Genomic DNA, 72,089 nt, shown 5'->3' with positions numbered 1-72,089 from the left:
GCTTCTTTTCCCTTTCAGTCCATTCACTACTCTCCCTCATCAAAGGCCAACATTCATGGCACTGACCACTGCTCTCTCTTGTCTTCTTGCTGTCTGCAGTCTGTTCTGGTAGCACATGGACAACCTGGCCAGAACCTCTCTCCCCATAGCAGTCCTCCTCATTTGTGCTCCTCCAAGTCATGGAAATGATTTGACCTACCACAAACTAAGGTGCTTTGGTGCCTGTGAGCATTACTTTGCTCTGCCCTCTCAAAACATACCATAGGAAGCCAAGATGATTAGGAATAAATAAGAGAATAAGCAAGAGCTCTCACTCAGACAACTGCTGACATCTGTCCAGCATTAACAGCAATAGGGTTTTGTAGGGTAAAAAAGTGAATCAATAATGTTTCCAAAAATCCTAAGTTGCTGAAGTTTAGTTTAGGTGTGGTTATAATCTTATGAGATACATGGAACAAGAAGGTGACTCCAGAGGAACCCATTTGCAGATATTGGTTAGCCAATGCTAGCTGCTCCACTGAGCCAGGGTCAGGCAAAGTGTCAGTGTCCACTCTTGGGTTTCAGTCCTTCCTTCTCCAAGGCCAGTTGCTAGCTCAGTGTAATATCCTTTTGGGATATGAAGCTGGAAAAGCTCAGCACAGCTTTGTTGGCTGACTGGGCTGAAAATGAAACACTTTATTTTCAGATCCAGCACATTACACACCTGCTTCCAAAGCTGTCTGACAGAATTTATACTCTTTTGATTGGCAAAAGAAATATTCTAATATTGTCTTTGAAGGCTGTTAAATGTACAACTGGAATCATCATGTTTTAAATGCTGTGGTATTAGCTGTTACTGTGATCACTGTCAGCAAAATACACAGACAGAAGTATTCCCTTTCACCTCTCAAAAGCGCATTTTGGAGAACAGATGGAAGCAGAAAGGTCAAGAATGGTGGAGAAAAGCCAGTAGTAGACCTAGCAGCCTCAGAGGGCTGCCTAGAAAGTATTTTCCCCTCATGACAAAAGGATAATTTCACTGAGACCTTCTCAGTAACTGTGAAATCCACCTTATTAGGGAATGTGCTCCCAAAAAAGGCTTGAAACTGTCAAGGATACCTGATCACCAGAAGGCCCCCAGAGAGGTCAGCTAGCTTGTGAAGTCACCTCCATAAATGGGGAGAAATCTCAAAGTAAATAAAAATGTGAAATTCTATTGCCCCTAACTGTAAACCAAATTGTTTACCCCCACCTCTTCATCTTTTTTTTTTTTTTTTTTTTTTTTTTTGTGGGGGACAGACAGACGGTGGGAGAGGGCACAAATAATTGACCTTTCAGCCTTCCCTATTCAGGAAGATGTGTTTTCCAGCACACTTCTGTGCTCTGTCCTCCTCCAACAGACTGTAAAAATACAGAAAAACAGGTTGGGAGGACACAGTTTTTAAAGGGTTTATGTAGGTTACAGGAAGAGGCACTTAATTGTTGGCAGGTGGAAAACCTGACTGTGGGTGACCCAGCCCTGATGACAGTGCAGGGAAAATACAGGGGGATAGCTGGTATGCTCCATAGCACATTTCTATTTGCCATTTCTTTAAGGATAAATAATTAGGATGTAAATGAAATAAGTCCAATCAATATTTCTTTACAAGAGATTTTGGTACTCTACAACTATAACCCATGTTGCTTTTATCTCATATAAACAAACCAGATGCAATTGTTTCTTTCCAGTAAGCTTTGTGAATCTATCCCTATCTCATCATTCTTACCAGCTCACTTGGTATGATTTAAGCTAAAAGCAAACACCTTGTAGCCAAACCCTCTTCTTTAAAGGGAAATATTTCTCCTTTCTTCTTTTAATGGGTTTCTAAACAAGTCTTAATTGGTCCAAAACACCTAAAAACACATGCTGTGAATTCACATTTGGGAAAGTATGCCACTGTCCATGTCTAAAACCATACTTAAAAATACTTTAAGACTCTAAAAGAATGCACAGCAGTTTAATTGATTCCAGCCACATTAACAGTTGCAAAAATCTGTGGTGCTTTACTAGGGAAGTAATGGGTTGTGAATAATTTATTTTTTCTCACTTGCAGGTGATGGGGATTAACCTGGCTATTTCAAATGAGTTTTAGATTATTTTAGAGTGCTGAATAATATCCTGTTTGAAGGCAGCTATTATACGTCAACAAGCCAATGTTTGTGCAGCAGGTCATTCAGAAGTGAGAGGAAATTCTGACCACATACTCAGAGTTCAAGTGCTGAATATATTATGAACTTTGCCTGTAATACAGGGAATAAATTCAGAGTGCTTTTCTTCATTCCTCTTCTTTCTTCTCCTAATTCCCCTTTCTTCTATGCCTTTTAACACTCTAGTGTCACACTAGGTTCTCCTCTCTGGAAACATAAGAATACAAGTTATCACCCCTGTTCTAGTAAGCACGACAGAACTTCTGACTCAGAAGCAATCCTACTTAAAATTAAACATAGCTGTCACTAAGTAAAGTTCAGTGTCTTATGGTTATGGTTACAAAATTGCTCACTAATAACCAGGTCTGGCTGATTGCAGGAGCAGCTGTCCTTGCTCACAGAGGAGAAGCACTGCTTCCATGTCACAGCTGGACCCATGCCACGGAGCTGATGCAAGCAGGTGCCTCCAATATAGCATCTAGCAAAGTAAACACATGCAACAGAGCATGGGTATGGGATTACTTCTCAAAACTCTAAATAGTCATGAAAACAATTTTCCTGGTGTTTTTCATATATCTACTAGTGCTGTTAATCATCTTGCTTAGCTCTTGTCAGGAATCACCATTTCTAAGCTTGCCTCCTTCCAAAGAGTTGTTGAATGTCAAATCAGTTACTTGGGCAGCAAGAAATGAGACAGGTTTCTGCAGTGCAATCTGGCCAGAAAAATTTGCTGGCCACAGCGGCATTTGCTAAAACAAAGACCCTACAAGGGTTTCTGCAGAGATTTTGTGGAAGATTTCATCACATTAAGTTCAGCTTTCATTTGATCAGGAGGCCTAGAGCAGCTCAGATCTCCAACACAGTATTGTCGTTAACATTAAGCTTGGGTTTGCTTTTAGTGTGCGTGTATGTATTAAGACCATCCACGTAAGGCCTATTCCACTTCATTACTACTGAACAGGAACACTGTACACACTACCCTTGTAGGAAACTGCTATTAATAGAGGAAGTGATTCTTCTTATTGGGTGTAAAAGCAGATAGAAAAGCAACAATCTAGCCTCTCTGAGCCCTCCTGATTGTGTCTGGGCAAGGGCAACAATTCATCCAGACTGACTTTCTTACAAAGAGACACTGTTCAGACAGATCCTAATTATCTTTTTGGCCATTTTAAAGGGATAATATAGTTAATAGAGCCTTATTTCCCTGAAGTGGTTAATATCTAGGCAACTTTGAATTTCTCCAGGCTCCCCTAGCCCATACATGAAGGCAAGACATTTCTGCCTGAGGAAAGATGCAGTCCCATAGGGACATTAATAGGAATTTTTGCTCCCATTTTTCTGAGCATTGGGTTGATACCTGAGCAAAGGCAGAAGGAAAGGCGTGTCACCTTCCTCACCACAAAGTCACATAAGGAATTGGGAGTGGAGTAGACTCACCATGAGCCACATGTTGACTCAACATGCAGCACAAGGTGTGTGCTCCCGAAAGGCACAGGGGAGCCTGATGAAGCACTGCTTTCCATGGGGAGTGGCCCCTGGAGCCCAGCCAGGCTGCACACTGCTGCCTGCCCATGCCTGTCTTTAGTGGCTTAATCCAGGCCGTAGGTGGTACGTGCTGGGAAGGACACGTGTGTGGGTTAGAGATAAGGTGAGCCACTGTGCACGTGTGAGCTCATCTAGCACAAGACAGCAGTGGAAGATGAGCTGTTTGAACTGCACACAGCCAATTGTTGCAAGCAAAAATTGTCCCCTTGCCAAGTGATTTGGCATAAAGTGTGATGCACAAGTGCCCATTGAAAGAGTGGCAGATGCAAGTCTTATTGGCCTTTATCCCACTGTTTGCAGACCACTACTCCCATGCCCTGAACACTGAGAGGACTTAAAGACCCCTGGGAAGCAATGACAAGGTAGTATCAAAAATACCAGCTTGTCTGAAGAAGGCTTTATGTGTCAAAAATACAGTTTGTTTTTTTTTTTTTCTCAAATGCTATAAATGTTTCATTTTTTCTGAAATTATTGCTGAGATGTGTATGTAGCTATTATATATATTTATACACACATGTTTAACCTGTCCTTAGAAAACCTGCCTGTGGGCATAGCAGTGGCAAATCAAAAGGAACCTGTTACTTTTCATAAGTTATTAAATGCACTGTAAACTATTATGTTTCAAATAGTCACTAGAATTATTAGGGACTGTTTGTAGGATGACAACATCTTTGAAAAGCTTGAGATCAGATCAGACCCTTCTAAAGGCTATCAAATGAGGGAAATAAAAAATAATCTATAGTCAAATGCAAATGAAAATTAGTAGGGAACATTTCAGACATTGCCATTACAGGAACAAAATACATATTTAGAACTTTTACTCACAGGCATCAAAAAGCCAAACCTTTTCAAAACACCAAGCAAAACAAAAATAAATGTTGTGCAGCAACCCATCCCTTCAAACTTGGGATTCAAACAACCTCATCATTCCACAGGGGAGATGGTCATTTTGCAAACAGACGTGGTTGCACGCAGTGCCAGTGGCGGAGGAAAGGAGACATTTCATACTGAGGAGGGAAAGACAAACACACACACACCCTCCTCTGCCTGCCCCCTTCCCTGGCAGAGGCCCAGTGTCAGTGAACAACAGCATTCCTGGTCTTCAGAAACGTCTGGAAGGAATCCAGAGCCATACGTATATGACTTGACTCTCTCCCTTTTCCTGGTATAAACCTGTCTATGTTAAATACCTGTCTTCTTCCTTGCATTCTGCTTATCCTTTCTCATTCTTTTTCTTCTCTGCCACCAAAATGACTGAGATCACGAGGAAAGGGTAAAGTGGAGCAACAATACCCCACTGCCTCCCAGAGCAAATTTTAGGAAAAAAAACCTCAGTCATGGCATTTTCATTTATAGCAAGCAAGGTCTTCTTGACTCTGGCTGCACATTACTGCACCCTTGGCACCAACAAACTAGCCAAAAGAATTTACCGGCTCCTAGATACTCAGCTCTCAAAAAAACTTTTCCCTGAGAACTTTGCAGTTGTTTTTCCCAAACACTCTGGAAAACCACACCCAGTTTGTGTGAGCTCGTTTGTCAGCTATGCTCAGCACTTCAGAGTGGATTTCAAAACAAAACAAAGACCTCAGACCAACTGCTTCACACAGATTATTCCTCAAAGCCTGAAAATCAGTCTTGAAGTGTCACGACTACATCAGGGCTTGCATTTGTACTGGTCACATCAGGTCCTGTGGCTGCTGATGCTCCCAGTGATTACTCTCAGTGAGTGAAGAGGAGTAATCCATTACCTTTATCACAACACTTTTGATCATGACAGACAGAAGTGCTCTAAACATAGTACATGATTTATTCACAGAGCTTTCTAATTTAGCCACTGAGACAGGTTAGTTGCTTAGACTGAATATTAAGGATTTCTTACTGAGTTAGGTCAGAGTAGAGAAAGCGATTTTCATTTCTAGAAGGTAAAGCTTTTTGGGAAAAAAGAAAATATCAGGTACAATTAAGTCTGTGGTCGCTACTTAGCTATTTTTCCCAGACATCAAAAGACTGGCTAATGCACAATTACATCAGGGACTCCTGCTGCTTCAGACCACTGTGTTCCTATCTATCCAGACAGAACAATCCAGGAGCTGTTCATATATGAGCATCTAACTTGTAACTAATGGTTTGTAAGCTTTTTGTGGACTTTTCCTTCCTCAACTGTTTTTTTTTTTTTTTTTTTTTGAGAAATGGTGCTTCTTGAGAGAGAGAACAGACTGCATGTATACGTTCAAAATATATATGTCACCAATGCAAAGAATTTTGCTTTAATTTCTCCTTTGAAGTGTGACTCTTTCAGTCCTAAAATGTCAAAGATAAGACCCTCTTCTAGTCCCGTCTTTAAACCATGTGTGGTGGTATTTGCAATGTGTATTTGTCATGTACATATACATCTGTATATATAATGTATTTACATCATACACATACATATGTATATAAAAAAACACAGAGATGTTGCTGAGTTCTCAAAGGTGACTTTAAACTAAGTCTAAATACCAAACAATGTTTGTATAATAACACACGTGTTTTTATAAACCTCTCAAGTGCTTTCAGCAATTATTTCTGCTGTTTAAAGGTTTGGTTTCAGTTGGTCTTTATCAGATCTCAGCAGTTATAATTCAATACCAAAAAAATGATAGTAATTGTTACATGTCTGTTACCATGTGTTAACTAAGCACTGCATGTGTTACTACATCAATAGTCTATTCTGGTATGAAATGTCTTATAATTCTCTCTCAGGAAATAAAGGGGGGAAAAAAGATCTATTTCTTGAAGTCTAGTGGGAAGTGGGACTACCCTGAGTAAAAGGGCAATCAGACCCCCAGTAACAAATAGCAGTTACATTGGTGACTTTTGTGTTTGAAATAAATTATTCCTTTTTTTTCCCCAGCTTCCTTTTAAAAAGCAATTTCTCTACTTTTACATTTTCTATTACATATTAAAATATAATTCTGTGTCTTGGAAAATGGTGAAATTATGAAGCTGAAATTGACCTTCAGACTCTGAAGTAGCTACAGCTTACTTTTGGGATCCCAATGAAAACACTTAGCAGAGTGGGCTACATTTACTTTGTAAATCATTGCCATAAAACATAAAATGCAATTACTTTTTTAAACTATACACAATATGAAAATGGCAAAGAAGGCAGGCAACATTTCATATTGCCACCAATTTCATTTGACTTTATTTGAAGTTCCATTCTCCATAAAATACCAGTGTCTAATGAGGAAACACATACAAGTAATGCACGTCCACAGGCAGGCATTGCATTCCTCAGAAATATAAAAGTCTGAGATGGGTCATCAGAATTCAACAGCAAACTTGTATATTAACTCACCAGTTCAGGTCACTCTTCTGTATCAGAGGAAGATAACCTCTGTCCAACTAAAATTATGCCTCTCTTTTTGTACAATTCTATGGAAGGCATTTTTCCTCATTTCACTTTGCAGAAGTGCAGTTTATAACCCAGGATCTCATATCTGACATTGGTCATATAATTTGTCGCCTGCAAAACTGTTAATGGTAACAGAATGATCTAATCCTTTAGGTCTTGACGATCTTAATTTTTATGATATGCTGTTAGCACTGAATTCTGCAGAATTATTTCCTTTCATTTGTTTTAAGGATATTCAAATTGCTGCTACTTGTGACTATAGCTTTCATTTCCTGGGGACCTGAAGCAAGACTTTCTCATTGCTCTTTCTTGCCTGGGTGTAGCAGACTAAACCATTGTCAATAACAACTCCTAAATCTTTGCTTCTGAAGAAAAGCATCCTTGTTTTTCATTGCCATATCTGTAAAAAAAATTCTTCCTATTGTACATGATTCTGTATGTGTACAAGTTAAAATTTACCTATGATTTTGTTCACTGAAGTGAAAAAGTGTAGTAGGAATGAAGTTTTGAAGTAGGAATGAAGTTTTCTACATTTTGGAAGCTCCTCTAGTTTTTCCTAACATGGATAGTGATATGTAATGACTACACCTGCAATTCAGCCTTTAAAATCACCAACCAAATTGGTCAAGAGCAATCCCAGCACAGATCTTTGCATGCTGCTGCTAGGTGACCTACAATTCAAAAAACATACAGGACTTAAAGCATTTGATGCCTAGCCAATATTTAATTCAGAACAAAAAATTATGTGTCTAACAAGAAAAAAGGACTTTATGTTAAAAACATCACCAAAACCTCCTAGAAACCTAGATGATATATGCCAGATTTTTCTTACCAATATTTTAAATAAAACCTTCAAATAACTTCAAAGACCAGCTGAGGACTTTCACCAGAAACCATATTGTTAGTCAGATGATGTAATTCTGTTTTTCTAAGCATATGTTTCCGTTTTGACTGGCCTGAAATGCTTCCCCTCTATCTAGGTTATTGTGCATTCACCTGCAACTCCTGAGGTCACTCTTCAGAGTATTTTCAAAGTGATGCTCCCTGGTGACACTTTCACAGCAACCAGAAAGAACTCCTATTTTAAGGAATATATGGCATGTGTTTGTCAGAAGCTTTCCAGTTTTGGAGCTGAGATCCCGCACAGCTTGAGATGAACACCATCTGGTCCTAGGAGTTCAGTAGAATTAAGATTCCCATATTGTTCAGTGAATTCCTCCCTGGAGGTTTCTCCCCTTCTTAAAAACAAACTAAGGGCTAAGGTTTCCCTGGGGTGAAATTTCCTTGGGATGAAAATTTCAACAGCGGACATCTTTAGCCTAGTTTAACTGCTTCAGGCAATTATCTTTTTTTTTTCAGGCTTGTCATCTGTCTTAAAACTTCTTTATCCCATTGATCCCTCAAGGCCCATGGAAACGAGTGCAATCCTTCTGCCTCAGACACACGTTAATACTTCTTGCTTGGTAGCAGTAGCCATCTCTTTACCTTTTCTGCAGTTAAGGAAGAAATCTTTACTTATGAGCTTAGATGTTAGAGTGGAATTTTTCATCATGTTTGGAGATAGGAGATATTTTTCAACCCAAAAACCACATTGAATGTAGCTTGTACAGATAAACAAAATCCAACAGCATAAAGGAACTTAAAAGGCTCACTGTGATCAGCTGATTTAATTTAGCACAAGCTGAGCTGCTTTCTGTCCTACCCAAGTTTCTAAATCCATGTTTTCATTGGGATAACAATGTCCAGAAAACCAACCCACAGTTTGCTCCCTTTTATCCCACAGACTTTACAACCTAGAATAAACGGGTGGCTTACAGCAATGTAAGCAGTAATACAGAAGATAAATATTCCTGATCTACATCTAGTAGCACAGCAAATGGAAAAGGAAAGAAGGAATGAGGCAGAATCTGAAGGGAGCCAGCATTGCAAGGAGAAGAACATGGCTGACCACTGAATACATGTAAAAAGATCCTTAAGGTTTAAGACAAAAATGTTGATGACCAAACCAGAAGGAAATGAACTGGTGTGGTGGAAGTTAATTGATGCAGGGTTAGGATTTGGATTTAGTCTTAGGGCATGTGAAGCAGGAAAGAAAGGTAGAAACACGTTTTGGCCAGATGGATCAGAATGAGAGATAACCAGGCAGTGGTTAACCACCTTCACACGGAATACAATACAATACAATACAAAGATGAAAAAACTCTCACTTTGCTTTAGCAAAAGGAAATTTGGAGTACTCTAGGTTATCTTCCCTCAGGAATATGAGCATGAATACTCATAGCTTGGCCCTACTGGGCTCCCAGTTTTCGGAACACTGCAGTTGTGGGAATTTGTGAGCAAGACTTGCTGACTATTGGTGAATCTGTCTTCTTCCTCTTCTTGAAAATTATGTCATGCATCAGACCAATTTTCATTAATGACAAGAAGACTTCTACCAAATCCAGATGCTCCCATAAATGATCTCGTTAGACACGGATGTGACAAAGCACGCTCTACTGACCTCTGCCTGTGCAGACCCCTGAGCACTATTCCAGGAGAAGCGCCTGGGTTGCTGCATGTATTTCAGTACATCTGTCTCCCTTTTCACATTTAACAGCTCCTTTTTTTCTCCACACTTATTCCTTTTCATCCTCTTCCCTTCAGTACAATGACTCACATACAATATTCAAAATTGTTTTCAAAGCTGTTTACTTAAATGAACAGTCAACATCTTACCAAACCCTGACAGAGAAATTAGACACAAGCTGATAAAATCAAAGACACATACCAAAGGTGTAATGGAAACACAGAACTCCCTGTGTGAAAGTACTTTTCAATAAAGCAAGTATTTTAGAAGCAAGATAAACTGCTCTTATAATGGTAGATGGTCTTTTCTATTCTTCAGATTTTTTCCAACATAACAGAATTAAACCCACTTAGAGCACACTCAAAGCTTTCCTCTTGCTTGAACACCAGTGGGACAAAGCTACAGCCAGCTCTGAATTGCAGTTCACAAGTGGCACTGACAGAGCCATGTCCTTCCCAGAAATCCCTATTAAAACCTGTATGACACACACCACTAAGGTTATTAATGGACACTAACTAGCAGCTATTAATTTGGTCTCATAATCTCATTTAATATCAAGATTAGGTGCCTCCTATAAAATGTTCATTACTGTTTGACTCCTGATCCCCAGAAGGCAGTTTTCAGAGTCATCTAGCATTTGTAAAGTTGGGACAGGTCATTTTAGAACTGATGTTCCAAGAGATAAACACCACAGAAAAAAAGGTTGTACACTTCTGGAGGCTGGAGCTGAAATCAATGGATGCTTTGTTTTCTTGTTTTTTTCTTTTTTTTTTTTTTTTAACTTAGTGTGCAAAGCAAAATAAAAGGCAGGGTCATAGAGCTAGTCTTGTGCCCTTTTCGCTGTGTGCTGCATAACGTGTTCTGCTTCTCACCCACACCCACAGTCTAGGGGACAAGGCAGTTGTTTTGCTCATGTGCCACTAAAATCAGACTGTTCCAAAGTGACCTGCCAGAGGACAAAATTATGGTCTCTAAAAGCCAAGGACAAGGATCCTCATTTCAGATTAAACCACACCACCATTTTTCTTTTCCAAGTGTGACTGAATCTCTTTTGAAGGGTGCCTCCTCTAGAAGATGCTACACTCATTCAAGGCAGTGGTTTCACAGCTGAGATGAGGCTGAATGCTCTTTAAGCAATAGGGTTTCAATTAAAGTAGCATGACAGTTTTTTGGCTCTTAGAGCACCACGTCAGTAAGGACCCCAGATGTTTATCCAAAGAAACGTCATGGTAACAGCGTCTCTGACACAGTTCCTCTGTGCTGCAGCATGCTTCAGGGGTTGTCATGACCTTTTTATTGCTGCCACTCCTCTCCACTCCAATCCGTGGAGATTTGTTACTTTGGCTGACTTATCCTCTTCTCGGTACTTAGGAGACTTCACCACAACTCTTTCAGTATTGCTGCTGTCCAGTTCCAGGGCTCTGGATTATTGCAGATTACAGGTAACAAACTGCCTCCTTGATGAACGATCTCAACACCTCACTATAAGCTTCCAGGCAACTGGATGTTTTCAGCTGGAGAGTTGGGTTGCCAAAGATTTTCATCAGCTCAGAAAACCTTTTTCTCACTGGATAAACGGTACTGCTTGTCTGCAGCTTAGATAGGTAGCAAAAAGGATTGACCCCTTGTTCTGAGTGATATAGCTTCTCACAACTTTGACTGCTCTTGAATAGGTCACAAAGTCCAGATCGAAGGCCTGCACCAACTTTTGCATCAGAGTGCTCAGAGCCAAAGGGATTTGATGCCCTCTCAACTGGGGCAAGCAGAGAAGTGTTTTCCACATATCTTTTGAATGATCTTATGACCCAACAATACTCACACGTAAAATTCTGCTTTGTGCCCATTTCCACATAAAACTGTGTTACTTCTAACTGGTAAGGAATAGAATAGACTAGACTAGAATAGACTGTTTCAGTTGGAAGCGACCTAAAATGATCATCTGCCTGACAGCTTCAGGGCTGACTAGAGTTAAAGATCATTATTAAGTCTCACTGTCTCTTAAACACTGACAGGCTTAGGACATTGACCACCTCTCTCGGAAGACTTCTCCAGTGCTTGAACTCTCTTTCAGTAAAGAAATGCTTCCTAATGTCCAATCTAAATGTCCTCTTGTCACAGCCTTGATACCTTCCCACATGACCTGTCATTTGGTACTGGAGAGAAGAGCTCAGCACCTCCCTCTCCATGTCCCCTCCTCAGGAAGATGTAGCTCTAGAGCGCAAGGATCATATTAAGAGAAAGTTAACATGAATGGGAGCTGGAACAACTTGCTAGGAGTTTGAATAAATAGTTTGAGGCACACCTCTTATTCTGGTAGTTTGGTTTCACATTTTGTTTTCAGGGTGGCCCATTTGAGCTATAAGCAGTTCATTTTCTCGAAATGGGTCAGAGTTTTTCTGTCCCATGATCTTCTACTGTTGCTAATGCTTAAGTGCTTTTTCATCTGATTGCCCAGTGAGACCTCAGAGGTGCAAATACATGATTCAGACTGGAAAGTGTAACTGCCAGTAACAGCAATTGATTCATCCTGTGAGAGCTTCGGGAATCAAACCAGCTACAGAAATGGACGTGTGTTGGGTGTGCATGGCCAGGTTTTGGTAGCAGGGAGCTACAGGGGTGACTTCTGTGAGAAGCTGCCAGAAGCTTCCTCCATGTCCAGCAGAGACAATCCCTGGTGGCTCCAACATGGACCCACCACTGGCCATGGCTGGGCCTATCAAAGGTAGTGGTAACACCTCTGTAGTAACAGATTTAAGAAGAGGGGAAAAGTTATTGCAGAGTTATAATTGCAGCCAGAGAAAAGCCAGGTGAGAACATGTGAGAGACAACTCTGCAGAGACCAAAGTCAGTGGAGAAGGAGGGGGAGGAGGTGCTTCAGAGCCAGAGTGGAGATTCCTCTGCAGCCCATGTTGGAGACCATGGTGAAACAGCTCTGCCCCTGCAATCCGTGGAGGGATGCAGAGATCCACCCACAACCCATGGAAGAGACCCACACTAGAGCAAGAGGGTGCCTGAGAGAAGGCTGTTGCCCTGGGGGAGGCCCATGGTGGAGCAGGCTCCTGTCAAGGACCTGCAGATCCATGGAGAGAGCAGGTTTCCTGGTAGGACTTGTGACCCTGTGGGGAAGGAGCCTGTCTTTAAAGGACTGCACGCCATGGAAGAGTGACCCATGCTGCAGCAGTTTGTGAAGGGCTGTGGCCTGTGGGAAGGACTCATATTGATGAAGTTCATGGAGAACTGTCTCCCATGGGAGGGACCCCATGCTGGAGCAGGGACTGACTCTGCTCCCTGAGAAGGAAGCAGCAGCAAAAACAGCCTGTAACAAACTGGTCATAGCCCCCATTCCCTATCTCCCTGCACTGCTGAGTGGGAGGAAAGAGAGTTCAGAAAGGAGGGAGGGATGGGGGCAAGGCGATCTTAAAATTTATTTTATTTCTCATTATCCTGCTCTGGTTTTAGTAGTAATAAATCCACTTGATATCCCTAATTTCAGTCTGTTTTGCTTGTGATGGTATTTGATGAGTGATCTCTCCCTGCACTTAACTCATAAACCTTTCACTATATTTTCTCTTCCCTGTCCATTTTGAGGGGGAGTGATAGAGCAGCTTTGGTGGGCACCTGGCATCCAGCCAGGTTCAACCCACAAGAGGATGCCACGTCCTTGGGTGCTGTTGATGAGGTACTGTTTTTCTTTCACAGTCTCAGAATATATTAATCTTTCCAAATAAAACATTTTTGGCAGGTATTTATGGTCACAGAAATCTCCTCTGGGTCAAATTGGTATCAGACTGGGAGAAGGAGGTGGGAAGTGGGATAAGGAAAGGAATCAACCCACTGATGGTGTCTTGTGTCTTTCTGGTCTCAAACCAGAATTGCTCTTTCCATCTAGTGAGCCTGCAGCAAGACCCCTCTGGCTCTTCTCTCCAGAGCATTTCCGGTATCATGAAGCTAAGCATACCTAAAAGCTTAAAATGCTGCTGGGGCATGTTTCTGTGGACTTCTCACAGACCACCTGTGAAACAACCATGTAGAGAGGAGGAAAACTGATCCCTGACCCCAAGGCCTCCTCTACCAGCAATTATCACATAGAAAATGGGCACAATCATTTTGTCTGTAAGCTCTCCCACAGCCATTCCAAGCAGACTTTTTCAAATAACAAGGAAATTTCTTCTTAGCCACAAAGTGCCTGTTCCTCAGCAGTCTGCTCCCTCCTGTTCTTTTATTCCACTGAAAGCTTAAAATAAACTCCACAAAGACCATATTGCAAAATGAAAAGTTAAACCAGCATCCAGCAAAACACACATGAAGACAAATGGCTAAAACTGACAATTTGAAACTTTAGCAGCGTCAAATTACTTCAGTCCCTACCTGAATCCTTGTGGATGGAGATGTTGCAGCTCAGAAATGAGGGGCCCAGAAAGACTAGCAGAACAGGCCAAATGTAGTGCTGAACTCCCAGAGAAGCTGGTGGGATAACAGTGATGGGAATGAGATGGGCTGTCAGCCTTCTGTACGAGTTGAAGGAAAGGACTGTCAGTGTCAGAAAATAAGCTGTTTTTTCAATTACTTGTGCTAATACAGTGTCTTTGAATCCAGGGCATCTTCTTAGGGAATAGACAGAAAGGTACAGTTAGTGGGTCCAAGGACAATTCAGACAAGTATTTCTTCTTGTAGTTAGCTCCTGTCCATAAAACAGAATGGCTTAAAATGAAGAGATGTACTAAAAATTTTGGACAACAACAGAAACACTTAATTTTTATAAAAATCTTGTTAGGAAAATGGGTTAAATTAATTCATTAATTTCCCAGTTGCCCTGCAAACACTCTTCTCAGCTCCTCTTAACTCACTTACCCCACTTATCTACCCAAACACAGGAGAGATGTATCAGTTCTCCATCATACTTGGTAAAAATACAATATTTTAATGTTTTCTTCTAAAGGATATCTCTTTTCCAATTCTGTTTCCTGGAAGATATGCTAATTCCTTCAGGCTTCTTAAGATATGCTAGTAACATCATCATTTTATCTTAATTACTATCTCAGTTGGAGCCACTAAGTTGCTATCTTTGATTTTGTTGTCTCTGCAAATACAAATAAAACCATACTTCAGTGGTTCTGCACGAGACCACACAGTGTATGCCTCTAGCTCCTACACAAAGAATTAAGACACAGTATTCAGGAAGTAGTACTTTCCCAGCAACCAGAGTGCTGGGACAAAATGGCAATGATATACAGGACTGTACCTACACTCCTAGGATTGTAGAGAATCTGCTGGAATATGGGAAAAGTTAAGGTCACTCTGTGGAACAAGTTGACTCACTTCATATTACTGTGGATAGCACATTTAATAAGTGCTCTTTTAAAGTTATATAAATTTCCAGATTTATCTCAATTTGGCTTCATGAAAACTGAAAGTTTCAAAGCAATAAAAGAAAAAACATAGTTTCTCCCTTTGGTATGAAAAACCTCAAAGACCACATAACAACCTGGTTCTTCTTGAAAGTGTGGCTCTTATTTTTTACCTTGTCTAATATTTACTACTTATTTGGTATGCCAAACTTTCACATCCAGTGCATAACAAAGTCCTATTAATGATGTTTTTTTATGGGAGTTTTATGCTTCTTCCTAAAACAGGATGAAACAAGTTTGGGTTTTTTTTTTTTTTTGTTGTGATGGACATGAAAATCAATAAGCCTCACCACCTCTGGAGTCTTGCTGGCAGGAAATACTTATGTCTCAAGAAATTTTCCTAGCTTTTGTGGGATCCCTACATCCATTCCCAGGAGTGGTAAATTCTCTCAGGAGCACAGATGATTAATTCATTTTGTGATTGTACCTGAGACTTGACTGCCTTAAAAGGATTGACTTTTCTGTCTTTGCTCCTTTCCTCTTCATTCTCAAGCTTAAACTGAAATCATAAGCTTGTGGGAGGGGAAAAAGAATCCCCAGTGCCAACATTCCACTGTTCCCTACTCTCAGGTTCATCAATCTAGAAATGCACATAACCCTGTATATTTAAGATCCAGGTTGTAACTGACACTATTTGAATCACACAGGTGCACTCAGGTCTGTGGGGCCTTACTAGCACTCCCTGCTCACAAAACTGACAGGTAAATGTAAAAGGAGAATGTTTTTTAATATTTTTTTCATATTTATTTCATATGTTTCTTTTAGATAGTGAAATCTATCAGATGGTCCTTATGCTTTTTTGATGTCTATCTCAAAATGCTGTGTGCATTTTTGTTATTCACAAGCCATCTCAAAGCCTTTTGTGTATCTGATTTTTAGCCTGCTTTCTTGAGGAAAAAAAGGTTTCTTCAATCGCGTTGTTTGTAAGACCCTTCTTCTGATACTGTTTTTATACCACTGGTCAATCTCAATCAGATTGGGAAGATAGGTGAGCTCCTAAAGATGTGAAAATTCTGCAAGTCTTGTGAAATCCAGATGTATTTGTGTCCCCAAGAAGACAGATAAAATTCAGCACTTTACAGAATTAATCAGTGTACACATATACATACATGTAAAACGTGTAGGGAACATGGGGAAGAACTATTTTTTGTGCATGTATCTGCACAGAGTGTCTGGAGAAAAAGAGAGATTAATGGGTAGAGATAAAATCAGATAGTGAGGAAAGCGGCATTCAGGACTGTGGAAGGTTGCAAATTTTAGAAGTGAGAGATGGCCATGAAGCCCCAAGAGGGAGCAGGAGTTATTCTGAAGGGCAGAGGGTTACATATTACCCTCTGGCACAAATCTATGGAACGTCAGGCTTCGTGGAGATCGCAGAAAGAGGGATTACTGCTATTTCTGACATTCCCCTGTTATGAGAGCATAGCCGAGTGTCATTAAGGGGCCAAACATCTGAGTTGAGCTGTCTGTAGCACTACACTTCTGTCACAGGCCAAGTACTGGGTCAGCTGATGTCCCTGTGGCCTGAGCAGGCATCTGTACAGGACATTGTGTTACTAACTGTCCCCTAGTGCCAGGAGGACATGTGAAAACGTCCCTCTTTCTTTCCCGGTAGGGTCTGAGGGAAAATCAGTAAGGCAAATCATTGGAAAAAAGGGCTTCCTTAAAGTAAGAACTTACAAAAGTGTAAAACTGGTATGAAACTCTATGAAAGCAGAACGGTCAGTCACTGTGACCAAATGTCAGTGACTGCAAAAGGTTCTTTTGTTTTCAAGAGCCCAGGAAATCACAGAATCGCCAAATCATTTTGGTTGGAAAAGACCTCCAAAATCATCAACATGAGTCTTTGACCAATCACCACCTTGTGAACTAGACCCTGGCAATGAGTGTGACGTCCAGTCGTTTCTTGAACACTTCCAGGGCTAGTGACACCAACACCTCCCTGGGAAGTCAGTTCCAATGCTTAAGTGCCTTTTAGTGAAGAAATTTTTCCTGATGTCCAACCTGTCTCCTTTACTTCAGGCTAAACAACTTCAGGTCTCTCAGCCACAACTCAAATGACCTGCTCTGTAAACCCTTTACCAGCTCCATTGTCCTTCTCTAGACACAGTCCAGAACCTCAGGGACTTTTGTGAAGTGAGAGACTCAGAATGGACACATTGTTTGAGATGTGGCCTCACTAGTGCCATGTACAGGGGGATGATCACTTTCCTATTCCTTTTGGCCATACTGTATTTGATACCAGCCAGGTTGCAATTGGCCTTCTTGGCCACCTGGGCACACACTGGCTCATCTTCAGCTGCTGTTGACTAGGTCCTCTTCTGCTGAGCAGCTTCCCAGCCTCTCTTGCCCCTAGCCTGTAGCATTGCATAGGGTTTTTCTGACACAAGTGTAAGACCTGGCACTTGACCTTGTTGAATCTCATATAGTTGGCCTTGTCCCAGTTGATTCTTTTCTGATGGCTTTATATTGATCCCCTAGTAAACACTGTGTTTATTGTAATTTTTTAGGTCACCTAAAATCCTACAAATGCAACAGAGCAATTTCCCCACCTATTAATGGTACTATTCTTTCCAGACAGAGGAATTTATGGATTTGTTTGGTAGAATGTGAAATGTTAATCACTTTCAGTATTATTCTGTCACAGAAGTTGGCTGGAATTATTACAGAATGATAAAATAGAGGTAATTTTTTTTTCCCCTATTGGGCAGTATTTACTTCAAATAGTCTTGCCAGGGCCAGTTTAAGGAATCCACAAATTCCAAAGGAGACTTGCCAAATCAGATTCTGTATCTTTCTGATCATTTGCTCACTGGAGCATTTCTCCTTTCAGTATTTATTAGGATAATGACTATGACCTGGATTTCACAGAAGGAAGGTTTGCAAGGAGAGTCAGTACCTTACTAGGCAGTGATATAGTTGAAGAAAGGAGGTAAGATTTGAAGGGTACAACCTTGATATCAAACCAAATTTCACAATGCTGCTTCTGCAATCTGAGGGCAAACTCTCCTGCCACAGAGAGGCAGAGATGTGGGACAGATGCACAGGTTTTCTTAAGGAGACAAAAGAATTTGCAATCTCCACCATGTTAGCTACCAGTGCCTAAACAAGCTTTCCTTCTCACAAAGGGAAAGATCTGAGGTCCTAAAAATAATCTTGGGTCTTCCAATTAGGCTTGTTCTCAGTCAGTTTTGTTTGTACTTCAACTTCCCTGTAAAGGAACAAGAAACTACAAGGCACCTCTCCTCCCAGTAGCTTTGTATAGACCTACAAGCCTGCATCAGTAGTGCTTGGTCATGCTCCTTGTATCCTAACTAGCCACTTACTACAGAAATCCATGAAAGAGGTCTTTCATGAGCCAGCACGTCTGATGATCTGCATGGTGGCTTGTCTCTAGCTCAGTGCACTGAAAGCTGAGTGCGCTCACATCCTGAGCCCGTTGTTATTGACTCAGCTGTAATGCTGCTGGTTGTCCCAGTCATTAGTGTGAGGCTCCTTAATGAACAAGTAAACAATTTTGTCACATTAACAACATGTTTTCGGCATACACAGCTTGTAAAAACACCAGCAGTGAGGAAAACAGCCTTCCATCAACCCAATGCCTTCAACAAAAAACAAGCTCTGTGGCTTTAATCTTTTAAAGATTTGCAGTACATTATCTGACGACTGCTAATTGCAAGCTAAGCTTGGGACATGAATCAAAGCTTCAAGCTACAATTTTCAGTGAAATGCATTCAGCATTTCAACAAAGCTTAGCTGCTGCAGCAAGGCAAGAGATGATATTTCCTTACCAAATTTAACTCAGGTTCTTTAATTATGGGTGAGTATTAACAATTCAGCTTCTGACCTTTGCTATAAATATACATGTCTGTAGCTTCAATTAGTTGAGACTTGTCTGAATCTCAAGGTGAAGGTGCACTCATGCTTCCATTTCAATCAAGAGAGAAGAATGCAGGCTGGCTTCCACCTTGATAAGTTTAAACTTTGACTTATGTGGAGAGAAAGACAGGAGGAAATGTAATTTAATGGTTTAAGGAGATTTTCATGCCTCTGTAAGACTTGAGCAATGTTTTTTTCATAGTATAAAGAAATCCATAATTTTGGGGTAATTTGTTTTGGCCCACTGCAAGAGCTATGGTTTTTTCTCCTACCTAGTGAATTCTAAGCTAGTCAAGCTCTATCTCATCAGGAATCTGCCCGGTTCCTTGCTCAGAAAGACTCACAAATTTTTGGTTCTGCCGTGGCTTTGTTGTGGCAGTTACATCCATGATAATGACTGCTCTGCTAGCCTTGCATCTTCCTAATTTTGAGACCTTGAGAAGATGTGGGAAATAAAAGCTGTAATTCAAAAAACTAAAATTAAAAATACCTAAATAAAGTATAACTGTGACAGATAAAGAAAGGACAACTCAAAAATCCAATCCACACATTGTCCTGCAAAGATTTTTCAGCAATGTTTTAATTTGTAAGCATAAAGAGTGAGGATTATCACCCAATGCTTCTGTTTATGGCAAAAAATCTGATTTACTGATTTTGATTTGCTACTTATGGTAATCAAGACTCCATTAAAATGCCACCTTAACTACATTGTGGATTTGAAGTATATTTTCCTCTTCTGGTTTCCACAGGTTTGGATGTTAGATTTCAGGAAAAATTCTCAGTGACCTTAAAGTTAATATTTAGACTCAGCTAAGTCTCTTTCAGACTGCAGGATTTCTTTTTCTTCCTTTTCTAAGCAATTCCTTCCCTCTAGCTACAGCAGCTATTTATTTGTGAGTTACTTTAAATCTCTTCCATTTTATAAGGCACTTCACTTTTGACAGCGCTGGAAAAAAAAAATGCAGCTTTCCCTTCTAAATTTAGTAGAAGAGGAAAAAAAAACCCACCGGATTGTTTGCTGGTCTCTCTGTCTCTATTCTTTGGTTCCAAACTATTCTCCATAAATTCCTGTCTATTGCTTTTTGTAAATAACATCTGCTTTTCAAACTCCCTGTCTACTAATTAGTCTGAATCGTTTGTAAGAGTACAGGACATATTTAGAAATGTACAAATCAAATGCTAATGGATAGTAACAAGAATTTCCCACTCACTCAGCACTTACATCAGTTTCCACATTAGAACTATGTAAAAAAGAAATAAACCTAGAAAATTTGCTGAGAGGAAAAAATCCTGCTGTTTTGAAGTTGTGTCTTTGGGTTGAAACTGCCAAATGCTTTCAATCTTGAAAAGATTTTTCTGGTGTTACAAATGTATTAGTTGTTGTTAACTCTTTTTTAAACTAGCAACTAGTTTGGGAATATCTGCCCTTTGCTATGAAGAGCTTCAACCCACATCCTTTCTTTCTCAGGGTAATATCTTAACTCCAGCCTATAAAATAATCTCTGCTCAGCTGCTTTCTGTCTCCATGACTAGTTAGAAATTCCATACAAAACAAAATAGTACAGACCAGCTCCATCAATAGAAATTGTAGGAAGGAAGTCCTGAAGTGCTTATTTCCTGATTATTAAGGACTTGTTATTAAGACATAGGAGACAAATATAAATCTACTTTGCCAATGGCAAAATATGGCTTTGATCCAAAAATGTCTATCTTCACCAGGTAAACTTCCTGAGCTCCAGAATCCCACTGAAAAACCCTAAAATCGAAACAATCCAACCCTAATGGTCTTTCCTCAGTAAGTTACTCAGCTGAATTAAGTACACTGAAGGACAAAGCAGAAACATTAAGACACCACTTTGATAAAAGCCCAAGTAAGAAAAGTTCTCAAGAGCCAGCTGGAAACACAACCCTGAGCCAGAGCTGTGTCACAGGGGGTCCTGCACAGCTTTACTCTTGGATGCATGGTTTTTAATGCATTTTATGAATGATCTGGAGAAACACGTGAATGTTATCTGTAGGAAAAAATCCCAACAAACCCGCAATCCTGGCTGTACACTACCTGTTAACAGCCACTAAATCATTTCCAGAAAGACCACCTACTGGATCCCCATCCTTCTATAACCTTAAGGACACAATATTTTAGTCAAATTCTTGAAAGCTGGAGCTAAAATTTACACTCACCCCAGTTCTGGTCCCTCAGGTGCACCAGTGTGTCTTCTAAAAAAACCAGTCTCTTTCTGAATCCCACTCTTATGGGTTACAGTTTAATTCTTCAAGAGGCACGTAAGCAATGGTGCCAGACATGTACAGAAGCCAGCAATAGGCAAAGGCATTACAAATTATTTGTAAGCAACATCTCTAATGCTCTTTGGAGGGGACTTCTTGGGGAATAAAAGTTGCTGGGTTTGGAGAGACAGAGAGCTGTCATTCCTTGCCTCTGGCAACTGAGAATGGCTGAGAAGCCCCCAGTAGCTCAGTTGCTGTCATCTGAACACTAGCCAGGCTCTCACAGGTAATTTCCCTGCTAGGGGGATACCTTGACACCTAAACAAAAGAATGGCTGTAAGAGTTCAGACCAAGAGTTTCATGTAAATCAGTATCCTAACTCGGACACTTATGGCCATGAGTGACCATCAAGGGAAGAAAAAGATCAGATTAAGCATACAAATTCCTTTTCCTGGGTGTTTTCCCAAATTTCAGCTCTTGCTGGTTCAGAAGATTTCTGGTGGTCTGTCTACTTCTTAAACCCCAAAAGGTTTATGGTGGAATACTCTTCCAAATATTCACCCAGTTCACTTGAAACACATGGAAACTGTGCATTTACAACCTTCATCAAATTCTCCAGGTCTGCTGTGAATCACTTCCCTGAGAGGGAAATGCAATGCAAAGGAAACACAGCAAAGCCAGTTCTAAACCCGCTCGAGTAGCTGCTAACAGAAATTCAGCCACAGCCTGAGCTGACCATTTGATTATTCACAGAGCTTCCCCAGTCAGTACTTGCAGCTCCTTTGAAGCTCTATGGATGCCACAGTGACATTGCTTCCAGATCACAGCTCAGGTCTGTGGGCACCACTCTACAGTTCTACTGATTGCAAATAAAGCTCTTTTCTCCCACAGCTTGCTCCTGCATAAAACTGGTAAAGAATCACAGATTTCCTACTGAGACACAGTTCATAGTGGTGGAAGTCCCACACTGACATAACAAGGAGCATGAGTGATGTGTTAGCACTGAATGAGCAAGAAGCAAGAGCTAAATTCCCGTCCTGTCCTCCCCAGCTACCAGTAGCATACTTGGGAGCAAGGTCTGACACTGAATTAGAAACCATTCAGCTGCAGAGGAGCAGTCTTATTTTTTATGGATCCCATTTTGCATATCTTTCAGTCAGTGCAGCTTGAGCTTGGATCACCTCTCTGATCATGAAAGTTTCTAGCTGAGTCACTTACCAATTTCACCCAAGCTATGCTATTTCCATCTCCATTTGTCATATTTATGGCAACATGTTTACTACTTAATGTTCATATGAAGCTTGGAAGGTAAAAAGTGCTGTCTAACTACTAAATGTTGTCATTTATACTGTTCCTAAAGTATCCAAGGTGAGAAGCACATGTAGAGAAAGCACCTTACAGTGCCTATTTTCCAGCACATGAAACTGAGGGGCATTTGCATGGAGGCAACCATGGTGGCTACTTAACACAGCCACAGGCAAGGGCAACAAATCACATTTTTATGGCTACACAGGCTTTAATGAAAGCCATGCCATTGAAAAGGCTGCCCAGAGCCCCAGTGCCAAGCTGCCTGTGCCAGCTGCAGAGGCAGCTCCCGTTGCCTCTGCTGAGTCCCTGAAGGCTCCCATTGCCTCCCGGGGAGCACAGCTCTGGCACCTCAGCCAGCACCATTTGGCACACACAGTGTACAGTTATGGTGCCATTTCAATGATTTACAAGAACACACACCTTATTAGTTCAAGAAAGAATGAAAGATTTCTGTGCACTGTGGTCTGTTAAGTAATAGTAATGGATCTCAATTACTTGAAAGACCTCTAATTAATTTCTATATTGGCAACGCCTGAGTTAAGAGGTCAGTCAAGAGATTAACTCCTGTTCTCTCATTGTTGCTCAGCCTGTCAACACCAATTTCCATGAGCCAGGCAGTGCTACAGGAATTAAACACCTAAAGAGAAAAAAAGAAATCTAGAATAGCTATTTTCATTTCCTTGTCCTCCTCCTTCCCTCACTAGCTGACAAGAGATACTGTAATGCAGAAGACTAATGGAGGGAAAAAACCTATTTTGCTGTCTAAAAGATATCTCCCTCACTCTGGTATAATCCTCCTGATCTATTTAAATTGCTTCCCTCCTTAGCCTCCCTCTCCATTTTGGCAGCTCATTCATTTTGAATTTCCTTCTGAACTGTTCTCCTTCTTCCTGCTGGCTGAAGTGTTCTAAGTCATACTCATGAGTTAGATATTTCCTGATGTTCCTGTACCTAAGCCCCAACTTTTCCTCCAGTTTTCTGAAAAACATAATCTGTAGTCAGCTGCCAAGCTTGGACTACAGGGCAAGCTGTTTGCTGAACCTCTTTGTATGCGCTTTCTATTACAGAAGCATACATCAGCCCAGGGACAACAAGTGAGGCAGTTTCAAATGGCACATTTCCATTCTACTTTACTGAAGTACTTATATCCTGCTTCTAAGTATATATTACTCTATGCACACACACTCTAGATACACTTAAAGAGTAAGAACCAGGACTATAATTTTTAAACAGCCGTTGAAATCCTCAGTCACCAATATGGTTTTGGCATAATGCCTTTCATTTCTCATATCACTATGTATCACATTTTTCATATCACTAACTCTGTTTGACTTAAATTATTTCAATTTTAAAAATTCTTTTCTTATGAGTTCAATAGTTACATCTCAGACATCTCCTGCATCATCTAAATTGAAGAATGAAATCTCATCAAGAGCCAGGAAATCTGTCTAGATGCTCAGTGTAATGAGAGTTAAGAACTGCTCAGCTAATAGAAATAGATAGGCTGAGTGTTACATTAAGTTCAGACTTCCCCATTTCTAAGTGATTCTCTGACTACAGTGAAGGTGTGATACCTGTTGTCGAAAAATCTTCTTCCTTAGAGGACATCTCAGGAATGTGGCAAAAAATAAACAGCTACGTTTTCTAAACTAAGGCTGCCATTACCAGGTTTCTGAGTCTGTGCTGACCTCATAAGATACAGACTGGTAACCCCATGGCTTCCAACAGATCATTTGGTTAGAATAGTCTTTGATTTTCCAAATGCTTCTTAAGATGAGCTCAGCCTAGGCCGTAGATTGAAGCTTGTGAGCAGTCTCAAGGGACACAGGCCTTTCTGGGCACAAAGCACAAGCACACTTTGTTCAAGTTCAGGAGATTAACCACCTTCCTTTTCCATATCCCTGTGCTGTGTTAAGATCACCATTCTCTCTGTCAGTCAGCTTAGCCTCACCTCCTTCATCTTTGCTTCCCAAAAGCAATGCACTGAAAACAAATGACCCAAAACAGTGAACTAAATCTCTTGACTGGTGCATGTGAACAAGTCAGTGCTGGACACCTCCATTAGGGTTCTGAATCAGACCCTGTTTAGCCACAGCACTGGAGCAAAGATGGAGAGAATCACAGTCATGCACAGGTACTAGCCCATCAAATTCCCACAACACAACAAAAGCACTTCTCAGACTGGCAGGATAGGGGAAAAAGGGCACAGAACAGTGGTAAAGTGATTTGTGTTTGTTTACGTTTTTTTAAAACTTTTAAAAATATATTTTAAAGAACAGATTTATTACAAGGCCTAAACTAATTTACAAGTAGCATTGCCTACTGCTTAAAATGTTGGCTTTGTTATATTCCAAAGCTTTGTATATATACATATTTATTTTAAGGAGAGAAAAAAAAGGATACCTTTATCTTTCTTTTGGCTGAGTTTGGAGGTTGGGCCTTTTTTAAGTCAGTACAGTACAGCACTTGACTGTGAAGACAGAATTTAAGAAAAACACCCTCTGAAAAAGTTTTGTAAGGCAAAATTAAGAACAAGAAAAATCCATTCAGTCATTGTTCTTAAAGGGGGGTCTGGTGAGTCAGCATATTTAGAAGTCATTCTAGGTTAGGGAAGCCTATCTACTTTTATGTTGTGATCTTACTTTGATTCAGCTTCTTTAGATATAAACATTTTAAACCTGAAAGTCAGCCTGAGGTCAGGCTCTGATGCCAGCTGTATATAGGCTGTGGAAGAATAACAAAGTCATGTGTTACAATGCTGGGAGACATAAGATGAGGGTTCAGATGGTCATGCTCCTGCTCCTTGTGCCTTCTTGAAGGCTAAAAAAAGGGGAAGACCTTGCCAAACAGAAGTCACAGCTCCAAACTGAGAGCTGATAAAAGCAGAGTGTGGAATGCAGAATAAAATTCTATTACCCCTACTAGAAAGTTCAGTAAGGATTTGTAGCTCAAGGAATGAGAAATACTGCTTTTGGAATGACTAAACTTAATAAACTTCAACAGAAGGAAAGACAAACTGAACAGTCATTTCTTGCCCTGCAAATATTAGAAAGGAAATCAGATCCATTCTTTTGGAAGCAGCTACTACTGTAAAGGAGCTGGGGTTTTGTCTGTTTTTGTTGGATTTTTTTTGAAAACACAAGTCACACTAATCAATCCCAGCTAAGATACAGAAAAAAAAAGTGTGAAACTCTTTCCATATGGTTCTCTCTGTAAACAGCAATATTTTTGAAACAAAATTCATATAAAGAATTCTAGAGAGTAAGCAGAATACTCTGAAGTTAGTTTTTAAAAAGCAGCTTTCAGAATTATATAAAACATATGGGAGAGCTGGTCTTATGGTTCAACAAGATTCTTCAATCTGAGATTCAGTTTTATGCCTGATATGGGTCTTTGTAGATGTTCAAATAATTTTATTTTTCCTACTTCACCATTACTGACTCTGAGTTACAGAATCTTAGAACACTTTTTTTTTTATTCAAGACTAACCATAGCTGGAGCAGACAATATAAAATTCCCAGTTCTGAAATGTCTGAGGAAGTGGAAAGTTCAAAACAAAGCTTTAATGGCCTAAAAGGGTACTTCTACAGTTTAGCTGTTACATAAAGCACTGTCAGAAACCGATTGACATTCCTATTTGTTCAGATAAAATTTGTAGCTGACATTGAACTACAATTCATATATATATAAGCTTGCCTGACAGCAGCTGTACTGTGCTTAATACCCAGCCACATATGCCATATCTACAAGTTCTCCCTGATAAGACTTCCAGACCTTTGCATGTACGTTCTGCAGCCAAAGGAAATATTGATAGGCCAATTATTCAATGACCTCAAGCCAGAGGGCTCAGAAGCAGAAAGCTTTAAGGTTTGAGATCTTCCTGTTTCAGGAATTAAATTCCTTTGAGTTCATAAATAACTAAGGTAGCCAACAGGCTGATGCAATATGTATATTATTTAAATTCATTAGAGGTACAATTTCTTAAAAGACTTCCCATTTCCCTGTGCTCAAGGTGTGGCAGTATACAGGTTTGCCTCCCTCATGCTTGTGTGCACAGTTCAGAAGACCACTGTGAAAAACAGAACCTCTCAAATCAGGTGCTATGGACCAAGGGTAGACAGATCCCCTGGACAAGCTAGCTTGCTCTGCTCCTTGCCTCTGGCTGCTGCCTGTGAAATGAAGGATCAGAGACTCTCATACTGCTGTTCCAGGTAGGCCTTTGCTGTCATTGCCATCAGGGAATTGTTGTAATCTCATGTGGGAGAGGATATAAATACCCTTGAATGGGTTGTGAAGTATCCAGGAGACAATTTGTCTGTTAAGAAATGAGTTGTGCTGTGAGCCACCCTAAGCAGATCTTGTTTGGCTGTTTATGAACCATTAAGGATCTTTCTTACTCTTAAGGGGTACCACCACTAAGAATAGACTGTGCTCCTTTCTTTTGTATCAGGCTGTGTATCAGCTAATCTGCTAATGCCGAAGGGCAGACACTTCACCACGCTGGGCACCCTGCTCCAGCTCAGATTCAAAAGCTCAAGATCTAAATATGACCTGAGGCCTGTATATGGTGATGTTTAACACATTTTAAGAACATGCTTCCTTCATGTTTGTCTTCTTATATATCCTTCAAGTTTGTGTTCAAACAATTTGTATCTGATCTGGAGTTTACAGCTGTAACTGCCACTTGATTAGGATAAACCTAGGCTATCTGAGCAATACACTGGTTTGAGACAGTTGAGGTCCATGACTTTTGGCATCAGAGAAGACCAAAGATGTCCTGAACAAGTGCAAAGACCTTCTCAAAAGCTTCTGAATATTTAGAAGGTCCATATTGTCCCATCTCCAGGGATCTGCATGCAGGTACAGGGAATACAGGCAGTAAGAAAGACATGGGAAGAACCTAGGAAGGGTCCAGGAAAAGTGTAGCAGCCAAAGAGGCATTGAAATAATCAGCAGCAACTTGCCATAGACTGCATTAACTCAGAATCAAAGAAACAGGATGACCAGGAGACCAAGACACAACAAATCTCTTGCACAATCACTGATCTGTGAGGAAGTTAAAAGTCAGAGTGAATACAGAAAGACTCAAAACCAGGTTGAATCTCCTTGTAAAAGTTTTTCAGAGTCACAAGTCTATCCTTCACACCTGCAGCAGACATTGCGCTAACATGCACAGCTTTCCCTCCCCCTTTTCTCCCCAGGACAAGTGACCAAAGTTAAGCAGTGTTTGCTCCTACCACTGTATTAAGAAACACAGTAGACAGAAAGGAAAACCAGCCTCAGCTGCAAAATTCCCTCCTTAGTCATAGGTATGAGAAAATGCTTCACTGTAGACAGGAAAAGTGAACACCCTTCTCCTCCCATTCACCTCCTCCTGGGAGACTGGGTTCAGTTAATGGAAATACCAGGGGAGTGTCTTAGAATTTAAGTGGCACGCTCTCACACGGAATTGGGGAAAAAGTAGATTGCCCAAATTCTCTTACTGCTTGTATTATTTTAACTTTTGGTTCCAGCATGTATGCGCTCCATAGCTCAGAGGAGTTATGCAGTATATCCAGTACCCTGAAGCCCTAATTATCAATACTGTGTGCTCCCGGCATCTCTGTATTTGTACATAAAATCAAATTAACAATATCCACTGGGCCAAATTCTTCCCTTCACACTGGTACAACTATTCCTGTCTTAAAAGTCGCTGGGATCCATGTCCAATTTTATCTGCCTTAGTGAAAAATTTTATGTCATTCTTAAGCACGCATTTTATTATTAGGTCTCTAATTTCCATCTGCTCATACTGACTCCCACAAAAAGTCTCTCTTCAGGGCATTCTATAAACAAACTAATGAGATGAATGCAAATTACAGCAGCCATTTCTTCTACTACAGATATCTCCATGCAAAGGCCTGTGTGTGCAGAAAGAATACGTGGAGTTATTTCCAATTCAGAACTACAGTTTTTGTTGATTTAAATAAAATATTCACATTTCTTCCAAGAGATACACAATTTGAAATTTACGTGTTTGGCTATACTTATGTATAGATATTTTTTACTTAAAAATTTAGGGACCAGTGGTAGACCTTTGATGGCATTAAGTGGCTTTCTTCAGAGCAGCTCCTTGGGATCAGCTCTGACAGTATTCCTGAGCCAGGTACTTGCCACTGACCATTGCTGACCTGCAGTGCCTGGCTGTATGACCAGCTCATGCTGCTTGCAGAGCTGAGCTGTGTCTCACACTGAGTCTCTTGCAGCAAGGCCTGTCACTGCCCTTGGTTTTCATCACACTGAGTTCTCCTGAACACCCCATTGCAAGGACTGCAAAGCAACAGTCCAAAGCTTGCCAGAGAGGAAGTTCTACAAATCACTGGGCTTTCACCAGAGGTAAAAAGCTGCATCAGGGAAGATGATATTTGGTGCAGTATGTTCTCATTTGTTCTTCAGCTGTGACATCCACTTACTGCCGCTCATGCAGAGTAGCAGATACTGATGCTAATGAGATGCCCTCAGCAATCTGCAATTCCCTTTCTTCAGCAGAACAGTAACTTTTGACCTAAATGTTCTCTTTTTTTGGCAGAATGTGGAAAGAAGTAGCAAATAGATAGATTTTCACCTTTTTTGTCTCATAAATCTGAACAGCATAATAAAGCATGTAGTGAACAGGCAACTAATTAAATTCTTCCTTGGAAGAACTAGAGCAGCAGCATAATCTTTTTACGAGCCACATTCTTTTAATCTGGCTACTTAACTTTCTGATTCTTTAGCCTCCCTTCTTTCTTCTACTTGTAATATACAGCTGATGAAATACTGGAATTAATTATCTCCAAGCAGTATTCATCAAAGCACTCCTGCTTCTATGGAAGCCAAGGATGAAAAGTTACTAGGCAAATCTAAAGAAAAAGTGCACCCATCGGATTCTTACAAGCAGACTAAATGCTCACAGGATAAAATAAATAAAATAGGAACATTTCCCTCAAAATGTATTTTCTCCCAGCTGATGTCTCTGAGTGGTGCTTGTATTACCTATCTTGATGATGAACATATTTTCAAGAGCATTTTTCTGCTAACAAATAGACATTCTGAGAGGTAACCATATGTTTAAGTGCTCCACAGAGCATGGTCTGAAAGACGAAAGGTTCTTAAGGAAAGTGTGCCAAGACAAAATCCTGGCCCACAGAAGTCAGTAAGAATTTTGCTTTTGATTTTAATGAAGCCAGAATTTCACTCAAGAGAACTGCAGAAGGGTCAACCTATTTACAGGAAAAAAAGTATCCAGATGTCTCACAGCATTTTGGATTTTGAATCAGAAATTGCTGTAGCATTGTGAAACCTTTTCTCACTAGCTTTACTGCATGAAATAGAATTAAGCTTAAAGATAAGGCTATCTTTAACTAATTGTTCTCCCAATAAAATTAATATAAAATAATGAATTGGAGAAGAAATGTAGCTCTATTGTGTTGAAAGACTTACAAATTCCTGTGGTATCTTACAGTCTAATTCTTCTTCTGAGATTTAGATTTCTCTTTTTTTTATACATTGACATCTCCATTTAGTTCTACTTTATGGATTTACATCAAGTAAAAAGAGAACACTGAAATTCTGGACTGATAATAAGGCTAGTATTCTGCATTTGATGCTTTTATTTATTTTCCAAAATGGAAAGGTGATGGAAGATTCACTGTGAGTTTGTGGGCCCCAAGTTGGGCAACTCCCTGGGGGCTCCCCTGGCAGGGGAGACCCTCCTGGAGGAGCAGTTCTGTGTCAGGAACGAGAGATGCATTGGACTTTTTTGGTCTTCAGCTTCTGTTTATTGTTATCTTATCAAAACTTCAGCACACTGTCTGCACCAGACTCTGCATGCAGGAAAAACAGCACAAAAATGGCTAACAATCTCTTGTTACAAGGCCTTTTAAGTCTAATCAAAAACTTAGCTACCCAATTAAGAAGTGACACCTAAATTATTTTCCTTTCTAACCCAATAACTGACCCCTTAAGACCCACAATGCAGATTTTTCTACCCAATTACAAGATACCACCTAAACCCAAGAAGAAGGACGAAGAAGAAGGAAGTAAAATGAATTTGAGACAACACCCTATATCCTCCATCTTGAACCCATCTATAACATACTAAAAATCCTAAACCCTAAATTTCTTACCTCTGTGACATACTACACTACCCTCTACAATCTCTACAATCTATTTCACACTTTTGTGGTTTCTCATTTACCTTGAGGCTTTGGAAGTTTTCTCCATGAATGAGGGTCAAAGTCAGTGCTCCCCTGGGGTCAGGACACCCCAGAGCAGACAGAGAAATATTCTGAGTGCTCTGGGTTTCCACAATTCACTAGCACTCAGGTATGCATGTCTGCAAGGCTAGTCAGAGACATGAATGGCCCATTTTCACTCAGCTGTCTTAACTATTGTCTTAGAAAATGGACACTTGCCTTTGGTTAGGACCACATTTTATATTCATTTCAGAACTCAGGGGAATTTTAATCACCATCCTATTACAGTTTAATTGCATTCAGTCTCTTTTTGTCCTCAGAATCCCTTCCAGACACTGCTTTTCTGTTGTGCTCAGATAGTATCCTGTTGGGATGCTGACATTCTGCCACATCTTTGTTTAGAAGTATACACAAGGAGAATATAATTCCTGTCAAGGCCCTCACTAGTTGTAAAGCAAACAAAAAGTGTCCTCAAAATGTTCCATCATATGCAAAATTAGACAAAGGGTGAAAGAAGCTTAATGTATTCAATGTGGCTTGTACCTCAGTTAGTGTCTCTTAGTGTCCCCTTCCTGATAGGAATGGATATTGCAATAGTGGGCAGTAACCTTGCCATTACCACCCAGCCTTTTCCTTAGGAAACCCAACACTGCAAGCCCAGGCTCTTTGACTTACTCAGTCTTGAGCTGATCTGACAGAGCAATCTGTCACTGTCGGCCCAAAAAGAGAGACCAACAACAGCCTGTGCAGTAAGTAATCACCCACAAATACTCCTCCATCCTTTCCCACTGTAATTACAAACCTTTGAGGTTGAAACTGATCTCAGTTACATCAGCATAAATCCTGAGTAATGTCACAAAACTATGCAATTCTCAGTAATTATCTTAAGGGAAACAAAACTAGATTCCAGCTCAATGAATCCTGAAAGCCAGATGAAACTTAATATAGTCATATAATTTCATTTTTATGAGCCAAAACCCAAGTGAGCAGCAGCACTAACTGACCCTCAGTATACACTCTCATCACAAGCAAATTACACAGTATTACTATTAACTTTTTCATTAGTGTTGCAAAGAACTATTAAATTTTTTAAATTTGGAATCAGCTAAATGCAATTACTGTGTAATCACCAGAAATAAATGCCGTCTTTGCCAACTGTTGGTTATGTAATGACCAAAGCAACACTCCCTCAATCTATTCTTGTATCCAGAACACTAAGAGTCTGAGAAGCACTTCGATTCCAGATCAAAAGATAGAGCTATATAATTTAATCACTAGAGTACCCATGAGAAGTACTCAGAAGGGAAGTTCAGCTCCTCAGTACCAAAGCAACTCCATTGAAAAACAGAAACACATATTTGAAACAGGCTTCAAATTTTAATTGGTCTGTCCCAGGCTTGACATAAGCTTTCATCACCTCAGCATTTGCAGATCTTCCAGGGGGCAAATGTGCAAATTTGTGAGGTGCAACTCAGCACTGAGCAGCAAGTAAAATGACAGCAGCAGTGCTGAATTGAGCTTATTCCAGCTCTGAGGGGGCTAGAGAAAATCCAAATGAAAAATCCAGCCTGCAGCAGCATCACCTTTTTTCCTGGAGAGTGACTGGTATCTCTGAGGTTTGTTGTCTTCTTCCTCCCGTTTACTCAGTAAAACAACTGTCTTGGCCAGACATGCCATTTATGCAGAAAAAGGAATCTTGAAGAAAAGTTGCAAAATTTTATCCAAGCATGAAGCACAGAATTTTTTCTTGGCAAAACAACTGCCCAGAAGGTATTTAAACAGGAGACTCAGTTGAATGTGGCAGCAGGGGCAATTGCTGTCTTCATCAAGGCATACTTGCATCAAGCCACCTGTTATGAGAGAGAGGGAATTGAGACCCTATACGTACTTCTGGTCTGGTTTGAATGTGTCTGGTCTGGTTTACTGTGGTTTTGGGCTGTGACTCTTTTCCTTCTTGAGGTGGAATTTCAGTTCTAGGTCAAGAACCAAAGAAACTAACCATGCATGCAATCTGCAAAGCTCACCTACCTACGCTTCCTTCTTTTATGCAGGGATCCCCAACCATTGTGTTGAAGACATTTTAAAGGCAACAGAGAGAGTGCTCAGCATAAAAAGAAAAAAAAAAAATCTGACCATACAACCATGGATTCCTGCTTATATTATCTAAGGCTTTGGCAAGATTCTCTTATACCAGCATATGCATAATTCAGAGTACAGATTTCTCCATCCAGGTTTCTGCTTCTCCCTCTATCTTTTGCCTTCTCGTGGTAGTTCCTGTCAAATTTGGTACACAAAAGTACAAGTGTCCAGAATAAACAAAGCCCTAATTATTCCCCTAATTTTATCACAAGGGTAGCAATTAGCTTACAGTTTGTTGCAATGAACTCCTGTGTGGCTTGTGTAACAAATGAGGTCCCTTCAATTAGATGGTCATTGCCAGTCATAATTTAGTTTTGTTCCAAACATATCACTAGCATTTGTTCATCCACAGTTCTTGTCTTGTCTTGTTCTTTCAAGATTTAGGGAAAATGAGTGTTTGCTATACATGATAGGTATACTAAGAAGTAAGGCCCAGATATTTTTTTCCCAAGTACTTAGTTATTTAAATAGGTGGAAACCTTTAGAGCCTGCCTCCCCATGACCTGGCACTTGTAGTTTGTGTCTCTCTCCTGCCTTGGGGCACATGCTTAACCAGTTGATACACCAGCTGCCACAAGAAGCCACAAAACCAGCACGGAACTGAGTCATCAATAAAGCAAGAGCAGTTCTGTCAAACTAAATTAAGGGTCTGATGAAGAATAAATGCTAGAGCCATTAATAGCATCTCTGAAAGCACTTTCTCTTCTGGATTTCTTATCCATATGGATTAGAGCTGTTGGAAGTGCACCATACAGTAATAAATCGCTAGTATTTAACTTAACTCAAAGCATAAGAGCTGGTGCAGGAGATCCTAAACAGAGGACGTCATTGTGAGTGACATGATTTGTGCACTGGTACTAGCAAACATCATCCATCTGAGAAGAGAGCAAGAGAACCACATTGGATCTCACAACAGAACTGCCCCAAGGGATTTCTAGCACTTGTACCCTCCTCTCAGCACCTGGAGAGGCTCACATGTTTTGCTAAGAAGTTTTTCATAAAACTCAGCATGCCAAAGACTGGCAATGCAGCAGAAATATTTAGTACTGTGTTTTTTTTGCAACCATTGACATACAACAAAGCCAGTAGGCTTCAGACCAATGTGAATAATTTAGCAGAACACTGAAGGTCAAAGTGCAGCAGGCAGACCTTCAGAATCCTCAGGCAGGAAAAGTGGTTCCTTCACAGCTGTTGGTGACAGATTTGTGGAAACAGGTAAACACCAAGAGCCAGCAGGTGATGAATCAGCCTACTTTAAGCAAAATTTTAAGGATAAACCCTATTTTTTAAAAAATAAAGTGTTCTTAATCTTTGTCCTTAGCAATAAATCTGAAAATTAAAAAATCCACCAAAATCATTCATGAAGACTGTAGGTTTTCACAAAAGCTTGCTAACATTATACCCTCATCCTCAACTTCTAATCTGAGATATTTCAAGATATTATACCACACGTCTCATTTCCTGACTTGATTTCCTGGTAAATTATATATGTCAGTGGTGGGGGACAAGGAGAGGACTCATAGGGTAAAAAAGAACAACTGAAGAAAACAGATAGAACTGTTTAGAAAAAAATAACAACTTTGTCTTTTCTGGATTTGTCATCCTGTTGAAATAAAAGATCTTCAAGATCATCCCCAGCCACAGAGGTCTGACTGCATTCTGATGTCTGAATTTTTTCTTTGCCTTTTTATTCTATTCCCAGCAGTCTCATCCCTTTTCTTCACAAGTGGAAGATCCCACCTTAGTGACAGATCTGTGACTTAAGATGATAATTAACCTTTGCAAAACACATCTTTATAAAAATGCCAAAAAGCAGAGAGTATTTCAAGGATAACAGAGAAGACTGTTGACTCTTCCCTTACCAGCTCCCTCAGACTACTACTGAGAACACTGGCATGAGCCTGGTATGCTCACATAAATCATGGATCCCTAAGCCCATCCAATACACCAAAAGTCATTCCATTCAAAGCTGCTCAAAGAGGGAAAATCCTAAACAAAAGCAAGCCAGAGATAATGCCAGGGGACTCTGCTCCTTCCAGAGGCTGGGCACATCCCTCAGCAGGGATGATTTTTGAACAAGAAGGATACGGCCCCACCTGACACCCTACCAGTGCTGCCCAGGCACCGTCCAATGGCAGCTATGGCTGGGGACAGCACTGGCAGTGCTTTGGAACAGGAGCTGGGCCCTCCTGCCAGGTAACAGCTGATATGCAGAACAGCAGGCAGCATGGATTAAGTGCTTCTGAGGAGGCTGTCAGAGGAAATGTGTTGTTCATTTGATACTTTCAAATATTCTTATGATGTGTTTATGTTTTCACCACTGTATGAAGGCTGTTTTCATCAATGAAAGCCTGCAGAGGACATAAATTAAAATAATAATACTAAAAAATCCCCACCAAGACCAAAACCAACAACAAAAAAAAACACTTCTGGCTTAATATAATTTTTCTTAGAACCTGATTAATCAATCATGATGAAAGGCACTGAACTGTGTGGCTGACAATGTTATGACAAAAAAAAGCCTGTGGGCTCAGCTCTCAGCTAGTGTAAGAAGGTCACTCTCTGCCTCATTGCTTTCCCACAATACTCTTTCTGTGATGCTCATGCAGGAATGGTTACACAGTTATAGGCTTTGTACTATGGAGATATTTTGTATATCACTCTCCTAGCTGATGGCACTTTGCTTTGCTAGAAGCCCTCGCTTTTGCTTCTCAGGATGATGCATGGGGTGGAAAAAGTTTTACTAACTGACTCTAGCACTGAGTTCACTGCACGGGCAGGTAGGAAAAATATCATTAGTAGAGTGAGTTGAGCAAGAGCTAGGACCAGTGCCAGATAATAAACATGCATCCCCACAAAGCACCAATAAATAGTATAAACAGACTTGAGTTCTTTTCATAAAGAAGGCTATTAATTTCCTTCCACTCAGCATAGTTGTTAGCTTAGTGATCCATAGGCTACAACATCATATTTTGGAGGCCTTCTATGATTTTTTTTTTCCATGCTTCATCAGGTCAGCACCATATCTCATAATTAAAAGACAGTTTGTTGCCAAGGTGAGTTATTGCACACTTGGCATTTTAGGTTTTACATTTGGGCTCAAAATAAGATGCAAAGCCTGCACTTGCAAAACTTTCTTGAGCACAGATCAGATTATATGTTGTGTGCAGTTCTTTAGAAGCTTCTGTATGAAATGCCTCAATTAGCATTAGAAAAATCAAGATATTTGTGCATGTGAAATTTAAGATTTTTTATTTCAGATCTGATTTTGCACAAGTGAAGGTCTGGAGCTCATTAAACCTAGGAACTCCCTTTTTAGAACTTAAATGTTAGCCCTTCTAGCTTACAGGCTACAGGCTAGTTAACATCTGAGCTGGCCAGACACTTGCAGGAAAGCAGTAATTATTCTTCCTTTAATACAAAGCACATATTGAAGCACATCAGGAGACTATTCTTTCTCTCACACTTAACCAAACCTGGATGGTACTGCAAAAACATGTATATTAGACATGTTCTTCCAATTCTTGTCACTCACTGCATCTTCCAGGGCCCTTCTTTGCCCTTTCCACTAACCCATGTCAGGATTATGGTTTCCATAACACCATGTCAAGGTACAGCTGATGCACACACCATAACTGGCTTCTCCAGAGCCTCTTTCCAGTCCTCTTGCCTTTAGGAAGCAATCTCAGTCAGCTCACCCAGACATGCAGCTAGGGTCAACCCTGGATCAGCCATGCATGACCACAATCAAAGTGCATATTGTAGGGTCTAATGGTCCTGTAACTAGAATTCCAGTATTTTCATCTCTGACTCTCCTTTATAAATATTTCATTGTTTCCTTACACCACACATTGTGCAGCAGTTATCCTCTACTATGAGCTTTCTAATTGAGAGGGGACTTTACCTGCATACTGAGCACCCATCCCAGTCTTTAGCAATACCATCGGATTAGTTCCCAGTTTTTCCTTTCAAGACTGCTCTTAGATGTTCCAAATCTATACAAACCTACTGGCACCTTGGGTAGACCCTTAATAATTCTTCTCTAAACCAGAGACAACCTACTTGTTTGTGCAGCATCTAATTGCTCATGTCACACTTCACTACCTGAGTTGCCTGGCACCACCAACTCTCTCTCCTTGTTAAGGGCTTCATAGTGCTGCATTAGCTTAAAGCCCTGTCACAGAAACACTTAATAAAATATATTTAAAATGCTGCATTTATCTGCTCTGCTATAGTACCCTGGTGTTCAGGGTATTGAAGAGATGTCTAGATGTGGGTGAATAAATCCTCATAATCAAATTGTAAAGTAAAGTAGAAAAGGAACAAACGGACTCACAGAAAAGCAAGTGGGCATGCCCTGGGTTACAGAGTGGGACTGAATTGCATCCTAAGAGCTAATACATTTGCTGTTTCACCTGTATGTGAATAAATGCAGAGAAAAAAACTACTAAAATTGTCCGTCAATTTAAATACTGTTCAAGGGAAAATATTTAGAAAAATGTAGCAATCTTATAAATGAACATTCATCTGCATACTTACTCATGAACTCAAATACTATGAGTCAAGAAGAGATATGATTAAGGCTGTTTCCTCATCCTTAACTCTGCTGCTGTAACACTAATCCTCAGTTCATCCATCCATCATAACTAAATAGCCCATACGCTGTAGCCACCTTGAATGTACTAAAGCTATTTTGTCTGCATAAATTTCCCAATGAGCTATCTTCCAGAATACATAGTTATGATTTTGGCTTTCAAGAAGGTATGTCAATGATAAGCAAGAGTGAGTCTGTATATCCCCTTTTGATTTGCTCCACTGCTTTATTCCTTTTTAGGACCATGTGGAATTCATCAGCACTGTGATGCCCTTGAGGTATGCAAGAAACCATGTTATTAATGTTATTAGTGCTAATTAATTCTGCCGACAAGGCCTCTGCAACTAGTCAAGACATCAGTCTTTGCCAAAACTAACAGATTAAATAACTCAAATTTCTAGGACAAGCCATTCCATAGTTTTAATGAGCCAAATAGAAAGCTAAGGAAACATTGAAAAAAAATGCAATTTTGAAACTTTCATAAAATGCAAATCCTTCATCTAATTTGATTCAAATTTGCTGTGAATTTGCAGATGGGTTTGTTCCAGTTTGTACATGTCCATAGAGCTGTAAAATGAATAGTTGTTGCAAGTGAACAACAACAAAATTAGTATTACCATGACATAAATAATATTTTATTTTTGAATTTACTGCAATGCATCACAGTAAAATCATAGCAATTCTCTAAAGATGCAGATTTCTCAGAAATAATTATATAAAAATCTCTATAGTGTTATATACAGAATACTGTGGGTATATTAGATAAGAGTATACGTACTATAAAGAATTGAATTATGAGGATGTGCTTTGTTCTTTGTACAGCACTCACGTTTCTCTGAGACAAGCACAACAGGAATGATTTATGTTTGCTTTTTCACACATTTGCAGCAGATTATGCCTGCAGTCTGAGGAGGTGACTTTTAGCTGTACCTCGACACCTTTCCAAGCTTTTCTCCCCTGCCCACCAGGATCATGGCTCTCTGTTACCAGGAATAGTTGACATGATTGTCATACCTTAAGGACCCTGACATTCAGCTTTAAGTATTCAGTTAAGCAATTCTTCAAATACTCATTAATTCAGTCATTCTAGAAGTAGGTGGAAGAGCACTGAAGGAGACAAGCACATTATCTCAGAACTTTTACAGCACCCTGTAAGCTCACCTCTGCTTCCAAAGAGAAACAAAACAAAGCTGTGCACCAGCCAGGCTCATATTTAGATGTAATCCTCTAGTTCTTAATAAGCATAAATTTATAGCAAGCTAAATGAGTAATTAAAGAATGGATCATCCCTCCTTTTGTCTAGCAACTCCAAATTAACTTTGAAAAAGGGATGAAGACGAGATGGTGAGGGAGTGAAATCAGAATTTCTGTCCTACAGGCAAGCACACAAAGATTGTCCTGTTCATTTCTATCCATAACAAATCTAGACTTAGTTTGCATTTATTTGGCATGGCATTGCCAAACTATTCTTTGGCATAATATTCTGTTGAAGGTACCATTCATTTGGCCATAGAAGCATGTAACTATGTTAAGGTGCAGCATGCCATCCTTGTTCATGTGTGCCCCAGATCCCACAAACTTTCCAAACAGTTCATCTCCATTACTTCACCAGTTGCATGTTTCTGTTCTTCTCAAATAAAAGAATGCCAACATTAATGCATTTAAAGTGAGCTATGCTGGCCTGAATATGCTCCTAAGGAAAAAAAAAAATTATTTTATTTTTATTATCAGGTAGTTAATGTGTGACTTTTTTTAGAGACTACTTTAAGCTCCCCATAAATCTTAAAGTCAACACATACAGCAATATACTAAGTGAACATTGGTCCCTCTAAGTTAAAGATGTCTTGCTATGAAATGTTGACTAATACAGGAACCACCATGGAAAATTCAAATTGGCCATGACCCAGCCACTACTTTTACTTCTAGCCTAGTTTACTACACCAAAAAGAATTCATGTCTTCCTCATAAATGCTCTAAGTGTGAGTTATACACATTATTTTCACATGTCTGAAAATGTAACCTGGTTTAAGATTCATGCACTCTTATTTTTAATCCAGACCACAGAAGGCAGGGGTACAGAGACACCCTCCTGCTCAGTAAACTCTGCTGAATCAGTTTGTTTAAACATTGAGTGTGATGCTGACATACTGATTTACCTGGGATGACTTGCAATGACTTCTGTGCTGCACTAAGCTTGGCCCCTTAACAAAGGCCTAAACTCTTTATGCCTCTTCTGTCTCCACTCCCAAGCCTGGGCAAGAACACACAGGTGAGGCATCTCTTTTCTATATCTCACTACCTAGAAGTCACTCGTGTTCTCAAAACCCACCAATGCTACAGTGAGATTCGGAGAAAGACAAAAAGAAATTAAGAATCTACTATGTGTTAATGAAAGTTGTTATCTGTTTAATTTGTTGGGGATTTTCCCCCTATCTTTGAGTGTTTTTTTTCACCGAAGAGCAGCAGACTGCTGAAAGGATGTAGGATTACTCCCTGGTGAGTAACCAAGTGTGCAAAGGGGAGAGAAGACTGTAAATTGCAGAGGGACTTGGAAGGAGAGAGCTGCAGCATCAAGTTGGGAGCCTGCAGTTATAAAGGATACTGAGAAATCCCTGGGAGATCCAAAGAAGACAGGCCTTAGGAGCAATGGCAAGACCATCCTACACATCAGGACAATTGTGGCATAATTTGAAGCAACTAGAAAAAAGTCACTGTATTGATTAAAATAAATGCTGGGAGCTGAGACCAGCTGCAAAATCACAGTAGGTGAGGGAAGTAGGTTCTTTGGAAATTGTGTTTCTAATTTCTACACTGATTTAGTTACTCTGAGTTTGAAAAATTCTTAGAAGTTTTAAGTTCTTCCTGAAACAGACATTCTCACAAAGGCCTGTTTCTCTCTTTTTTTTAAATGACTTTTTTTTTTGTTTTGTTTTTTGAGATTAACTTATAGAAAAGGCAAAAGCAGATCCACTTCACAGATTTCACTGATGTGTACACACTCTGGTTCAAATCAGAAAATAAAACATCAGAAAGGAAGAATGAAATGAACCTGGCTAGAACCTGATCAGGCTTTGGAAGTTTCTGCAATCTAGAAAGTGGCATTCAAAACAGAGTTTAGGTTCAGGTTGTGTTTGCAGTAGATCATCTTCACCCAGCTCATTCACCCCATAACTACTGCTGGCTTGGTAGGTATTCAGATGGTGACCAACAATCAACAAACAGTGATTTTCACTGAGTGCAGTGAAGCTGCAGTCAATTTTAAAACATTGAATGACAGAAATTCTCAGTGATCCACTACCAACTTCTACAATTTCAATCCATCCCATGGCCCTCTGCCACAAAACCACTTAGGGGAAAACAGAAAACAACACATTTAAGCAAGCAGCTATCCCCATCAGTTCATGGTCTAGCTTGTGAGACTGATCTCTGCAGTTGCTTTAGGGTCTGGGTCTTTGGATCAGGACAAATTCCTGAGCCTCTGGCTAAATCTAAAACCTACAATACACAATGAAGAAAAGCCTTTCTTTTCAGTTTATGCCCTGAAAAGAAAGATTTGCCAGCACCCTTATAAGTTTTTGGTCTGCCCAATAAAGCCTCAATTACCACTACTTTTATAAAAGTGCCTAATTTTATTTATTTATTTTTTATTACTCTTGCCATGTATTTGGCTAAGTAACATCTTCTGACATAAAACTCCATAAATTGATTATATGCTACATTAAAGAGAACTTATTTTAAATGCATTTTTGAATGCTGGGTTTTTACACTATTTGCCATATATGTAGCATTTCTTCATTCTGTACCTTCCCAGACACATTCTTATTTCCTCTCAAGTATACTGTACAGAAAGCAGAGGATGCTTCTGCTTCTCATCTTCCCACATCACACTATTTCCACTAGAGTAGGTCTAGGACAAGAAAACAGCCAAGGGTTTTTCCCAGTATGAACAGCAATGAGATGGGAGTCTGAAAGAGTGAGTTATGTCAGCACCAAGGTGTACATCAAATTAATCTAGCACTAGACAAAGTGAAGTGGCAGAGTGCTTCTTTTTTTGCTCCTAGAGGAAGCTGAAAGTACACATGGTAATTTTTAAGGAAGTATCTCTTCTCATTACATACTTTAAAGGAAGTGTAATAAGCCTTAATTCTATCTTTCTGTTTCCCACCTGTATGTTGAAGCAGTATTTGTCGAGAGGTGTGAGATAAGATACCAGTGAAAAATGCTCTGTAAGGTCCAAACAAGTAATTCCTCACACGGCATTTATGTACTTACTGCTATCACACAAATTTTTTAACTAGCATTCCTTTTAATAAAGTAGAACCATTTAATGATATGTTGTTTTTGTTCTTAATATTGGATTTACCTAAGTGTAAGTACAATTTCTTAGGTTTATTCTTTTTATCTTGTTGGCAAAAAGCCAGGACAGTGATTTTAATTGTATGACACCTGGCAGAAATCCTCAGCTACCTTTCTGTTACAACAGTGGGAAACAATAGCTACTTCATCAAAATGTGGCTCACAACTGAGCAAAATACTAAATTGTCAGAATTAGAGATTTCTACCCCTGAGTGACATTTCTCTAAAAATCTAAGTATTTCCAGAAAAGCCATATCAGGCAATAAAATACATAGACTTTTATATCCTTTTTGAATCAAGATGTTCAACCAAGAGATAGAAGACCTGTTTCCTACCAATCTCTCTGTTGAGTCAATGCTTAGTGATCATGGAACCCTGATGACGAGGCAGGGTAAGGGTCCTGTGCTGTAGACTAGGTCAGATAGTACTCTGGGTTGTGGGAAAGCTGTTTAGAAGAGTAGCCTCAAAATCCACAGTTTCACTAGTAGGATGAAATAAGAGCCTGGGAGAGGTTGAAGCCTCCTAACATGATCCAAAAGATGGATTTTGCATTCTATTTTCCAGTGTTAAACATGCAATTATGCCAATCAATCCATTTTAAACACAAGAGTTGCGCCACAGAGATTTGTGTGACCTACTAACCAAGCACACATGTATGTCTAGTTAGAGAACATATCCAGCAGCCACCTAGCTGGACAAGCCCCATACTTCAAGCAGCTGTGAAAGCAGACAATACATTTGCCTTTCTTCTCCTTTGAGATGTTTATTTAAACAACAACTTACTCCACTGCACTACCGATTTGAACTACACAAAGACATGTGTGTCACTTCTAATGAAAATTCAGTACATCGTGTTTGGGTTTTTTTCTAAATCAGTTTTTAGACAGAAAATCACTTCTGAACTGGATGGACAGAATCTATCTTCTGCAAGGTTTTTCTGACTCCTGCAGAAACAGAAGATATTTCTGCCTTCAAATAATTTTTCTCCTGAAAAGATAACTAAATTCTTGCTCCTGCACAAAGAACAAGACAGGAACTCAAAATCAGAGCATCTAGAATGCACTCACAAAGAAAATACACAAAAAAGAGGAGAAATATTAGGTGAAGACTGAAAAAAATAGTGGGAACGTATGCAGAGACAAAGAACAGAACTTTGGTCTCTGAAAGATGGATACATGATCTAATGTTTTATCCAAAAGGGCGCTAGACTTTATTGAACAACTTCATCAAAATTCTTTCAAGAAGTTTAAGAAACTAATAATGTACAATACAGTGCAAGTTCCCATTGAACACCTATATTCTTTATCATGGATTGTAAATCTTAGGTCATCTGTTTGACCCCCAACCCCCCCATGCTTAAATGATTATTTGTTACCAACTTTGAGGCACTTACAACTTAACTGTGCTACATACAGATGATTTTTTTTTACCTACAGTACACTAGTAAATAAGTTTGTAAACTTTATTCCGGAGGATTTAATTCAGTACTGCTGTAGGTCCAAAATGAGCATTTACTCAGTTGTTAACAAGAAGTCAGTGGGATTCCATGAAAACTGTTGTGGCTGCTCATGCATATCGAACAGCCCAGAATAAAATAAAAGTAAACAGAGGAAAAAAAAAAAGTTTAGAGCATTTCTGGAGGAATAAAAACCCTTTCCTTCAGGTAAAAAAAATGTTTTGAAAGCAGCAAGCAGGATCCATCTAACCTGGCATTTCCGGTGTCTCCTCAATTGAGGTCATAGGAGACCTTTTGCCTCTATTACTTATTGTGTTTGTTGTCAGCCGAATAGCATTTAAAAATGCCCTCAATATTTGTCCTTTACTGCTTTTGGAGCTTTGCCATGGCTCAAGTTCTCAATTCCTTCTACTGAGAAGTCAGTAAGACAGGAGGCTAATGGTCAAGCCTATTACATTAGGGCTGAGTTTGTTTCCATGGCATTTGGCATTTCTTTAGGAGCTATTCAAGTTTGAAATGACCAAAGCAAAGGTGTAGGGAAATCAACATCAAAAGAGTCAAGCAGAGAAGACATCAGCCTTTATCCTTTAAAGACTTTGCAAGGAAAAGGAGGCTGGAAAAAAAAATCAAAGGGAAGAGAGAAGTACAGAAGGAAGAACTATTCTCTCATCTACTTTGCCAGGAACAGACATACAAAGGGTGCATTTGAGAATGAGTTTCCAATTTTTTTTTTTTAATTTTTCAGCTTATTTCCACCAGAGCCCACAAATAATCTAAGCTTTCCTTCAGTTTTCTTGTCTTTTATCATGTATGGACTTGCTTGTACAATAGCTACAAGGCAATAGGTCTTTTTCAGCATAGGACATTTAAATAAACCCTGTGTTTACAGTTCAAATTGAACAAAATCCAAGTTCATCCTAAACACGTAATCCTCCCATCCAATTATTCTGAGAAGCTCAAAAGCATTTTGCACGGAAGAAGGGTTGCCAGAGCACAGGGCTTTTGCAGTGGTGCAGTGGAGAGGCACTGAACACTTGCTGGCAGGGTAAGAGCATTGCTCGTACCCACCTGCCACACACATGTCATGTCCAGGTGCCAGGCAGTACAGTGGCAGGATTCTACACCCCAGCAGCCAAAAGCCACAGAATGACATCCAAAGCTTTGCCCAAATCTGCTCTCTTCCAGTCCCTTTGCCAATTTTTAGCTCAATACTGTCCTGCTTTTATCTTGAATGCAGAGATAAGCAGATAAAAATGTCTTCTGATGTCTTTTCTGAACTGTTGCATCACGACTATGGGATATTTTCTTCAACACATATAGTTTTTAAGATCCCCTTGCCCTTTTTAAGATCACAATGAATGATGGATCCAGATGCCACCACATGCAGCCCAAAAGCAATATACAGCATCACCAGGTACATACACTGATGTCTTTAAATTACTCCCATGATTTAATTCCCCATTTTCCAAATGAGCAGACGTCTTATGCCTCTTTTCTCTGATGTAGTTTATCATAACACAATCAAACGGACAATTGTACATCACTGCAAAGGCAACACAATTTGCCCACCTAAGGCATTACAAAACACAAACAACAGATGTCTATTGGCCGTTTCTTACCCCCTATTTCTATCGAGGGGAGCTGTTGTGTATGTAAAACATGGGGGTCTTGGGAGGATGTGGCAATGCCATCCACTCCATTAATCAGCTTATGTGTTGTGCCCTTGGAGATGAGGAAACCAGATCACAGTTCAAATTCCCCCAGCCTGCTAGGGGAGATACCAGGTTTACTAGGACCTTGGGGCTTCAGTGTCTTTCCAGCGACTGCTGATAGTCATCTGCACAAATCTCTTTGTTACTGGTTATGGCAGATAATAAAAACAAAGATACAGAATCACACAGCATAGGCATGTATCTTTATGTGCCACTAGTGATCCATATCCTAGGCTGGGTGCAGCAGAAGAGGCCACAGGGAGATACTTTGATTGTCTAAAATGTAACAAAAATGACAGCTAAAAGTTTTCTCCATCTGCCTGGATCTAAACAGAATCATGTGTGCATACAAATTTGGAACTAAAACAGCAGCAGCCATGAGATGAATGCATTTACTATAAACACTGATTATTTTACTCTTCTCAGTGCAAACCTGCTAATCCAGTGCCTGTGAGAAAGTTATTCTGGGGCTGTGCAGGACTCTGGACAACCCAATGCCTGCCATCCTTTTGGCCACCACCACATGGTATCTCTTTTCCCCAATAAAAGAGAAGCCTTTTTACTGGAATCCCAAACACAAATCCCCTGCCACCAGACACAGGTCAGATGTCTCACAGAGCAACTACAAACCAGCATCCTCTTCTCATGTCCCACATCTCATAACATATACATCCATCCTTGCTTTTAGCTTGGCCTAATGTCTAGTGTCCTCAAATTTCTTTCCTGCTGAAAACAGTTCAACTTTGAGAAGCTTAATATTAATTTGTTTAATGTCTTCCTTCCTGCTAAGGCTATGCAGCTCTGCTTATGGTATTAAGCAGAGCATAGGTTCACAAGGAGAGATTTAAAAACTATTCTTTAAAATGCTTCTGTATCACAACTTGAATAATTTCTTTAGAAAATATGCGAATTGTACAGAATGCAGTGATTACGGCAGAAAGGATTTTTTGGCCCTTATTTAAGAAGACTTTTTCCAAGGCTCTTTCACTTTTTGGTACCTGTTCCAAATTACTGTCAAAAGGGCCACCTGAAATCTTGCCATCCAAACTACTCCATGCATAAAAAAATTACTGCCCGAATAGGAATTAAAACATTTAGCAGAAAATGAGCATTCTTTTTTGGTTTTAGAATGAAATTTTCCAACATTCTTTTTATGATTGGTAAAAATAATTTGTGCTATCACACATCAGAATAGAAATTTCAAAATGAAAGGTAAAATACAGATGATAAATTAAAACAATCTATTTTAAACAAAAGATTCCTTTTCAGAATCTTTTGTTTAAAATATTGTGCAAATTGGACTCTTGGTCCTCTGTTCAAGCTCTATTTGTTACTTCAAAATCTTTCATTTGACACCATGAATCTTCTCATACTTTACATCCAATGTAGCAATACACAATATTAGTAACACAGATACACCTTCAACAGCTTTTGCATTCATGCCTAGTGTGGGGTCATCTTCTCAGCAGTCACAGAACCTGCTTCCAGCACTCCCAGGAGACAGAAGATTTAATGTTGCCATGTTGGTTTTATGGGCCTGGACAAAAAAAATCCTATAAGTTTTTTTATAGGTCTAGGTATGTGGCAAGGGAAAACAGTTTCTATAGCAGAGGCAATCTACTGTTAATTTGTAAGGTGGCCACCCATTACAGATGCTGCAGAAACTGTGCTCTCCCAGGTGAGCTATCACCACAGGGGAAAGGCACTGCTCCCTGCATCTCACTGCATTGCGTTTCCACAGAAGCTTCCCTATGGCACAGGTCAGTACTGACAAAAAAAAGGGACCAGAACTTCACCTCATACACTTCACCTGTGTTCACATCATCACACAGCACGAGATCATTGGCCGAGCAAAGAAGGTTTCTGCTGAGAGCTTGTGAGCATGGTCTCACAGAAGGTTAGTGCTACTTGGCATAAGTTACAGCTTAATCTATCCAATGCAGGCTACAATTTGAAAAAGGACTTTTGGGCCACTGAACTTTATTGTTTAGACCTGATTTTGAGCAGCACATTTTAATGGATGTCTCTTGCTATTAGGAGGCAAGCATAGGGAATATAACTATTAACAATAGCTTTGAGAATTATCAAAGACTCTTCTTTATCCCAGCTGAAGAAACAAATGACTCCCAGACCAAAGGGCACGCAGTTCCTCTCCTAGCAGCAGTGAGTTTCTCTCACAGGGAGAATATTTTTATTAGTTTTTCAAAAGGCCTGGTATAATGCTGCTGCACTTACCTCTAATGTGCTGTAAAGAGACTTGAACTGCTGCCAGCAGGAGGGCTGTGAAGGGACTTTTGAGGCACTGTGACAGGCCTTCAATTGACTTTACTAGCAGCTTTTACACATCTCTTTGGAACTCCATTAAAACAGTTTATTTAGTGTTATTTCAATTGCTTTCATTAAAGATCTGTTTTGTGCTGTTCCAGTTGGAGTATTCTCTCAGTCTGGTACTTCTCTGAGGTCTCTGGCTGGGATGCAAAACTACTGCAGTTATCCTGTGGACGTTAGACCGCTTAATTTTTACTTAAGTCTCTTATCTTCACATACTTTGAAGTACTTGTTCTTTACATGTAAATCATTCCTACCCACAAATTAAATCTGAATTGCTGCAGCAATGCTGGAAAGGCCGTTATGAATAAGGATATCTTTTATTAAACTTCAGTACGCATGGGTTATGGATCTGCTTTACTGACATCAAAGGGAAATACTTCAAGTGAGCTCTGGTAAACTCAAGCTAAAACTGCAGGACAGCTAAGAAGAGCATTCAATGAAAAAGGGGGAGCAAAGGGCTGCTCTGAAACCTCCCTAATTTCATTTTTATATGGCATGTCACTCTCCATGTGCCAGGGCTGATATTCAGCCACCTCTGTCTAGTATGAGGCAGAGCTTCAGCTCCTGGAAGAGTCAAGTCTGAAATTACTCTCACTCTCTCTGTTGCTTACACTTGGGATCTGTAAAGTTAACATTTGTTCTAGTAATTTCTTCCCATCTTTCCCAACCTCCCCTTTCTTTATTGTTAAGAGAAACTAAGCATTTACATGAAGGATGGACCCTTAAACATCTGAAAAACACCTAGCTTCTGTGCTAGGCTTCCTCTAGAAAGCTACATAATTTCCTTGGATGTTTCCTACAGCGCAGTGCCCATTTTCATAATTCATAAAAATTTCACATGGGTAGGCTTTCATGTTCTCTGAGCACACTCTTTGGGGTTTATTTCCTTTTTTAAAAATTAAATTACTCAAGACTCATGAGCCTAAGGAACCAGGACACCTTTTGCCCCTCCAAATTTTGTGTGTGCATCTTTGTATAGAACAAGGAACACCATTGTCAGAAGTAGTTTATGAACTAGCCATTTTTCCAATATAAAGTAGCATAAACATCATTAGCAAGCATTGCTGAATTGCTGCAATCCTTTTATAACTTTTTTGAAGGTTCACTTTCCTTAGGAAGATCCTCACAACAAATTCTGGACTTGTTTCCAATGACAGCTGGCACCTCACTGCCAAAAGCACATTCACTCAACTTCAGGCTGTTCGTGTTCTTTACCATTTGCTCTCCCATGAGCGCATTTGTTGGGGGAAGAACTGCGGCTTGGCTGAGTATCTAAACAGCCAAAATATTTGAGAAGCTAAGCAATCACTCTTGTCATTTAAACAATTCCAAATCTGCATTTGTACTCTGCAGCTCAACTGTGAAACACGCAAGTGATGCAACTAGAAAGGAATATTAAACCTTTCTTCCTCCCTCTCAGTTCCCTTGTGGAACATTTAGGGGAAACTCAGATGATTTTCCAGCTTAAGTGAAAATGAGCCATTACTTACACTACAGGGGCCCAATCTATTACCCTCAGGACATGAGGATAACACCCACTGACATCACTGGAGATTACTCATCTGTAGGGTGGGACAACAGGAGACAAAGATATTTAGTGCAGACTGCATGTCTGGATCCCAGAGCTTCTCCTAATTTGTCTTGAAATTTCCAGCCGTCAGGCTACTTTGCCAAACCACCCAGTTTCTTGGCCTCTCAGCTCACCTGCTCTGCTTTTTACCCTCAGTCTTGCTTTTCCCTATTTCATTAGCTACAGTTTTTAATGTGAGTTTTGCAGTCTATAACTACTCACCGAATCATCAAAGAAAAAGACAAAAACCCAAAATATTGTGTTCTAGAGTGTTCCAAAAATAATAACCGTGAAGACCTGCTAACAAAATATTTTTTAAAGCAATAGTGAAACATGAACTGTTGCTTTTTAAGCAGTTAAACAGCCATTCCTGAAAATATATTGCTGTTTGGTATCAGAAAGATTACTATTCTGGATATGTAACAACAGAAGTAACTTTTTAAAATAAGAGTACAGAAATGGAAAACTGCCAAGGCTTAGAAATGCTGGAAAGAATGCTAGGAAAGCAGGTGATGAATGGTTGGCTGGAGAGCCACTTTCAACGAAGTAGCATAAAGTGAACAAGGCATCTAAGTGACAGATGAAAAATATACTTCCTTCTGAACATTTTCACCTGTGAAAGGAGCTTTGAAATGCTGACAGTTTTTTCCTTCTAATAACATCTCTTAATTATTGGTTTTCTATTTTACTCTTTTTCCCGAAGAAGAGTCTTAAAATTTGAGTTTACACCAAATAAAGATCAGGATAGGGAAAACAGCAACACAGGATTTAAATAATAACTTATTATCTAAATTTAGCTGGAAGCGAGCCATGTATCCAGCTGCTAGGTGCCTGCCAGTCTCTGCGGTTTTTTTTACTCCTTATCTCACCATCTTTCACCCATGTTCTTCTCTTAGTTCTCTTCTTCTTTCAAGCATCTCTGCCACTTTCCCCTTCCCACAGACATTTACAACACTTCCCACTTCCACTCTCCTAAATCACTTGTCCTAGCTGTTGACCTTACTTTCTCCCTCACTTTGTCTCCCTCTGGTGCCTGTATTTTTGACATGGACAGCAGAGCTGGGACCATTCTCATGCCATCGGTCATGGAATTCATGCTCTACAGGCAGTGGGTGCTTCAAGCAGGGCACGTGTTTTCACTGCTTCCCCCAATGAAAAATGCTTCCCTGGATGATGTGAATGGAGGATTTTTTGAGAGAGTCGATGGCAGGAAGCTCTTTCTCATGCCTGCAGACAAGGCAAATGGATCAGTCCATCTGTAAGCCAGCCAGGAATCTATAATCCATCACATGCACAGTAATGCAGACACTGAGTAGGTCGCCAGCAGGCTGGCTCTTAATCTGAAAGGTTCCCTAGGTAAGGTGATGGATCATCTCCTACACTTTCCCATTCTGGAGGGTGTAGTTCATTGAGGGAAAGCAGTCATGCCCAAGTAAGTAGCAGAGGAGCAGAAAAAAGCAAAGGTACAGAATTTCTAATGAATGCTAGGAAAATATGCACATTCATCCCCTCCTGAGAAAAAGAAATAAGTAAAACATTAGCATCTCAGGCCTGCAGATAACAAAATCTTACTTTCATTAGAAGCCCAGTTTTAATAGTAGCAAAACAAGGAGGAACAGGATCCAAACAGTGCCATTCCTAAGCAAAGCGGTGTTACAGAGCAGAGGGCCAGTGTTCAATAACTGGAGAGCTAATATTTACCACAGCAGTGGGGTATGAGTTCCTGAGCACTCACTGCTTATTACAAGAAAAGCACAACCAAAACAAAACACAAAAAAAACAACAACAACCACAGAAGTATACTCAATTCAGCCCTTTCTCCAATAAAAATCTTTCTGCAATACCCTCCTTCTGTACTTCACACAGAGACAGGAAAAAAAATAGAAAGAAAGAGATGAATCCTGGGGAGAACCAGGGAGGTTTATTCATAGAGACAGATTAATGAATCAGTGATCCCAGAACTTCAAAAGGTTTGTTAAAATCATGGTACCAGGACGTCTTTGGCAGAGGAACACGGTATCAGACGGCCTGAATGCCACCACTGTCCTTCTGTCCTAATGGCTGGTTCTGGGACCAAGGTAGCATTTCTTCCACTTGAATCTGGGCCAGAACATGTTTTAGTGTTCCTCATGGGCTGAGCTACATGTTGACATGCAGACTTGTGGTAATGATGATAACTGCTAACTACTGAAAGAGGAACAAAATCCAGTCTTCTCTTTGCTGTAGCAGCAATTTTTTGTCTGCTTAGCAGTAACCCAGCACCCCTTGAAGAGCACAGAATATAAGGGGATACTCCAGGCAGGAGAGATCAGCAGCTTGTTAATGTTGGTGTGGGAAATGAGGCCATTCTGAGCTCATGGCAACTTGTCTGTATTGCCATCAGCTTCAGCCAGGAGAGGAATTGCCTGCAGATCAAAGAACTAGCTGGTGGTAACCATTGGTGTGCTGCCTCCAGCATAACCACTCTTCCCCCTTCCACAGAAATGCAGAGATGCAAAAAGGTCCCCTGACACAAAGCAGGCAAAACACTTCCTAGAGCATCTGTGACAGCACTGTCTTGCACCAATTCTTTCTGAGGCAAGTTCACAATCTTCTTAGTCAGTCTGTTTCACCACTTTGTACCCTTATAAATGCAGTTTTTCTAATATAGGAGCTAATGTCTGTTGCAAACTCACTGGGTTTATTTCCCCTGTGATCACAAACCTGCAGAACAAGTAACTGCTGACCTCTTTATGACAGACCTTGCTATACTGGAGGCCATAAGTGTAGATCATCTCTTTTTTGGATGGGAAAGGAGTAAAAAAAAAAAAAAAAAAAAAAAAGGAAAGTTCCTCATGTTTTCCTTATAGGTCACTTCTAAATCTCTTGTCATTCCTATTGTTGCATTCTGGACCTCCTCTGATTTACCTTAAACTTTGTCATGCTGCTGGGAAAAGGTTAAGCACAGTACTGCAACCAGGATCTCACTGGAAAGGGGCAAGTAATCTATTGTATCACCCTTAGAAGGAGTTTGCGCTCCCCTATTTTTTTTTTAATAAAATTATCACACAAACTTCAGTGCCTTGGCCAAATTCTTAACTAAAATTACTCTGGAGGATCAGGCTTAATATAAACCAATGAAGTATTTCACTTCAGATGTCACTGATGGGACAACAGAAGGAGAAGACTGTTTTGTTTAGATACTCAGCAAAAGAACTCCTATCTTCCAGATGGCTGAGAAGAAAAGATTAGCAACCACGATGACACAATAACACAGAGATTCTGGAACAGACTGGGGGATGGCAGAGAGCCCAAGGAAGAGACAAAATGAGTGAGAAACGGACGGCGAGAAACAATGAATGACATAAACCCCTCGTACTGATGTGAGTGTGGCCTAGGAAATGAGTGAACTACTTCCACTCTACATAAAGGCATTAGCACATACCCAGGTTTCAGCTGGGACAGAGTAAATTTACTTCCCAGTAGCCGGTATAGAGCTATGATTTGGACTTAGGATGACAATAATGACACACTGCTGTTTTGGTTGGTGCTGAGTCAAGGGCTCTTCAGCTCCTCACCCCATCCCACCAGCAAAGAGGCTGGGGGTGCAGAAGAAGTTGGGAGGGGACACAGCCAGGACAGCTGATCCCAACTGACCCAAGGCACATTCCATGCCTCTATGGCATCATGCTCAGCCTATAGAGCTGGGGGAAGAAGAGAGGAATGAGGGGCCGTTCAGAGGAACGGCTATTGTCTTCCGAAATCAGGAAGCCCTGCTTTCCTATGGATGGCCAAACACCTACCTTCCCACGGGTAATGGTGAAGGAATTCCTTGTTTTGCTTTACCTGTATCATTCACCCACAAGTTTTTTCTCACTTTTACTCTTCCAATTCTCTCCACCATCCCATTGGGAGGAGAGTGAGCTAGTGGCTGCATGGGGCTTAGTTGCTGTCTGAGGTTAAACTGTCCTGTCATAACAGCATGTCCTGTCATAAAGATGTAACAAAATTCTGATGGAACATTTCAGCTTCTCATTGACAACAAGAGACTCCACTAGCCAAGGTGAAAATTTGGGGCAGCTATTTCTAACTTCAATTTTGTAGAGAATGGAACATGAATAGATAAATTACTAGCCCAAATCAACTAAAACTCATTTATAACCACAAATGTGAGTCTGGAAAGTACAGGCATGAACTGTACCTGTAATTTATAAGCTAGGAAAAAAGCCAACATAACCACTCCAAACAGCACCATTGTCTTAGTCACTATAAATATATATTTGACTTTGAAAAACTTGTCAAAAGGCTAAGAGTCTGGCAAGCGAGCAGTGAAGAGTTGTGTCTAAAATTACCTGACCAGAAAAGGAGGCACGGCGACTGAAAAGTAAGCAAACAAGATATAAAGGGGATTAAAATAATTTAAAAATACAAAAAAAGAAATAGATTATTAAAAAAAAAAGAGATGGGAGTATAGTCTTTTACCAACCACCAAAGCCCATCTATCTTCTGCAGATAAACAGATCCACTCTATTTCTACTATTTTACAGAAGCATTCATTCTTATTTTTCCTTTCTCTGTCAATTTTGCTCTCCTTACTCTGTTTATATCTTTCAGCTTGTTCTTTTCCCATCTTAATGTGTTTGGAATTACTTCAGAAATCAAATAGCATGGAAATAAAACTCCAATCAGAGATTTGCTTAGAGACACCTCCAGAATTTAGATTTTGGCAGTGATGAAAATGAATTCTGATATTATTCAGCAAGACTCAGACAGAAATAAACAGGCTTACAGAAATAACTGCTTTCACAGAGAGTGTCTACCATCTTCAGAATTTCTTGACTACTGTCAAAAGCTTAATCCAAACATTTTTGGCTGCAAATAAGAATGAAGAAGAAAGTGTCACTGGTTGACTTTTTCGGGGAAGGTGTCTGAGTGGCAGCCTGTCAAATAAAGAGATGATATTTTCCAAGAAAAAAAGTTACAACCTGAAAAAAAAAAAAAAGATACAAGCATAAAAGGCAAACAGTAGCCAAAAAAGGCTTCCAAAGATTCATTTGTTTCTAAATGCAGATAACTACAGATTTCTCATCAGTTCTTCCCTCAGGCTATTCTCAATTTTCTTTGAAATTCTTCAACTACAGTACATATTTTTAAACAGTGGGGATATATAATAATTTGAACAGTTTATCACACGATGTCAGATTTTGCAGCAGTAAATACATTTAAAATCAGGACCAGATTGTTTAGGCATAAATATTGTTACTTGCTTCTCACCCAAGAAGTTAGCAGAAATTCAGGGTCAAAATGTCATTTTATTCTAAAAAAGACGTTGATATAGAGGATGCACATCTCTTACATGGTCTTGTTATTTACAATGAGTGTACTAGAAAATCTATTTCCCTGAACACAGTAGGAGATAGCTTATTTGCTCACTGTGCTCAACTTCCATCTAGCTGACAATGAACTCAACCTCTCTCTTTGTAAGTTCCCTTTCATCCCTCAGGATTTTCACTTAATGCTTGTTTTGCTTGACTTCTTACTTTTCTTCTGTCCACCGGTCTGCAGTTATAATTGCTTTTTTCATGGCGATACAAAAAGTATAATCATCAAATCACAGAATCTGCTGAGTTGGAAGGAGTCCATCAGGATCACTGAGTCCAATTCCTGGCCCTGCATAGGACACCCCAAGAGTCACACCCATGTGCCTGAGGGCGGTGTCCCAACACTTCCTAAACTCTGTCAGGCTGGTGCTGTGGCCCTTTCCCTGGGGAGTCCATTCTAGTCCCAACCACCCTCTGGGTGAAGAACCTTTTCTAATATCCTATCTAAACCTCCCCTGACACAACTTCAGGCCATTCCCTCTGGTCCTGCCACTGGTCACCACAGAGAAGACATCAGTACCTGGCCCTTTGCTTCCTCTCACGAGGAATTTGTATCTGTGATGAGGTCTCCCCTCATCTCCTCCAGGCTGAACAGACCTCAGCTGATCCTCACATGGCTTCCCTTCCAGAGTCTTCACCATCCTCTCCTGGCTGTTCTTTGGATGCTCTCCAATAGCTTAATATCTTTTTTATGTTGTGGCACCCAAAACTGCCCCCAGCACTCGAGTTGAGGCCTCCCCAGTGCAGAGCAGAGCAGGACAATCCCCTCCCTTGCCTGGCTGGCAATGCTGTGCCGGATACACCCCAGGCTGGCCCTCCTGACTGCCAGGGCACTGCTGACTCATGTTCATCTTGACATAGACAGGGCACTTCTTTCCAGCACCTCATTGCCCAGTCTATACACACATAAACATTTTTGCAAGCAAAGATATATGCTTGAGCTTTCAATTAAAGCTGTTACAATCTCAACCGTTTTGTTCAATGAGGAAGACCCACCATTCATTACAATTTTGAGTATCACAAAAGGATATCAATTCACCTACTGGTTACAAAAAGACTTAAGCTGACCCACAGTAATATTTCTGCATCCCATCATAAATTACTGAGACTAATACAGGAATTATTAAGCCACATTCCAGAATCATAATGGCCCCCCAGACTTAACAGCTGTGAATGTGCGTCAACAATACATGAAGGGTCAACAATACATGAAAGATGCTTTCAGGACAGATATTAACTATGATTTATGTAATTTTCAGGAAAGAAGAGATGGTACTGTGACTTCCCTGTCAGGCAAGTAAAAATAAAAGAACAAAAAGTAACATTTGTGAGGGTGCGTATTTTTGATGGCTGATATAATTTTCAGTTGGAGTGAGTTGCTCTACTGTGCAGAAATGAAACTGGTCTCTTTTAGACTTTGAGATTACAGACTGCCACAAATTAGTTAGGCTAAAGTGAATTAAGAAACCCAGAGTGGTTCAAAGCTCCAGCAGAGCTGAAATATTCCCAGAGTGGGAAAATAGGGATTTTAAACACACATGTTGGATTTGTAAGGAATGATACAAACATACACAAAATGTTGCTTGATGGTAAAGTAATTTTTGACAACTTGTAGGTGGACTTTTAAAACTCTTTCGGTTTCTTCAAAGACTGACTAACAAGTTGCATTACAGAAACCTGAGGAGCCTTGCACTTCACATACTGTCAGAGATTTCCTTTTTAATGCAAGAGTTCTCTCTAGAAGGAAAATAGGAAAAAAAGGGGGGGAAGAATTGTTGTACGCCTTTGACCAAAACAAGCCAAAAAACTATTTCCCAAAGGAAGAGCTCCAGAAAGAGCTGGGGAAGATGCTTAAATGACAGAAAGCAAAGTTTTTGCTTGAGGTGGTTTATCCCACTTCAACAGAAATGGTTGTGAAAAGCTGCTTCCATAAGATATCCTCTCCATTTCTGCTGTCTCTCCCAGAAGCAGTTTGGTCAAATTGGTTGCAGTTGCCACAATTCTGAAGAGGATGAACACATTGCAAAAACCACAAGTACATATCATGAATGAAAAGATAAAGACAGCACAACTGACTTGAAGGGACAGTGGCTAAAACCGCAGTCAAGGTTGAATAAAGTATCCTCACTGAAAACCAGAAGACAATTCTTAAAGTTCAATTTACTTCCAAAATGTAGATATCTATATCAAGGACTGTCAGAAAGTTTTATACTAAGCATGGGAGAAGGCAGGAAAAGGAAAAAGAAAACCACAGTCAATTAAAGGTGGAGAAGTAAAGCAGAGATTCTCTGATGGTGAAGTTTCCCACTTATTAAAGAAGTCTGTTTCCAAACCAGACAGATAAATAAATGGGGAAGGATACAAACTGTGGCAGCAGAAGAGGAGAAAAATCCTCAAATGCATTAAAAATTTGTCAATCCTTTTAGCAGGGTTATTTACAATACAAAGTGGGCAACTGAAAAATGCTATCAGTTTCAGATCAGCTTTCCTTTCCTCAAGACTCACAGACACCTGATGACTGGAAGACAGACAAGGTCAGGGAAGGGTATTTCTTGTTGCAGTGAGAACAAAGCAGATTACCAATGTATTAGTTTTGATATTAAAATGCAAATTCTCTGTTATTCCCACACCAAAACAGCAGCAGCCACTGTCACACCTGGAGATCATGGGGGCAGTCATCCTCCAGTAACACCAAATTATGGCTGGAAAGAGGAGGTGCTGAGGAGAAGCAGTCTCAGTTTTGCAGAGAGCACTACATCTCCCTTACCTGAGAGACCTGCCATTCCTTTGGGTGAGAGGTGCATCCCCAATCATGTTGTCAGGAGATCAAAGGGACTGATAAGTTCTCAATTTTCATGTCTTTTCGTGAAGTAGCCTATGTCATAACCATACACATTGCTTTGATTTCTTATGATACCTTCCTTGGCTTAGCAAGGGGCTCTGCTGATGTCAAATCCCAGAAAATTATTCAAGGAAAGAGACCTAAGAAACCCTGGCTTGAACTACGAAAGCCTACCCAGAAGAGACACATTTAAATTCCCACAGTGATGCAATTATTCTTTGCTATTTCTGTTTCCTTTAAGTACCATTTTCACAACAAAACCACACCAGGGTATTATATAGTGGCCGCAGACAGATTTTTAAGAACATTTGAAAAAAAAACTACAGTAAAGTAAATGTCACTGTATTATGTGCATACTGACCTGTTTAAAACAAAACATAAGAAATCCATCTACCCTCATAAATAAACCATCCTGGGAGGAAGCTCTGCATAATATAATTAGCACCTGAGATAGAAAAAGTAAGTGTGCACAGGTCTCCAGAGACAATTTTGTTCAAAGGCACCAAAATCTCCTACAAATATGGGTTAAAAGGAGACATGAAGATAATTCATAAATTGAAAATCCTAAATCCAGAGTCAGACGTACTTTATATTGGTCTCAAAGGTGTTCTGACAGTAAGGCAACTCTTTACCTTTTATCATACTTCCAACGTATAATCTGACTCTCACAAAAGAATTCATGTTTGTGATATGGGAAAAACATATCTTTCTCCAGAGAGGAGATTGGGTGGGCTTCCTAAACAGCTAGAATGATCTAAGGGAATGCTCTTAGCCCCTGCCATCAGCCTTCCTACAGAGACCTCAGCTAGCCAAGTCTTTTATGCATCTAAACAGCATTTTCACTAGACTACATATAGTTTCTTTCATACATGGTGCTTTTTTTTCCTGAAGTAGTCATCACTGAAGCACAAGTTCAGCAATATTGTAACTGTTTTCCATTACCTCTAAACTCAGGACTATATAATCCAAACAGGAGAGTTGGCTACAAAAAGTAGGCATGCTGAGACTTCAGTCCGTATTTAGTTTTGTTAAATTGCAGATTGGGTAAAATGGAGCATTAAGTGTTATAGACTACATTTCAATATCCCTGTCTTAATTATAAGGATATATTATATATTTTGACAGACAAGTGCCAGAAATCTTCATGAGAGATGGACTAGATTTGTGGTCTAGGGGTTCAAAAAGGGACAAAATAATTCTGTGAAAATCTGCATCACAGAAATAACTGAGAAGCGCTATATGAAGGAGGAATATCCAAGGAAACATACTGAAGCTGTGGTCACCTGTGTGATACAGTCACCTGTATCGCCACAAACTCCTAAAGATTGGCAGACACCTTCTCCATGTCACGAGGAAATCAGGATACAGGCTCGGTTGCTTTTTCTGGGAAAGCATTGAAGTGGTGATGAGCAAAACATGTTCAGAGGGCTGAGCTGCAAGGCACAGGCCCAACCAGAGCAAGCAGATTTACTACCACTCAGTATCAGTCATGTCCACCTCTCAGAGAAACTCCACAGGGCTGTATAATATTGCTGGGCAACTTAATGCCTAAAGGCTTTTGACAGATTTTCCCTCAACAATTTTGTCAGGGCTAGGGAGTTGTTGAAAATACGATGAGAACACACCCTCAGCTGTTCCCGTCTACATGCAGCATCTTAGTTCAAATCCTCTCACAGGGTCCAGGGCCTTCTGTCAAAGCCTTTGTCGCCACTGTCACTTAACAAGGCTGTTTAGCTGAAATTCTGTTCTGTGCCCATGGTGATCATTAACAGAGCTGAGGATAGCCCTCACAAGTCCTGACCCCTGCCAGTACTGCCAGACTTTTCTTCTCGCTATTTTATTGCTGTTCTGCTAAGCGCACATGGCTGCTGTTAACATCCCAGCCAGCTGCTAACAACTGCTGGGTTTTTCCCAGTTCATTAGGGGGCTACAAATAGTTTTAAATCATGAAGCTAATTAAGCAGAAATAAAGACTGCCAAATGGTGTAGGCCTCAAACAAAACACACAACTAGAAATTGCTGACCTGGTAAAAGACTGCAGGAAGGGTCATCAGACTGAGCCGTCAGTTCATCAGCTTCCCCTGTGCACATATTTGAATGTTGTCTTTGTGAATTGCTGCCTTGGTGCTCCTCAGTGCTGGCCAGGAACAGTAGCTTTTGGCACCACAGCCTGCTGTTAAAGTGGGCCAAACACAATTCACGCTTCTGGTTAGCCCATCAACCCTGTCCTGGAGTGTGTCAGGCACAGCATCGCCAGCCAGGCAAAGCAGGGGATTGTCCCACTCTGCTCTGCACTGGGGTGGCCTCACCGCCAGTGCTGGGGACAGTTTTGGGTGCCACAATATAAAAAAAGACCTTAAAATATTAAAGAGTGTCCAAAAGAAGGCAGCAAAGATGGTGAAAGTTCTGGAGGGGAAGTCGTGTGAGGAGCAGCTGAGGTCACTTGGTCTGTCCAGCCTGGAGGAGGCTGAAGGGAGACCTCAATGCAGTCTGCAGCTGCCTCGGGAGGGAAAGCAAAGGGCCAGGCACTGATCTCTTCTCTGGATGACCAGTGGCAGAACCCGAGGGAATGGCCTGAAGCTGTGTCAGGGGAGGTTTCGACTGATTATCAGGTAAAGGTTCTTCACACAGAGAGTGGATAGGCACTGGAACAGGCTCCACAAGGAAGTGGTCACAGCACCAGGCCTGACAGAGTTCCAGAAGCATTTAGACATTGCTCTCAGGTACATGCGTGTACCTGATGTGTGATTCTCGGGGATGGTGCCATGCAGGACCAGGAATTAGACTTGGTGATCCTGATGGGCCCCTTCCCACACGGCTTGTTCTGTGATTCTGTGACTGATGGCCTGCTGTGAAAGCCCATATCCACACTTGGACAATACTCCCCATACTCCTGGCAGCTTGGATGTCCCGTGGCAGCTTCTCTGATCACCCTGGTAAGAGTAAGGTGCAGATCAGCCTGCACCTGTATCAGCAGCTACAAAAGGCAATCTTGGTGGTTTACATTACACAGCTAGTTTTCATCTTGAAGGCCTGCAATAGGTATCCGAGCTCAAGGGCTATTTCTTAAGCGTGATACAAACCCCAGCACGTCAACACTGTGAGATCATGGTGCAAACAGCCACCCAGAGACATCACCCAACAGAGCTGGAAACCACCTTTGGTGCCTCCAGGCTGAGTTTAGCAGAATGGAAGCAGCTTGCCTGGGGCTGTTCCCAGGTGGCCACGTGGCTCGTGGCAAGTGCTGTGTTCCCTTCAGGTGATGCACACATCCCCTTCCAGCAGTCATCAGATATGTGAGAAACTATGTGCTTCATAATTATGTGCGGGAAACCACTACAGCTCACTTTTTTCACAAGTGATAAAATATAACTGGTGTAATGCATAACTGCTAAAACCAGACTAAACTCTCTAAAATTAATATTATTACTACTACTAGTAATGCAATATTAAATATTGTACACAAATTCAGGAGAGAAACCATTATTTTTCATTAATGTCAGATTTCAAGCACTTGATTACACCATGATGGAAAAGCAAACTATTAGATTTTTTAAGAATATCTTTTAAGAAACCAAATACAATTAAGAGTTGTCAGATTGAGAAAAAAAAAAAACTTTTTTTTTTTTTCCTGGTACTTAGAGCTGGTATGTTAAAATAAATTAAAATTGTAAGAAAAATATGCAAAGTAAAATGCTTGGGGATTTGAATTTCTCAGCTGCAGTGGATTAAGAAAAAAACGGTTCTCTTAAAATTTCTAGATAATGTATTTAAAATCACATGAGAATAGAATTACTATATCCCACGTATTTCTAAGATAGGTGAGAGACTGCAGACTGAAAGATAAGAAGTAATATTTCATTAAAGTCAATGAGAGTCAAACAAAGAAACATCATTAGGAAAGAGATGCTAGGATTCTGCTGCTTCCCCAGAGTCTCAAGCACATTTCCAATTTTGCTCTTCCTTTAACCCCTGTTTTACACATACACAGGTATTGCTTAGGGTAATTTGCTGAGTCGTATGCTAGATGAGATCCCAGAGTGATCTGTAGATTGAATTTGGGTTTTAGAGGCTGGTAAATAAAGATCTGTCAAAAACTGACTCTCACAAACAATGAGAATCTAACTGTGCCAGGCACATCACAGAAAAGTGAACCTGAGACAGAGGAGGCTAAAGCAGAAAATCTGTGTCCCTCATGCAGCTGAATGTAAATTGCTGTCCTCCAGGAACACATTAGAAGATGCATTAATCAAAAACTTAGGAGTAAATACAAATCTTTCCAGTAAATCCACTCCCAATGTGATTAAACAAGCAAATAAACTGCTCCACTAGCAAGAAGCCATGACCAGAAAACAGTGTTTCCTGGACTTGCAACAACCCAGTCCTGAATTTCAGCTTAATTCAAGGGTGAAAGTGGAATCACAGTGTAATGGGAAACAGAAAATTTCAGCTTTCTCTGGGATAAGCAAAACATGTTTTTGACTAAGGAGAGTCCTAAGAGTCTCTAATTCAAGGTCTCTTTGTTGTTGCAGAAGCACATATGAAATTTATAAACCTGTTTGTCCATAAGCTAGACATAACCAAAAAATGACAATACTCACATGAAAAGAAGGAAACTCCAAGATGTTTTTCTGCCTTGCAGGAACACAACTTGCCCTGCCCAGCCCTCAGCTGTTGCTGCAAGTGTGGAGGAGTACAGTGTCCTTTGTGAAAAGCTATGGAGTGTAAATCTTTACACAATCACCTCTTGCCTACCAATAGGCATATCCTTGGGACTTTTTTTCAGTAGCACCGATTTACCCAAAGGTTCTCAGTTCTTTCCAAACTGAACAATTCATATCTTCATCTAGCACTGCTCCAGTCCACTGAACAGATATTTCAGTTGAATGCTAAGTAAACTAACCAAGTAAATAAAGATACCTGGAGTTCTGAGAGGCTCCTCCTCGTCTCAACTTCCTGCATCAGGACCGAGAAGCACTGACAGTATGAGAAGGGCATTTAGAAAGCAGATCTTCACTTTCTTTTTATGGTTGGGGTGAAAAGGGTCAAGCCTAGCTTTTAATTTTTGTTCTCACTGCATGAGCTTGTGACTGGAGCCTCTCTTTGCTAGTAGAAGTTTTCAAGCCAAAATACAGATACCTCTTTCATTGGTATACATTTGTTATATGTGGCACATAGAGGCCAGACAGATAGGGCACAAAGATCTTAGTGACACTTGTTTGGAACACCACAAGTAATTCTTTCTGGCTTCATCCACTTACAAGCACTCTTGCTGTCACAGAAATGCAAGCTGATAAAATCTTCATGCTGTAAAGCCTTATTTCCCTGTGGGTGTATTGCACACAGGTCTAGAGTAGGGTTACAACACTGGTGTATTGCTTGAACCAACCTAATTCTCTCCTGTGGATTTCCATCTTCCTCTTTTTTCACTAGGGCAAAATTAATGATTCTTAAGCTTGCCAATCCACACTCATTTGGAATAAGATTTATTTATCCAGGCTTTGCTTTTATAGTTGTCTTTTCATAGATCCATGGTACTCCCAAAGAGAGGAGGTTTACAGTGCATTTTAATAGAGATTTTAGAGGTTTTGCAGATTCAGAAAGGAGACTCATATCCACATACAAAAGACAAGCTGAGAGCTGTGTGTTAGAGGGAACATCTCTTTTGTGTGCTTGCCAGAAAATGCAACTGAAACAAAAAAACCCCAAAAATTCCCAAAGATTTATCAAAGCAATCTGTCTTAGCCAGCTGAAATCTGCTGATCACTTTTCAAGCAAGTTAAATTAAAACAAAAAAATCCTTATTGCATCCATTGATTGATTATACATTAACATGTTATACCTCTTCCCCTGGCAAATTCCCTTCTGTTTTAAGAAACTTATGCCAAAAATATATTTGTATAACTCTCACCCCATTCTTTTCCCAGTAAAATGTTAACCCCTCAAGAATGTCTTTCTTTTTTTAATTTGTTGCATCTATTTCCTCTGTGGTTAGCACAAGAATTAACTTGAATATGTGTCGAAGGCCAGGAACAAAAACCTACAGAGAAGACAAGGGGATAACGTAATTTTGATTCCAGTGTGTTACACTGGAATCCTAGGATAGAGTGAAGAAAAAGATAAATTGTAATCAGGTGAAGGAAATATGCAGGAGACTAAGCAGCCAAACTGATGAAAGTCCTTAAAGATTTCCCACAAATAGCAGGAACATGGAGAATAACCCAGGAGAACATAATATAGACAATCAGAGTTCTGACTGGGACTGCATAGGATAAATAGCTAGATAGGAGTTTGAGTATAACAGGAAATCAAAAAGATAGGTGGTATATTGTATCTAAGAAACAAGCAAAGTAGGAAAGAAGCAAAATACAACAGAAAGAAACTTGCTCAAAAGGTTGCAAAGAGTGCAATGTTGCAAAAGGCTGATTTTCTGAATGAGCTTAAACAGGTAGATGACCAAATACAATGGTCTGAGGTGGATCTCCTATTCAGAAGAATAAGGCAGGGAGGCTAAGCATCTGACAGAAGCTTCCCAAACCCAAAATCTGGTTAATATGGTGGGCATTACCTCCCCATATACCTTCCAGATAGTCAGTATCCTAGGGCTTATCATGCCAATGAAGTTTCTGGGAGATGTTAAGTGATTTTATACTTATTTCAGAAGGCAAAAGAACCTACTGTGAACTAGTCCTGATCTCCTTCTAACTTCATCTAAGACTCAGAAATAACTAGGTGAAATTATCCAGAAACAGTAGAGGAGTAGAGGTTTTTTGGGGGTTTTTTTTGGTTTTTTGTTTTGTTTTGTTTTGTTTTTTTTTTCTCTCTAAGAAAATAAGAAAAGAAGAAAACCAAGAATGACAGAATAAGACTTAATTTCAGTTTCTTGTGCAGAAGTTGTTGCTTAAGTCAATGTTAGTAAATGACCTTGAAATTTTTATCCATTGGACATTTCTTTCCCCTCTTAGTTGTTTTTTGAAACTGGAATGGGAATCAAGTTTCCAGACACACAGACTCCCTCCTATTGCACCTGTACTCTGGCCAGAAGGCAGAAATTATGATCCATGTAAAAATCTACCAGAACTGCAATATTCACTCCAAAAGTGTTATCTAACAGTTGTATGGTAGGCCACAACTCATACACACTGTTAGCAGATCCCAGTGCTAGTTTTTGAGTTGCAAATGCCATTTTCATCATGCCCTCGAATCATCTCTGCTGTGCTCTATCCAGGCTCCCTGGTAACCCTGACCTGGAGTTCCCTTCTAAAACAACTCCTACTGCTGCCACTCATTATCTGTTTATTCTCTCTTTGGTAGGCTCAAGTACTTTTTTTACCCTTTCAAAAACTTTTAGCCATCTATCATCAAGGTGTGGTGGGATTCATTGCAAGTTTAGGGGTTATGAGGACTTGGTTCCTCAGCTGACAGTTTTATACCACCTTAGAAGTTTAAGCATCTACAAGAATCTGCAAACTAGGTCCCATCCCAACACTTTTATCCCAAGAATCAGAAAATTTAGTGTTTAAAGGTAGTTAAGAAAAGAGCGTAATTCTGCCATCCCAAAATTGGACCAGTAGTAAACCTACAGGATTTAGGTGTGCCAGGACTGCCTCCATTTTTGCAGGAGAAAGAGATAGTGTCCAAAGCACTGAGCTAAATCCTAACTTCCATAAAATACTGATTGCCACTGGGAAATACAGTGTAAGAGTTCCTAAAACCATCCAGAGCCCAGGGGACACACTGTAGAGAGTAATTAAAACTTAATGAACTAAAATGGGAGAACAAACACTAAAATCAAGCAGGCAAAACACAATCTCAGTCCACCAGCTTGTCCAGCTTTTGTTTGCTGTTTCATGGAAACCTTTTCTAGAAAAGAAAAGCTACCAAGAATACCATCACTACTTCTTCCCTAAACCTTCAAATTCCAGCCCAAAAATGTGTGTCCAAACAACCTACTTCTGTTTAAAAATATCACCACCACCAAAAACGGAAAAACCCAAACCAAACAGCAACAATAACAAACCAAAAAAATATTTACATTTGTCTGCACAAAAGAGATAAATTAAAAAAAAAAAAATTAAAAAATCCCAGAAGTGTTCTAATGTCTTTCTGGCATGTGTGGTCACTTCTCAGTCTGGGGGTCCTTTTACAGATCAAGATGGTTCTTATTAGAAACAACATAAACAACATAATGAGAAAAAAATCTGTAAACCCTTTTTTTCTGTAGCAATAAGACTGTTCTCTTGCACCCTGCAGTGCACTTTGTCTTTTCCAGGAACTTCAGGTCAGACATGGCCCCAGATGAAAATTTTTCACACAGTTACACTAGCAACAGTAATTTACAACCATTTCCATTATATATAACTCTCAAAATGAAAAAGAAGGTTGAGCTGACAGTTAATCTTCAAGCAATTTGGCAGTCATATGGAGGGTATTATGAACTTGAAATCACTCTTATTTGTTCTTGATGTCTTTGTTTCATTCTTTGCAAAGTTTAACATTAAAATCTATTACAGCTTTGGAGCAAGAAGCCATCACACCTAATTTAAGGCCCATGGGTTCCCACAAATAGTAGATATTATGACTAGGCAAATAGAAACTAATCCTACTGCACAAGTGAAAAATAGCTAATATGTGTTTTTTTCTCTCTCATGCATTTCCAAGTTTGCAAAAGAACAATTCAAGCAGAAACAGATGCAGCTGTATTAGAAATCACTTCTATGTGAACAAAGCAACAAAACCCTAAACCTTCACCAAATATTTTCTGGGTACTCCTTTGTTTGCTTCTGTTCGTCATTTATTTATTTAATTTTTTTCAAAAACAAACATAAAATTAATAGCTCAAATTGAGAGGGAGACTGATGAAAAGGAAGGTGGCCAGTGAGAGACACTGAAGAAGAGGAAAGTGACTTCCAATAAGTAGGCTTATGGGCTCTAAGAACTTCACATCAATAACTGTCAGCGTACTGAGCTAAAAATTATCACTCCAGTACACTATGGGAAAGCAGCTAAAAAACAGATGAGGCCAAGATTGAAAGCAATTGCAGGGAATGCACATTAAGTCTGGCTGAAGATACGAAGGATCCCTGCCCTGGTGCCAAAACCACACAAATCTAGTTACATACTCAGTTTATATGAGGACATACAACTCAAAAATGCCTCCTAGCAAGGAACTTCTGCCAAGACATTCTCTGTTCACAATGGTGACAGGATTTGCTATTAGTTTCAAAACTGCACTTGCAAAAATGTTTTTACACTTATCTTTATTTAAGCACACAGTTTACTGCAGGTCAATAAAGGAACTAGTTACTCATAATAGTTATGGAATTTATTCACTATCTATAGACATGTAAAAGCAAGTGAAATATTCTTAAAAGCTAAGTATGCCAGGAAACTTAAGGTTTTTTTTTTGGTGGGCCCATAATAAGGATTGACATTGACATCAGTTACACAGGGAATTTGCAAAGCTGAAAACTAAGTAACAAATTATCCACCACCACACATCTCCTTTAGCCAGTGAAAATAAAGTGACAGACTTTAACAGGATGAACTGGCAAGATGACCAATATTTTTCCTCAATGTGCCTCTGCTCAAGTATATTATTTATCTGTGCAATGGGACAAATTTCATTTTGAAGTAACAATTTAACAATGGTAATAAGAACTTACAGCCTTAGCCCCAGTAAAACCAGCTGTCAGTAACACTGAGACAGAAATGCTTGCTATGTAAGCAATTTCTCACTCATTACCATGAACTTGCTTAGGTTGATACAACTGGAGCTGGCAATGACTTTTATTTAGCTAGGACAAAGCAGCAGCTCCCTTGTCTGCAGGAAATCTGCCAGAGAAAAAGACCTCCATGGGATAAGGGCAAAACAGGTCCCAGACATCACTGTCCAAGGCTTACACTGAGATCTGAGTGTGCTGTAGCAAGTTTCCAGTGTCTGCACACAGCTGTCAAAGACTTTCTGGAGATACAGCAAGTTACCCCTGTAATTCACATCTGAAATAGGCCTCATTGCCTAAAAACATTTAAGGAGTGGTATACCATTGGATATCCCCTCCATCATCAGGGAGAACTGACTGCCACAGATTCCAGGGAAGGTAGTTTAGATAGGTACTACTATAGCTAAGCTCAGAATTGCCAGAATCCCCTCCTAGGGGCTGCAACTACCTTGAAAAACAAGTAGTGAGGGAAAATATATCCCCACACTCACAAATCAGATGAGCAAGAGGGAAGTTCAGAGTTGGAATCACAACTGCGTAGCTGCAAGAGTCCTCTTCCTATTTCATGTCTCTCTTAGTTTTCCATTTCCCATTAAGGAACATCCCAAGCTACTTGTGTTGTCACTAAGCAGCAATTTACAGCTGGGCATATTTCGATAACTTTTTTTGGGTTTCAGTTCATTTTCAAAGAACCCTGAACTACAGAAGATCAGGGATTATACACAACTACAGAAATCCATCCTTTGCAAGCGGGAACTTCTCCAGCATAGTAAAGGCAGCTGAAGGCAATAAGTACAACAGTTATCTCAGGTTATGGCGCTCAAACCTCTCACTCGGGCCCTCAGCTGGCATCCCTGTAGGACAGTAACTTTAAAACTGTCTTTCACTGACTGTAACCAATGTGATCTACAAGGTGACAAGCTGAACTCAAGCCCAGCAGACAGCAATAGGACAAGGTGCCCGCTCAGAATAAATAATTCTTCAGCAGTGAGCCAGCTGTATGGATAGCTTGGCCTAGGCAGGGTTTTCCCTGAGGGCTAATCTCAGCAGTTGAGAATGAGGCAAAGAAGGCATTCAGTAATCCTCCTTCTGTCTTCTGCCAACAGGACATCCATTTGATTCAAAGGGACCCCACATTTTCCCTAAGCTTCCTTTTGCTGCTCATGCACTTGTAGAAGCCATTCTTGTTGTTCTAGATATCCCCTGCCAGACTCAATTCCAAGTGGGCTTTGGGCTTCCTCATCACATCCCTGCATATACTGACATTGTTCCTGTAATCCTCCCATGTGACTTCACTCAGCAACACTACTCTTGGAACCAGCTCTGGTGAGAAGCAGTACAGCACCTTCCTCATGACAGGGGTGGAGAGTTAGCAAGCTGTGCTGGATTCAGCCTAGCTCCACATTGAGCTAGCCCAGCTATGTCTGCAAGGGGTTAAAAGCAGCGGCAACTTGCAGTGACTCAATTGCTTCAAATGAACCAGACTCCAGTAAAAGGAGTTACTGGAAAATGGAAGCAGTAGAGAGTAGGAGCAGAGCTCTGCCACCTCTTGGTTACTACAAAATCCCTCCAAGGCCAAATCAGCTTCCTTTGTATATTATGCTTCACGTCTTGTGCGGCATCTTTCCCACGCAAGTCCTGGGAACATCATCTGGCAAGGGCGGCATTCTCTCACAGTGCACAAAGTCCAGCAGTGGGACATGTTCACTCTGAAAATGGCTAAGCTTTGGGGTGCACCTTGAAGGTCTGTTTTGACAATCTGACGGTAAGGACAGAGGCTGTGTGTGCTGTGCCTACCCCTTCCTGCTCTCTTTTGCTTCAGAAATAGATATGGGCATGCAAGGGAATGATGGGTACCTAGATCTCATCCTGTGGTATGAGCAGAGGATGGCCACGATTACAGGGGCAGGATGAAGGGTCCTCACACTGCAAGAGAGCCACAGAAAGCTGAAGTCTTCAAGGTGAGAGGGTTGTTGGGCTTTAGGGCAAGCAAAATATAGAGACATGCAGAGCTGCCCACACAACAACATCAGCAAGCACCTGGGGAAAAGGAAGGGATTCCAGCACATGGGTATTTCAGAGTGCAATAGCATGCATGGAGTGCCTGCTGTGAGTGGTGGACAGAACACTTCCCTGCTGGAATGCAGCACTTGTTGCCTAAGTAACCAGAAACAAAAGGCTGCACTAATGGCAGATGGAACAGCAGGAAGCTGCTGTTGCATGGAGGGGTCTGCTGTGGAATTACACAGCCTGACCCAGCAAAGGAGGAATCCCTAGGCACAGGCCCATCAGTGAGGATGTCCAGCTGGCCCTACCTGGTTATTTCCACTAGTTTAACCAGGGAAGAAGCAGCCATGCAGACACAGTTCTCTTCACCTGAGGATATAACAAAGGAGTTCAGCAAAGTGTGGTCTGAAAGGCACTCATCCTGTTAAGTAACAGATGACATCATACACCTGATACAATACTTCTGGGGTCACTGTGTAAAAAACTGCTTTACCATCAAACTTCTGACACTTTACTAGGATGGCAAAATAAACCCTTATGATAAAAAAGTATGCTCGCCAGGAACCTACTGCATGGTAAGACCATACATTTCTCTTCCTAGCCCCTCTACAGACCATAATAACTATAACTAGTTTCATCTGGAAAGATATACACTGTCACAAGATGGGTAGAAGATTGCCAAGTAAAGAGCAAGTTCTGTGCAATTACTCTGAGCAGAAAAGCATAAATCTGGTCATGGGTTAATTATGGATTGTTTCTTCTCCCCCCAGGTTCAAGCAGGAACCTGCAGAGAGTGTTCATGGAATCAGCCCCAGAGAAAAGCCTCTCACTTTAGAGGAAAGAGAATGTTAATGAAATTTTTAACATACAACACAGTACAATACAATGAGTAAAACCATGCAAATAAAAAAAATTGAAAAAGCAAGAGAATAATCTATTACAGGAACATTGAATGCACAAATTTGTGATTTTCAGGTGAAGGGAAAAAAGTGTTGCAGAAAATGGATTTCTTTTTTTAAACAAATACATTTATTTGAAGAGTACTAGCAGGTAGCTAAGGGAAAAGTCTTCTTAAATTTAGATTTCAAGTTCTACAGTTTGAGACTGTTAGTTTAAGCTTTTAGTTTAAAACTGAAGAAAGGTTTAGGACATCTACAGTTGGGAACAACTGTAAAAATACAAGCGAAGTATCAAAGAAACAGGATATTTAAAAAATAATTTTAAATAATCCCTAATATAAAGTTGCCTCAGTCACGGGCCATATGATCTTTAAAATTATCATTCACATTTTTTATACTGCCACCCATATAGCTCTTGCTCTTAAAACTACCTTTTAATATTCTGTTACCTTGCTGTAGATAACATATATCAGCTTCCTAAAAAGTTATTCAGGAATGTCAGGCTTATACTCTTCAATTCTCTGGCCACTGCACCAGCACAAGGCAGAGCAGTCTGGAATTTATACCAAACAGTACCAACTGTCCTCACTGGAGTATTTATCAAGTAAAGACACTTCTCATTGCACAACAACGAACTGTGCCTGTAAATACAGTACTCTCTCCACTTCTGCTCCCTCAGAGGAGTCTTCAGATGCAGATACAGTTCCCAAAATGGTTTACAAGGCCTCTCCTGAACGTGGTTGTTTGCACCTCACTACTCACATAAACTAGTCTGATCACATCATTCCTTCAGGGAAAGCAAAGCTTTCATAAACCACTCCATAAACCAAATGTCCATCCCGTAATAGTCTTACATGAAAATAAAAATCAAATTGTCACTGAAGAATGTGAAGAGGCAAATACAAAAAAACTCTCAGAACCAGAAACAATTCTCTGAAAGATCACTAGGACAGTAATTTCCTTTTGTAAATACAGAAGGTGGTGGGGTTTTTTTCCAAAGAAAAATCCATCTGTCTGAACTCAGGATAATTCTGAGTCCCATTGCTGCCATCACAGCTGTATCTGTCCTACGTTGTTACCTCTAAGATTTAGAGAAAGGAGCACTGAAACTGTCAAAGAAATTGTTTTAGTCAAAAGCTTCTGGGATCCTCTGCTGGTTTTGGCTGGGATACAGTTAATTTTCTTCACAGTGGCTGGTATGCTATTGTGTTTTGGATTTGTGCTGGACACAGGGCTGATAATGCAGAGATGTTTTTGTTATTGCTGAGCAGGGCTCACACAGAGCCAAGGCCTTTGCTGCTTTTTGTGCTGCCACACTGATGAGAGGGCTGGGGATGCATGGGAGGAGACAGCCAGCGACCCTAACTGATCAAGGAAATATTCCAGGCCATATGACATCATGCTCATTATATGAAGTGAGGGAAGAAGGAGGAAGGAGGGGACATTTGGAGTGATGGTGCTTGTCTTCCCACAAGCTGTTATGCATGACGGGTCCGTGCTCTCCTGGAGGTGGCTGAACACCTGCCTGCCCATGGGAAACAGTGAATTAATTCCTTGTTTTGCTTTGTTTCCTTGCACAGCTTTTTCTTTCCTTATTAAAATGTCATTATCTCAATCCACAAGTTTCTTAGCTTTTATCATTCTAATTCTTTCCACCATCCTGCTGTTGGGGGTATGAGCAAGTGGCTGCGTAGGGCTTGGTGCCTGGTGGGGGTTAAACCATGACAAATCCAAAAGAACATTTAACCAGTAAAGAGTTCATATACATATTTTTCAATATTTCCAGTGAAAAGCCCACAAAATTTCTAGTATACCCTCTGGCTTTTTATTTATTTCTCTCTGAAGCCTGTTAGAAATTGCAGCTAATTTCTTCTTTCCACGTACAGTAATAAAAGTACTTCAGTACATCAACTTCTTCTCAATTTTTTCTTGTAAAATAGATAACAGATCACAGCTTCAGGACTCACTGTGTGTAGGAAGAGTTAATATATCCAGCATTCTCTGCTGTCTTTGGCTAGCTTCTTATCTTTTCCTGCCCATTAGATCTCTGAACTTCCTTTGTATTGCTGACCAGGTGAACTGAGATACCCAGATCTGTTTTCCAGTTCATGCTGTTGAATGATTGTGAACCAGGAGTTCACTCAAGTAATAAATGCAGAGGAAAGCCTCAATACCAGATTTTCTGAACAGATTCTCCATTCTAGGGACCAGGGAAAAAAAAAAAATCTCTGGTCAGCACAAGAGGTTCACCTGCCCAACAGCTGTGGGCAACCCTCACAGAGGACAGAAGTGAGACTGGACCAGAAACAGGATTTCAACATTTACATGTCAGTAAGCAAGAAACTGTATCGAGCTATATCAGCAATTGCTACAATAAAGAAAGAAGTACAGAG

The 72,089-nt window shown here is 40.2% G+C and overlaps 2 long non-coding RNA genes across 3 annotated transcripts; one reads left to right on the top strand and one right to left on the bottom strand.

Moving 5' to 3' along the window:
- Positions 1–47,314: 47,314 nt before the first annotated feature.
- LOC137479414 (uncharacterized) lies at positions 47,315–50,639 on the bottom strand. Its single transcript, XR_011002255.1, has 2 exons — positions 47,674–50,639; positions 47,315–47,582 (listed from the first exon to the last, which is right to left on the bottom strand). It is a non-coding gene; the product is annotated as an uncharacterized lncRNA (long non-coding RNA).
- Positions 50,640–68,955: 18,316 nt separating this feature from the next.
- Positions 68,956–69,714, top strand: LOC137479350 (uncharacterized). Of its 2 annotated transcripts, none has more exons than XR_011002206.1 (3): positions 68,956–69,108; positions 69,227–69,372; positions 69,568–69,714. It is a non-coding gene; the product is annotated as an uncharacterized lncRNA (long non-coding RNA). The 2 variants fall into 2 exon arrangements; XR_011002200.1 differs by having other exon boundaries at positions 68,960–69,108; positions 69,233–69,372.
- Positions 69,715–72,089: the final 2,375 nt, after the last annotated feature.

Source organism: Anomalospiza imberbis, chromosome 1 (assembly GCF_031753505.1).
Source record: "Anomalospiza imberbis isolate Cuckoo-Finch-1a 21T00152 chromosome 1, ASM3175350v1, whole genome shotgun sequence".
NCBI classification, from domain to species: domain Eukaryota; kingdom Metazoa; phylum Chordata; class Aves; order Passeriformes; family Viduidae; genus Anomalospiza; species Anomalospiza imberbis.
Note: the sequence above shows the minus strand (reverse complement) of the source record. Positions and strands in the feature narration are given on the sequence as shown.